We start from the raw sequence: 61,422 nt of genomic DNA, 5'->3' as shown, positions 1-61,422 counted from the left end.
ATTCTGTAACTGTGTGGGAGATGAACAGGTATTTCTGATTTTTGGGAAAATATAGGTCCTGATTTCCAGTCACTGAAATTAATTCCACACACAGTAATCTGGAGTTTTGTTGCTTTGCTTCACAAACAGAAGCCTCTTGCACATAATGCACTTTGAAGGCAAAATGTGCTGTTCTTACATATTAGAAAATAACACAGTTGTTTCAGGGGCAGAACATCACTCACAAATATTGCTTATTTAACAAGGGGTCTCAAACATGAGCCTGCTGAGCTACTGTGTGTCATTTTTTCCGAGAAAATGTACACTCCTCAGTAAACTGCATAAATCAGATTAAAGGAAATGTAGGAAGAAAGGAAAAATACCGTCCAATTTTATATCATTACAAAGCTTTTTATATGACAACATATATGTCAAAAGGCACTGCAGTGAGTGATGTTTCCACAGCATCTCAGCTGTGGAAAAAGGGAAGAAAACTCTCTTGCCTCCCATTTGCTGCCCTGGAATCAGAGGGATCCCTTGAGTTTTTAGGGTGCTTTCCATGCAGGGTGGGTGAGATATTTTGAGTTCTGTGCAGACCAGGCTGTTTATCCCAGTCACCTTCAGCCATTCCCAATCCCCTCCCCTCTGCCTCCACCACTGAAGATTATTTGCTTACAAAGGCTTTGTCTATTCAGCAAATAATGGGGTGCAAAAGGCAATCCCCAGCAGAATGAAGTTAAGGTTGACTTGTTGAAGCTTTATGTAATTTAAAGTTTTACTTTGGACTGCATTTAGTCTGACCTTTAGGATCCCTCCCATCACACAGAGACTGAAGCTGCAAGTGCTGGGTTGGACTCAGCATCCCCATTTCCTCTTGGACACTTTGGTGGCAGAGCTTCTGATTTATCTTTCTCAGAAAAAAATCGACTCTGAGCTTCCTAAACCAATTCTGCAACTGAACCAACACGTGGCAAGTGGGGAAAATAGGAGAATTCATTTCTGAACTGCACTGCTGCTCTGAAGGGACAGATTAATGGATGTGGCCCATTAGTGTGAAACACATGGTTTTTTGGGAGGCTGGGAGAATTCAGAATATATTGAAATTCCATGTTATACTGTCAGCAGCTGCCAGTTCAATGAAGTAACGTATATGGTGCAAGAACTGAAACCATGGGGCATATTCCAGCTTTGGGAAGTGACAACAAAGAATATGCAAGATGAAAGCAATTCCTTGCTGTTAAAATGCTCATTCCTCTGGCAAGAAATAGGAGATGCTTGGTGGTTGAACAGGGTTATGCTGTGACCTTGAGACAAACCTCTGGAAGCAGGTGAGTGGGAAGTCTTTTAAATAGAATTTAAAAAGCATTTCTGAAAGATGCTACATATAAATACTAGAGTATAAAATTAATCTGAAGCATGCTCTGGTTTTTATGTAATAAGTTAAATTTGTGAATGGCTTTTTCGTTTTTTGTTTAATTTAATTTTTTTGAATTGATCCCTCTTTGTTGGGTTCCATATGCATCCCACATATCCACACAAACATTAGCTTTGTTTCTTTGGTGCTGACGCAACAGGTTTTCCATTTCCAAGGTTAAACTTCCCTCTGTGCAAGAAAGCAGGAATATAAAAGTCTCAGAAATGTTAAGATTGCACTGAACTATGACAGCTGTTCTTGCTAACTTTGCTGCTTACCAGGGCTGAGGCTTCTACTGAGCAGAGAATTAACATCTGCTGTCACAAGCTGATTCCAGAAGTGACAGTAAGTTCCAAACTGAAAAACATTGGCACAATTTCTTCATATCCCTTACACTGAAGGGATTCACTGACTATGTGCAAGGGAGGCAGTGTTCAGTAATTAATGGTGTATTTAAAATCTGTGGCACACATTTGCATTTGTCTCCAGAGAAAGAACAAGATGACAGCACGTAGGTAAATACTGAGCAGAGTTTCACACTCGCAGGATTCCTCTGTCTCAGCAATCTGTAAGCTCTCTGTAGCCAACTGAAGATTATATTTACCCTACTGAGAAAAATAATCCTTATTAAAGAGTTTTCTGACTGTTTGTGCTTTCCCCTTATTTCTTTTCCTGTCACTTTTACTTCTTATTTTGAAATCTGCCTGTGGTGAGCGGATTCTCTGGGTTCCCTGTGAACCTGTCAGGTTTTCAGTGGTCAATAAAACCCTCAAGTCTTTCCAGGTGAATAACTTACAGAATAAGGAGTGACTTCAATGATCAATGCCCAGAAGTGAGAGCTCAATTTGAAGACTGACATGTTTATCTTACCACGTTTGGCTCATTGATGCCCCGTGATTGGGTCTGCAGACAACATTAATAATGAAGTGCAGAGCCATCTGTTCAGCTGTCTATTGGAAATGAATCAGGAGAGGAGCCCGGCTCCAACTGCTCCAAATACCTACAGAAAACTTCCAGGGAAGAAAATGAGGCAGTTGTAACCCCAAAAGGCTTCCTGACTGTAAGGAATGCACAGGGATCTCACACCAGTTATTCAGCCCACTTGGACACGCTGCAGCATCGGTGAAAAACCCAACTATGACTAAATCCCACCTCCTCTGCCAGTGTGGGATTTCTGTTTGCTGCAGCTGCTTCAGGAAAAATATGGAGAACCATCCCAGGCACTTACTTGAAAAAAAGAGGGAGGTTCATCTGTTTGCTCTCAGGAGACGTGGCGCAGCTGTCATTTCAAATCAGGTTTTCAATAGGTGTGTGGGAGTACGTGTGAGACGGAGGGAAGAGAAGAGAACTTACACTTAGAGAAGACAAAGACAAGCTCTTCACGTACCAAAGCTATTCCTTTGTTGCTCCTACTAGTTCAGCCTCGGCCACCCTGAAGTTTCCACTTCTTTTCACTTCCTAAGATTCCCTACAGCCTCGGGTAGTGCACTCTGGCAAAATGCTGTGCTAACCAAGACCTAAATTGTGAGACCCGCAGAACACATCGGTAATTTCACACAAGAGAAACATCTTCAACAATAAGGAGCATTAAGTACCAGCTTCTGAAGCATTCCTGGCAGGATAAAAAAGAAACCTGACTGACAATTCTTTCCTCGTAGTATGGTGAGATTGATTGCCTTGGAAAGCCTATGCAATCACATTCACAGTGATATTATTTGAAGGCTCTGTATAATTCATCGACCACTGTCATGCATTGTGCATGTGATGTTATATTTTGGACACACTGGGAAGTATTAGATATAAAATTACTTTGTATGATGCAGCCCAGACATAAAAAAGTGCCTTGCTTGGGACTACATGATTCAGTGAGAACATATAAATGGGAAATTACTGGAGCTGAAATTTTATTGCAAAGTTATTTATCTTTCTTATTACTTTCTGGATCCTTTTGTGCTTATGGTTCGCCACAACAGATAGAACAACTCTTACTTACACTTTACACTGAGGATTATGAAGATGGGAGTAGTCACTGCATACCAAAACCTGCATTTTTTACATGTGTATATATAGGTTTATGCAAACACAGACACACGCATTGTCTGACTAAACAGTTCCAGAATTACACTGAACATGAATAGTGAAGTGTTATTTCAAGAGAGGAAGAGGTGAAGGTTACTTGATTTTGAAGAAAAGGAAGGGTCTTTTCATTGGGAGAAGAAGTTGTTATACACGTATATGAATGTCCTGGCTCTCCATGGATTTCATAGGTAGAAAAGCAAATGTTTCTAAGGAAAATACCTACTCATAAAGGTGAATATGGACATCTATAGCTTTTGCTTCTGTAAATGATAGAGAATGCTTTCAGTTCCCATCACTGGCTTAGGACTTCACTCAAGGTGCATCCCACACACCATTTACTTTGTCAAATTAATTTCATGGTCATGTATGTAATTAGAGCACTGGCATTCCAAAATTTCACAAATGGGCTTTTATTTGCATTCTGAGTGTAACCACTCATGGTCATGGCTGTGCTTGTAAATCAGTCGTGTCCTGGCACTGCCCCACAGAGGGTGCACCTGATTCACGTGGATTTAACTTTGGCCTCTGCCAACTGCAGTTGCTAAACATTTCAATTGCTGAACTGCCTTTCCAGAAGAATCTGACAAATGATACACAACGAGCTGGGAGAGAACAAGTCGAGAGAGACACCCCCCCAGAGTTTGCAGGGAGCAGGCAGCGAGGCACCACTGACTGCAGTGTGCCCCCAAAGCCCACCCTGGCATCACGAATTCCAAAGCCATCCTCACTTCTCTTTTATAAAGGTACCCACTGTGTGATCCTAGCTCTCTGGAAGAAGACAGAAAGAAAAAGGACATCCACATTTAAATATCCTAATCTCCAGCTGGATTCAGCACTGTAAGAGGAAAGGGAATTAGGGGTTACAGAGGAGGCTTCAGCACAATACACATCTCCAAAGGCCTGCCCTTTGCTCCAGCTGCTTCCCCCCTGGAAGCTGAGCAGGGTATAACTCACGCTGGTTTAAAAGCATCTTCAACAAATATGAGAAAATGAATTAAAAACAGGAGAAGGAGAATCCCATATGATGCAGCCAGTTGAGATCTTTGCATTATTTCTTATTCTCTGTAGTCTGAAAGGATTACAATTATGCTAATTTTTTGTGAAGGCTCATCATGGCAAGTTGGGGAGGAAGCATAAAATACATTAATTTATGGGGCTGTAGCAGAACTTTCTGTAACTCATACAAAGAACCTAAAGATTCCATGACCTGCGTGGCTGTTCATATACAGCATAACAGCAGAAACCCTAAAATACACAAAGAACCAGATTTGCCAGAAAGTGGTAAATATTCTGGGCAAGGCAGCATCTGTTTTAAAATATGAATACAATTAAAGAAGAAACCATAGCTGTAGTTTAAACAAGATATTTGCAGAGCTGTGTGTGCTCAGAGTTTCACAAATAGGAAAATTCCAGCTGAAAACTTCTTGTGCATTAAAACCTTTGCTCTTAATTGTGGCTGTGTGACAATAATGTTAATTAAATGATCTTGGAATTCATCTCACACAGGAATCTCTAAGGATCTACAAACTAACATGGAAGTGCAATTGCATTCCTGATAGTGATGTCTTGGAAATAAATCCTTACACAGGGATCTCTCAGCTCCAAAGAGAAGAGTTTTGAGATGTTCAGAAGTAGAAACAATTTTTTCCCAGTGGAAAGGTCCAACATGCTGTCTCAGAGCAGTTGATGAATGACTAAACTGCTTCAGCCTGTAATTAGGAAACAAGTATTTGTTGTGAGAGGGTATTTTGAAGGTAAAGGGCAGGGGAGAAGAGAGTTTTTCATTTGAGGAATGTGATATCACTTAGTGCTTAGAAGCAAAAAAAGACTTATTTTGATCTTTTCCCTTGCCTGTCATTTTCCTGTGCATGTCAAGTTGTGTGCAAGCCTCCATAAATCAGCTGTAATAAAATCCAACTCATAGAAATGGTATCAAGTTATTTAAGCATTCCCAGAAAGATGACACAGGAATGACAAATACCTCTTTTACCAAGGCAACATGTTCACCTTGGCTATTAACTGGTGCATCTAATTTGTATTTTTATTTAAAATACAGATTTATAAATGAATCCTCATTGTCCCAAAATCAAGTATAAAAAGACAGAGAAATGTCTGTGTTTGGTTATGACATATAGTTTGCCCAGCTCTTTAATTAAAATAAAGTATTATTTTTTATAATTCAGTGCCATGATTATTTTTGTTCAAAAACATATCTCTTAAGCTTTAGTCCTGCACATATCTGCAAAGCCCTGGAAGCTGCTCACCCTGAGTCCCTGGGACAGCAGGTTACCCACAGGCCTGGATTGCTGCCCTGGGGCGTTTCCCACTCATCCCAAACCACACCTTTATGTCCTTGCTGCTACATTTTTGACTGGAATTGCAAGAAAATACATCTCCAGAACAACTTAACTGTTTATTTTGTTACAGGCTACGCTTCAGCCTCCATGGGAAACAAAAACTCCCTGCATGGAATTTCCAATACTGTAAATATTCACGGCTGTGTCAGATGAATTTCTTGCTCTGCACACAGAGCCCTTCAAAGCACATTCAAGCACCATGCAGCTAAAAAAATTAATTACTCTTTACCTTTCCTCTTTTGTCTTGGATTTATCCTTCTATTTTTTTTTTTCACTAAATGTAAGACAATTTTTAATTGAACTGTCTCAGCATGGTGAGTTTTTTTCTGTATCACTGCCAGTGGTTGCCTTGTGAAAAATTGCCCTATATTAGTCCAACCTGAGTTTGCACTGACTTCTTTTGTACCATGAGCTAGACTGGCACCTTAACCTGAAGAGACATGTCCTCTAAATGTGTTCTTGCTGTTGAATTTTTTAAATTCTCTCCTGTACAGAGGTAACATCCCCTCAAATCCCATCTAGCTCAGACAGTCTCATAAACTTTGACAGTTTTAGGGAAGAGCCCCAACTTTTTGTTGTCTATCCACCTTATCTTTCTTCATAAAAAGCAAACTCTTCAGCTATAATTCCTATCTTTTAAAAAATGTTTTTGGGACTTGTATTAGTATTATAATGTAAACAATATTTGGAAAATACACTAAAATACTTGGGGTAAAAAATGCTTTCTTTTGCAGCATTATACAATTTCTTAATTTTGTGATTGCCTGTAACTGAAGGACCAAGTATTTGGGCTGTAGGATGAATTCCTTGAGTTCACAGCCCTGTTTGTGGCCCTGTCCCAGGAAAACAATCTCTTTTGTCCACAACTCTGCTTTCCCAATTCTGAAACCCTGAGCCAGCAGGAAGCTCTAATTAAAGCTTCAGGAAAACTCCCAGGAACCACAGTCCAACCTGCCTGCACATCTCACACGAGACATCCTGTGACTCACATGGAGGTGTTATGATTTTATGCATAAAAAGCAATAGTTGCTCTAATTATGCTCTAATTAGTTCATTATTGACTGCAAAGGAAGGTGCACGTGCTGCTCCTCTGACAGGTATGTGAAACACAAAAGACAAGAGTAAAAGTACAATATTGTCAGATTTTCCCAGACTTTCTAACCAATACATCATTCCAATAAATTTTGGGTTTGAGATGAATACAAAAGCTGAACACATTCTATGGAACAGCTCCAGACAAACTGCCAGAACGAAAAAGATCCTGAATTCACAGTGTTTAATATATGATCACATCTCCAAGTACAGTAACTCAGAAGTGGGAGGGTACTGAGGGAATGTTAAATGTAGGACATTATATATTAATATAATTTCTTTCTTTTCCCAAGATAAAGAATATTTTTGCTCACGCAGCCCTAATTTAGATGGCCTGTCAAGTCCTGCTTTGTGCAGTGTCATGATGAAAGACTCCAATGTGGGCCAGCAGAGGCAGTGCTGGGGCTTTCCAGCCCTTCCTGTACAAATGCTAATGAATCTCCTCCAATAAAAGGCCCCAGAAAGCTTCCTCAGCTAAACCCTCCATCAGAGCACCCATAAATTATCCATCTGTTTGCTTGTGCTGAGTTTCAGAACATTTTGGGATCTGCAGAAGTCTCACAGTGATTCCAGAGGGTGCTGTCCTCAATGCCTGGGTCCTGCCACGAGAGCAGGGTTGTGAGTGGCTCTGCACTGAGGAACACTGAGGAACACTGAGGAACACTGAGGAACACTGAGGACTCTGCTCCAGGTCAACACTTGCCAGCCTGTGCAGAGTCTGAGCAGTGCCAGGGGGCTGGGAGGAAAGGGAGGGGTGGACTGTGCACCCCCAGCCTGGCTCACACACCTGCAGGGCCAGCCCTGGGCTTAGGGCAAGAGCCACATGCTGGGAGGCAGCAGGGCTCCTGGGACACTGCTCCCTATTCTGGATGCGTTAAGGCCCTGGGAAGCAAGGCAATCCCAAATGATTTTGGGCATAGTCCATAGTGGGGACAACCACTATCACCAGGAGGGGGCTGAGCATCACCAGAGAAGCAGAAACCTCCCCATTTCCATAGAAGCAAACAAACCAGCTTCCTGTGGGGCTCTCCATGTTACTCCTGCCAGGTGAGAGCCCGTGTTTCAACCTCCCATGTGACAGGCTCTCCTCTGGAGAGTCATCATCCTGTTTTGTGTGCAGTGTTGAGGAAAGCTGAGCCTGCCCTGTATGGGAAGCAGGGCTGACACACAGAACTCTGCCTTCATCTCCAGCTGTCATTACACAGCTGTATTATCAGGCTGTGCTACAATCACACTTTGATTCCTCAGAGCAGGCACATCTCGCTGTTTTTCCTGTCATATTGCAGGAGATATCTGCTGGTTTGACCATCCCCATTAAGCAGATCCTTTATAGCCTGTGCATTGCCACAGTGCAAAGCAGTTTTAAGCTCCTACAAATAAAACATTTTATCATAATTAACTGCACGATGGGACAGAGCTCCCTAAAGACAACTATAAATATTGCTTCCTTGCTGCTGACAGGCTGGCAATGAGGATTTGCCACTAGGCAAAGGAAACATCTATTTTTTACTACCTCAAGTAGCAGAGTGGGCTAATCAGAGTAGTAATTGCAATGATCATACTCTTTACCACTTGACTGTGCAGAGAAATATGCAGTGACATCACTGGAGAGTGGTCTTTGCCGAGCAGGATCAGTGGTGATGCAGCAAGGACTGGAATGTTAATAACTTGCAGTAAAATCAGCCATTTATGTTCTCATCAATCACCATCTCCACAGATAGAAATGCACTGAAAGAATTTCCATTGAAAGACTGGCTTTAATTAACTCTCCCCCTCACTCAGCACAGCCAAACCCGTGCCTGATTCAAGCTTCGAGCTGCTCTGAATGTGCTCCCCTGCGCCTGCAAAGTGGTTTGATTTAGCACAGCTTGTCTCAGGTGGCTCCTGCAGACCAGCCTTTCCCAGCTGGGAGAGCCACGAGAAGGAATCAGAAGGGTCAGGAAGCTTTGAAAATCTGACTATAATGTAAATCAAAGGAACTCATGTTCGTCCACTCCTTTTACATCTTTCTGTTTCAAGGTCAAGGATTTTCTGTAAACTTTTGCAGACACACGCAGGGAAAATGATGCCAACTCAGCCCTGTCCCAGAGCCACTTCAGCTCCCCCAGGGCAAACATAAAGAGTGCCCTGAAAAAGGCAAGGAGGGAAATGGCCAGTCTGGGCAATCTCAGGTGCTCAGTCAGTATGTAGCACAATAACTATTGGCAGTGTAAAAAAACCCAAACTAGATTTCTCTGGCTATCAGCACCTTCCTTTCCAGAGGAAACCCTGATGCCTCACTCCTGCGGGATCAGGACGCAATGAAAATATCATCCAGTGTGCTCAGACTGAGAGATAGTTCCCCAAGCGGTGACTTTGAAAGAATAAGGAATCTCATGATGCAGAATCATGAACTCAGCCCCAGACAATCAGGAAAATGGGCTGACAGGCAGCAAAAAGCTAAGCCTGCTCACAAACCACAGTTGAGTTGTACCTCCAAGGCAAAAAGTACTAAAAACCAAATAAAATCTTAAGAACAGAAAGCCATTGGCTCAAGATACATCATGTGTTCACTGATTCAGATCCTTTTCTTATTTTCATGTCACAACCCTTAATCCCTGGTGTCAAGAATCTCATCTAATTCTTTCAGCTCCTTGAATATATTCCCTCGCATTGCCACGCAGGGGGGCAGGCTCATTACTTGCTACATGAACCTGCTCTGTTGGGTTTGTATTTCACTCCTGATTTTGTAATCCTTCAGATTAAGTCCTCTTATTGTCAGGCTCTTTTGGATCAACTTTATCAAGATTTTTATTTCTTCCTCGACTTATTACTTTATTAAATTTAAATCTTTAATAAAGTCTCCTTTCCCCCATGACAATAAACTTAGCATGAATAAAGTTTTCTCACAACTTTTGCAATTTTCCAAGACTTTATTTTCTCACTCAGACCTGATTTCTACATAAGGTACATTATTTCTTTAGTGTACAAGAGAAATAAAAAAAAAAAATCTACACTATGAGTTGTGGGTGAAATTCCCACCATGTTCTAGGATTTCCATGTGATACTGGCCTATTACTGGAAAACCAATACTGGATTAGAGGCAACTACATCTGTGGCAATGCCATTCCAGTTTTTATTGATTATATCCTCTTATGTAAGCTCAAAGCTTCCCAGCTATGTTTTGCTTCCATGTGCTTATTGTGGAGTCCTGTCACAGACTAAATTTGTGCTAATTGCCAATGGCTTCATTTTGATTGTGAGAGAAAAGAACCAAATAACATCCAGAGATCTTCTTTGCCTTCCCTGCTGAATAACAAACCAGGGGTTTGTTTTACCTTATGCCTATTCTTTACCACCATGCAGTTGCACAACAGCCCTGCTCGGCTGCTGTGCTGGGAGCAGCAGCTCCTGATCAATCCAGGGGAGCAGGCAAAGACATCCCTCTTTTCCTGGCAGGCTGCACTTCTTCAGGAGCATAAAATCCATGGAAGGTCAGACAAGCAACACTTGCAGTGCTGGAGACTCCATTATTCTTTGGCTGCTTTCCCCTCAGCCTTGCAAGTTAAACCTCTCAGGGGTCAGCTAATTAGAAATCGCCCATGAAATTAGGGAGGTTCCCCTCTCTGTTATCCCTTCGAGCTCTCTGGAGAGCATTGCCTGAATCCAGTGCTTGGTCACTTGGAGCTCCAGGCTCACATCTTTAACCAGGGATGTGCCAAAGTGCCTGAGTTCAGTGGAGGTGCTGAGCAGACAGTTCCCCACCCCACTCCTGTCTGAGGGTCCCATCAGGGGCGGGTGCTCGGTGCCAGCCTGAGCACACTTGGCAGAGCAGCTGATCCTCTGCAGGGCTGGGCTTTGTACCCCCTTACAGCACTGCAAACCCCTTCATGCTGGGCCACACAGGGAGCTGCAGTGCCCAAATATGGCCTGAACTGCCTGAGCAAATGAACAGCTCAATAACAGGACACTTGGTGTTCCCAATTACAGCGGCCACTGCTCCAGAGGTTGGCTTAGGAAAGGCAGGGATGATGAATTATTCACCAGCTGCTCTGATCATCAGATTGTCCTTTGCCTTCAATAAGCCTTTTTGCTCTTATTTCTAATCGTCCTCCCTCTTATTTATAATCATCCTTTTACTTTGTAATTGTTAAATGCTAAGTAATTGTTAAATATCTCTGCTATTTCCTGAATAGGCACCAAAAAATAAGAATTACTAATATATTTGCAATATTTTTTTGCTTAATCAATTTTTTAATGTTTGAATTAAACTACTAAAAATGAAAAGAGAGAATATAACCAAAAATCGACCAAGAGGCCCTGACCAGTGCATAAGTAGTGCCTTGACAAATAAAAATACTGATGTGTTGACATCAATATTTAAGTCAGAAATGGTATTATTGCATTCTAAATAAGGGTACAAAATGCAATGGCTCTTAGTCATAAATTAGATGAAATATTGATGCCATCTGCTTTAAACTTCTATGGCTATTATTTGGTTTTTTAAACTAATACATCGGGCTGAGATAAAATCAGTAACTGCTACATATACAGCTCCCACAGTGAATCCTCAGGAACAGCTTTGCTGTGTGCATTAGACCAAAATATACCAATAAAAAGCCTGAGTAGAGGAATATTGCATGGACAGCCTCACAAAAGTTGCAGATGATGTTACTGCAGCTCACTGGAGCTGTTCCCGTGCTGATCTTGGTGCCTCTTGCTGCTCACTGTAAGCACCCCTCCACTGCCATGGAGAACCTGGGGAACAGGGCCTGAACCCCCCCTGCTGTGCTGGAAACACAGCTTGGCCTTCTGCAAATCACACCCCTTCTGCCCTGGCTCTGCAGGGATCACAGACAAGCCAGTTACGAGGCATTAGAAAATGCACTTTTTCAGCTTGCTCCTGGCTTCTTTAAATTCCACATTTAAGCAGCTACTTAAATCTCACTGTTTTCAAAGTCCCTGGCTGTCTAGAGCCTCCTCTATCTTGCTGTGACTGTTTCATTCTTTGATATTGTCTTTGACTCAATACTCTAATTTTTAGCACCAAATTTCTAAGTATTTGTCCAATTCTAACTGGTTAGACCTTTCTGAATTTAACCTGTTAAATAAACCTTCCCTACAAGTGCATGGAAGCATAAGATAATATTTTTGAGTTCACTAAGCTTTGGATTAGGGTTATGAGTAAAATTATTTAAGTGTAAAATAATTGAAGTAACTTAACAAGTCATAACTTTCAACCCACTCGAACTTTGATCAATTCAGGCCTGACTGGAAGAAGTTCTGTGCAATTCTTGTTTCCTTCAAAATCAATAAATGGCACAGCAGCTCTCAATCTCTCTTTATTTGATCCACAAGTAAGAGCTTAAGAATTTGACCCCACAAGGCAAAACTTTTTCTACATAATCAATATGCGAGACAAGAGCCATATCCAAGACAGCTCTGCTGCCTAAACCCTGCTTAAAAATTGTCTCGGTGTCTGGGCTGGAGATAACCTCAGGCTCTGTGGAATTCCAGGAAAACAGATGGAATTAGCAAGTATATAGAAAGGGTTTTCAGAAGTGCTGCAATGGAGTCTTTCATAAATAACAACTCTCTGCAGTCCTGAACTCTAAATTACTGTATGATAACATCTTCCCAAAGACAATATCTCTCAACACTGTGCATTTGTGGCTTCTTTACCATGGTACCAGAATCAATAATGTCCTATCAAGCCTGGGAGAAAATGAAGGGAATTTCCAGGACCCACCGCTGAACTCCTTTCAGGCTGACTTAGTCCTGGATAAAACAGAGTAATAAGGTTCTCTACATTGATGCAAATGCATTCCTAAAGGTCACCTTAAGTTTAAAGAAAGCATTGGGAGGAAAATCTGATTTCTCAGTGCTGATTCAATAGCACAATGTGTTAGCACTTCCACAATGTGCTGGCACTTTTTAGGAGACTTTGCCACTGGCACTTGCTATTTTTATCTCCCCACCAGGCAGCTCAGCAAAACCCAAGAAACAATTTAACTTTGTTCATTCTTCCCCCTTGCGTATATAATAATACAGGAAGAAGAAATAAGGTGAAAACATAAAATGATCATTAAAAATGAATGAGAAGAGCGTGGATAGAAGATTTATGGACTGTATCCTCGTTGGCACATGGTTTTTTTTTTTTACTTTGCTGTAGGTTAAACAGGATATTAACTGTTTGCTCTGATTAGAGTGCATCATGTTGTAGCACTGAAGAAACAACAGAGGAATAAATTCTGAATAGATCAATACTGTGGCTGCTGCTTCTCCCTCCCTCCAGGGGGAAGGGAATTATCTGTCTTTTGTTCTGCAACCACCTACTTCCAGTCTGTGCTAACTCAGTTGTCACCTGGCACATCAGGTGAACGTACAACTCTGTTCCTCAACTGCCTGCCTTCTTTTCACCCCCCCATGGAAACTGGGCACACAGGAGAGCAGTGGGGGGGTTGCAATATTTTCACACATACACAAGGGTTTGGTAGTTTATCAGTCTGATATGAAAGCTAGGGAATGAAAAATTCTGGTTTGCCCTTGACTTGTGTATTACATCCTGGAAGATGACCACCCAACACGCCCAGTACGACCACTGGAACGTGGAACTCCACCTGCTGCCATCTTTGGGAGTACAGTGACTTTGAAATGGTTTGTTGCACTGCACTCTAAATTTATAAAAACTAATCAAAAAAGGGAGCATAGGTTTGGAATGGCAATCTCACACTAATCAACAGCCTAAGGGCTCTCCTCCTTGAAGGAGGAATAAGGACACTCACGTCAAACCTTGGTGTGCAATGTCTCGTTCAAGTTCACACCCAACCTCATTTCACAACCTTCTCACACAGATAAGCAGAATTCATTCTGACACATGTAACTAAAGAGCCTTTATGTATCTTTGTGCTAAAGAGGGAATTAAGAATACCTTTAAGAGGTCACCACTGAAAATTTAAGTACTTACTTGTATTTAAGTGCTTACAGGAGCCTCTTGGCAAAGTATTAGAAAGACCAACCTGCATCCCAAGAACTCGAAAGGGGTACTCACCAAACAGCAACTGTTTTGCTCTCTTGTTGTTTGCTGTGGGACCCCTGACTGTCACTCCTACAGCTTTCCTGAAGTACAGCACGAGTTCAGGCACAAACTGCAAGCCAGGGAGCATTTCTAGTTCAATCAGTTCTACAACTGCATGATCATATTTAACACTTAGCCAGCATTTGGTTCTACAAAGTGACCTTGCTGCAGCAGTTTCAGTGGTGTTCAGACAACACTGATATTATAAAGTGAAATTACAGTTCACAGAATGCACAGGTAGCTTTTGAAGGCACTCACAAGAGCACTGAAACAATAAAGCAGCACCATAGAAAACAAACAAAAAAACCACATTTAAGGCTGTTGAACTGTAGAGTCTTTAAATTGCTTTAAGTCCAGAACAATACTGTAACAACAGATGGTTTGACAAACATTTTCCAGGAGTGCAAAGCACGTTCCTTCCCCCTCCACTACCCACCACAATTTTCCTGTCTTCTGATCAGCATGAAAACAGCAGAGCTTACAGTGACACTCCCAGAGGAGAGCCCAAACCAATGCACTGTGTGCCAGTGCATTTAGAGATTTATAATTTGCCACAGGCCTCTTCTGCAAGTGCAGTGGGGTCCTGTAGTGCAGATCTCAGGGCATTAGGTCATCTCAAAGCATCCAAATTGTACAGAGCCACCAGGACATGGAAACTACCAAAATATGCCACGTGGCAGAATTTCTGCCCCAGCAGAGATCTCAGGAGCAGCTTTCAGGGATGCAGAAGAATGCAGACCATTCCTACTTCAGTCTGTAAGCAGATGGCAGCAATAGTTTGCCTCAGAAATAAGTGACCAGAATTGCTCAGTGCATTATTCTATCAGGAGGAAAGCATCCCACTTTTTTTTTTACACATTTGTTATACTTATTTTTCACAGAACAGCAAGAAGGTCTGTGGGAGGGAAGAATACATTGTTGCTTAGCAATGGGATGCTCATAACGTGATTGATTTTTTAAAGGTTTTGCTAAATATACACATACAAAACAAAGACAAAACCTTAAGTACAATGGAAAAGTCAAATTGCATTCCTAAAAATGGAATTACTTAGATCAAAGATTCCCTTTCTCTCTGTATCTGGTACCCAATCAAGTAAATACTCAGGAAGAGATTGTAAGAAATGTGGCAAGTACGAAAAGTGGTAATTTCTCTTGATTTTGTCAGCACAGTCAGGACTTGCTGATCCACAGAGTGCAGCCATGCCATTCCTGCATCCTCATGGAAGCCTCCTCCAGTAATTCACAGTGTAGTCAGGGAATGTGTAACAAATGCTTCCAATGTTTTCTGTGAAAACTACCTCCCTGTGATCTCACTGTCTTTATTGTTCCTTATTCCCCTTCTCTGGACTGCTGCTCCCAACTTCTGCTCCCCAGACCTCCCAGCAAAGCAAGAGGCAAAATCCTTGACCAGCTCTTTACTTCCAAGTAGATATTCAAATCCTTTGGGTGTTTGAATAGACTCACCACCTGTAATTTGCTAAAAGACCAAAAGATCCTGCCAGAAGATCCTGCCTGTTGCAAAGTCTATGGGAATGTCAGGTTTGGGAAAGTAACAGTAAAGGCATCTATAGACAGAAATTTTTCTCTTTTCTATAAAATTAAATCAAGTACATAATTTTCACTTAAATGTACAGAACCCCCCCAACCAATTTATACTGAAGCACCAATGAAGTTTCATTTGTATTTCTTTTCGCAATAGTTCTTTTAAAGTCAAGAGAATTTGAAAACCCTTAAGTTTATGACTTGTAATATGTTCCATCAGTTTCTTTTTTGCTATGATTCACTAATATTCATGCTGATGAAAGAAAATCTTATCTACTTTTTCTGCCTAATTAAAATGTGAAGAATGTACAAAAAAAGTGAAGAAATAATCAAGCATATTTTTCTAGTTCTTTTTTGCTGGAATAACATTTTGAGAAGAGGTCCTTCTTGTTTTTATGCTATTAATAATCCTCCATTTGCAAAATCATCAATGTCTGCACGATTATAAAACTGTAATTTCAATTACTGGAGTATGAACAAGTGGGATGAAAGCATGAGTTATGAGGGAGAAACACTGCTTTTTCTTCAACAGTTCACTATTAAATCAGGAAACTAACAATCTGGGAGTGGTAAATGGACTTATTTCTAAACAGAACATTGGGTAAAATTAGATTACACAGGCAAGTAATTTCTGAAGCTAAGCAGGTTTGAAGTGCCATCAGCTGGGTGGACAAGTTGCACAGCTGGTGCTCTTACAGGAGGCTCAGAGCACTGGCAAAGAAGAGATACTCAAGTGAATACACAGCCCTCCAAGTATTTTGGCTGCTCCTACACTGATTTTCATCACATCTTCGGGCCTCTCAGATGGAACAATGGGACCTGAACTTCTTTCTCCCACAGATTAGCAAAAGGCATTGTTAAGAGTTAAATGTAATGGAAAATAGGCTTCTCTTAGACACTTAAACATCTCTTCTGCAAAGGAGGAACAGCTGCCACCATCTCAGACACAATGGTACACAGCCTTTGTAGCTGGCTTGCCATGGAATTTGAGGGTTTTCTGAAAGCCTGAAGTACCAAACACAAGGGTTTATGCACAGATTAAGGATGCCAAGTGTCTGGCTTTTGGGAGAAATAGGAGAGAAGCTACAGAAACAGTACTCAGATACCCCTGGTTTTCTTTAGAGCTGTGTATGGATTGCAAAGAGTGGGACTGTGAGAAACTGAACGTGAGAAAGTTCGGAAGTATTAAGGGAAACAGGGATTTCCTCGCATTTGGAAAGGACAAACCATGGCACCTGTGAGACTTGTTCCACCTCTGCCGACAGAAAAATTTTGTCTGAGGTTTGCTAAGGAAGAGAATTTCAAATCCCCAGACCTGTAGAAGCTCAGGATAATGTAAGTGATAAAAATATCTAAAATACAGTCAAGCTCCAGCACACAGCTTGCTGGTTTTCTTGCATTTGCTGCAGCAGCTTCTGAAAGAGAGAGGACAAGTTTCCCTTTGGAGTGCTATGAGCTGTACACTCTCATAATCCAGCTCCCTCCAAGGCAAACCTCTCCTGGGGGCAATTTAAGAGCAGGTGATTTGAATACCATTTACACCTCAGGCTTATGATCTGTAACTCTTACAGATCTTAACAAAAAACCAGAATGACAAACTCACTCCTGGCTGTAGAATCCTGCCATTAGCAATGGGAAATATTGACTGTGACACGTCTCATTTGTAGCATCACAGAGACACTGAGCTATACCAGAGGAGCTGGAGCATTCCAGGAACTCAAAAAGGTTTTGGAACTGTTGCCTTCAACACCAGAGAAGTATTAATTCAGCAGAAAAATGTTCTGTAACAGTTCTAAAGAGCCTGAGTGATTTTGGTACCAGCTTCCATTTCCAAAATATCAAGAACTTGATAAAGTTATGAGAGGGAAGCTGCTGGGAATTGATTTTATAGAGAACCATCATTATTTTTAATCCCTCATCCTAACAACAAAACTTTCTATGTTTTAAAATAAAAACTGCAGCTTTGCAAAACTGAGCTCACAACTTCCAGCCTTCTAAATTCTGCTGCTTTTCTGTGCTGTGTTAATAACCATCGAGAAGACATAATTAAACCATAGAAATCACTGCAGTTCCACCTCCCATCCCTTCTTGGCTAAAAATGTAAGAAAAACATAGCAAATGAGATTTTGTCTCAAGTGTTTTCCCCCTGCTATTAAAGATGCTTCTCTGAAAGGAGCACTTGCTGTTTTTCTGCTATTAATAATCCTCCATTTGTGCCATCAGCCCATCCCTCCAGCAACACGCTGTGTTCCAGCTCCTGCCTCGGATCCTCTGCCTGGATCTAATGAGGAGATGGACTAAAACCATGGAAAGCTGCAGCTCTTCTCTAGGTGATGGTGGGAATTTGGTTGGTGTGTGTTTTTCTTCACTGGGTGGGTGTTTCATTAAGGAGTGTTCATCTATTTAATGAAGCAAATCTGCATCTAAACTTATTGATCTGGTGTCCATTTGCCCTCCCATAACCAGGGATGAGTTGGACCAGCCCTATCCCTTCCTAGTTAATGCCATGGGAAGTCTGGTAATGGCAATGGGGAGAGGATTGACCCTCCTAAGTGGAAATTCGGACACCTTATCACCTGCAAACCTACTGTGGAGTTGGTAAAATCAAAAAAGAAAGCAGGAATAAAAAATAACAACCCCCCATGTGATATTTAGACTATTTTAGTGCTGCCACTGCTTAAATCTCTGGAATACTGTGTTCAGGAGTTCTCATTAACAGGGATTTTAATGGGAGATATTTGTCTGAGCAGCTAAGTCGTTTATGCTTACATAAGACTGCCATTTACAACAAGAAGTATAATAGCATCTTTGAGCTTTTTAATTAAAAATTAATTAGGAGATTTAAGAACAAACTCATTGGGGGTTACTGTACAATAACATGTTTACAAAATTAGGTCTGGGCTTTTTGTTTTTGTTAAGTGTTTCAATCAATTCTGTGTCTATTAAATATAATTACGTATGATGCTTCCTCAAAATTATAATGTAGCATTTAAAGAGCAGCTGGGAAAAGTCTGTAATTTTAACTTCAGAACTAGGGTAACCATTAAAATGCAAATAGGTGCAAACAGCAGTTTGTTGATGAAGAGACCCCTCAGCATAAACATTTTATCCATTAATCTTGAGATTACGAAGATTCCTTCTGCTTTATTACTACTTATTACTTTTGCCAGCTAGGTTTCCTAGAAGATGTCAGAGTCCCTCAAGAATAATTCACTGAAATTTGGAAATAGAAGCCTGTTCTTACTGAGCAGGATAACCCAGATATAAACAGTCACTTCTGTACATACACGTATGCTAAGAATATATTACATGGAAATTTCTACAGAGAATTAAGAAGGAAAAAGAAAGATTTTGTTCCTTTTTCTAATAGACTTATCACTTTGAAAAAGAAGCCAGGTATTCCACTTCTACCTTAGCTTAAGCAAGTAGCTTAAGTGGATCAGACTTCAATCTTCTGCCCTGATTTAGGAAGGCATTCAACCATTTGCTTAATTTTACTTTGAACAAGGGAAAGAAAGAGTGAGCTCAGGTTTCAGAGATGTATTTCTGGCCTAGGGATTTATTTATGTTAAATTTGTTTATTCCAAAGCTTTAGGTGGAGTTATTCTAATTTGCTACTGCTTCTGTAAGAAGAGAATTTGATCCACTCTGTTCTTCAATGAAATTCTTTGGGTGAGTAAGCAAGTAATGTGGATCTGATTGAAATAAGTTATTTCACAAATTTAAGTAAATTCAGTTTAACATCAGTTTATCCAACAGAACTAAATCAATGTAGCAGCTTGAATAAGATTCCAATTATGGATGTCACACTGTGTTGGTATTTAGAGAGAGAGATTTTCTAAAGGGTGAAGCCTAAGAACTGTGCAGAGGTAAACACCAAACCTGGCTGTGCCACAGCTCAGCTGGAGGTACAAGCATAAAATAACATGTAAAATCAAACATGCCACTCCTGGGAATGAACCAACACGAGCATCAGCCACTGTAACAGAGCTTCTGTCACTGGGGCTTAAAGCTTCCCCTCCCAACAGAATCAGGAGAACATTCCAGGCAGTTCCTACATCGGGATTCCACTGTCAGACCCTGACCCAGCCAACACCCCCAGTTACACCCCTCTGGCCATCAGAGTGTGGGATCACACACTCTGCTTCAGTTCCAGGGCTGTTTGGTCACTGGTTTCATTGTCAGAATCATGGTCTTTGAGCCCCTTAAGCCCATTCCCAGATACCCTGTTAAAAACACCACAAAGTATTGCACCCTCATTGTTCCCAAGAAAACCCCAAAAGCTCTGCTTTTACAGGGGATTGAAGAAAGGCTCCAAAACACTCTGTCTATAAATAGATGATAAAATAACTTTGCTATAATACACATCACACAGTGTCTTAAACACTGCAAAAGAACAGGTCATTCCCTTCTTCCCCATACTCTCTGCCCCATCCATGCATGTCCTGATCAACTCACTCATCCAAAGGGTGTCCTTTCTGCCTTCTGCTCATGTAAACGTTCTCTGTAATTATTTAGTGCCTTTTTCTGTAAATATTAGGTAGGGTTCAACTGCATCCCACTGCCACATCATACCAGGCTGTTCATTCTCTGAGAGGGCATTTCCTTGAAGGAATTGCTCAGACTTGTGAGATGTGAAAACTAAGTGAGGGCTGGGCAGTGAACAAAGGACTTAATCACTCAACTAAACACAAAAGGCTTCACATCTTTGTCTGGTAAGTTTGTGACTCAGCCAAACAATTTATTAACAGACAGATGTTCATATTAGAGGTTTCTGGGGGATGATGAATCATGATTACACTTACAATGACAATGTTTGGCTGAAGGCAACCAGACCTAACATTTCCTGAGTTCTAGATTCAGAGAAATGTCACCCAAAAGGAAGAGGGAAGAACAAAGATTTTGCTGAGAGAAATCCAAGTTTAAACTAACACTAGGCAGGGAGAGAATGAATTTTCCTGAAATTCAAATGTGTGATTTCAAAGTGAAGATCAAGAGTGTTTGTGATGACAGTGGATGGATACCCAGAGTACCAGAGGGCTTTTATTGATCAGGAGACATTATCTCCAGCAGAAGTTGGCTGCTGATTCAGAAGAGAAAACACAGGGGGCTCTGGAGATCAGGGGAGACTTCTGAGATGGGAAGAAAACAAGAAGTGCAAGGAGGAGGATCAGAGGAACTACTGGCCTGTGACTCTCACCTCCCCCAGGACAGGAGCCCAGCTGAAATGCAGGAAATTCCATTGAAACATCAGGAAACCTTTTTTGCACAGAGAGGTTGGGGAGTTTCCATCCTTGATGTTGAACCTCTAAGTGGACAGTCCTTGACCCTCCTTTAAGCAGAGGCTTGAACAAGATGCTTTCTAGAGAGAAATCAGATTTGAAATGTGGCATTTGCTGTAGCTATTAGACTTGTTTATTTATGAGCTTTTACATAGTTATGAAGTAAAGAGATTGCTTTTTCCTCTCTGACTTTAGTATGCAAGATAGTTCCACGTAATCAGCATTTTCAATAAAGTAACAATTACTGGATGATATATGGTTGTCCAACTATGAGCCTTCTGCTTGTCTTCAGCTGAGAATCAAATTACTGCAACAGCTTTATTGAACTTCAAATGAGGCAGAAATAAAAGCACCATTTTAAAAATTGTTCTCTAAACCACCATTTCTTTATTCCTCACTCAGGTTAAACTCCTATCAGACACTTAGAGAACAGAAATAAAACAAGAACATTTACTCAAGCCAAATAATCCTCCTAAAAAATATGATAAATATAAGTGATGACTTTTTGGTTTTTTTTATAGAAAACAAAACAACTGAAAAAACAACCAACCAATTTTATTGATGGAGAACTGTGCCACAGAAAGATTCAAAGCCAAACTTGGAACTTCAAAAGAAAACAGAACTAAGACCAAGAATTGAATTTTTGGAACTGAACCTTGGTCCAGCACCTTTCCAGAAGTGACCCAAGAGTCAAGGTTGAATCTGGTTCAAAGAATAGAGTCAAACAAAACAATAAAAGCCACATGACAGATGGGGTGGAATAAACAGCACTTTAAACAGTTCTTTTTACCTTAAAATTTTGTGGAGTTTGGTTTTCAGGCTTGGGACACTTTAAGTAACAACATTTTTTGCAGGAAACATCTTTGCTGTAGATAACAATAACATTTCCTTCTTTGTATTTATTATTTTTGTTTAGATTCTCTGCACACATATATAGGAGTACATATGAGATGAATACACATGCAGGATGTAACCACTTATGAGTCTCATCAGGGCTGGGAACAAAGTCCTGCAGAGAGCTGAAAATCCCAATTCATCCTGAGACCAGCACTTTGAATCTCTGTAGAAACACTTCTAAAAACCAAAACCAATGAAGACAAACCCAGGAGCTGCACTGAGGAGCTGTAAACACACACAAAAACTTTCTATGGCTGTTCAGAGATTCATTCTGCAGCCAGTGCACTGCGTGCACAGAGCGTTCGCTCCAGCAAACGACTCCAGGAGTGCCATGAGATGCAGGTACTCAGGAAAACGTGATTATGCCTTGAAGATTTTGAAGTTTTATTCCCCAAAAATAGCAGGTATTTTATGGTAGTTTCCAAATTCACCAGTTACAGCCTCTAAAACTTCACTATCTGATACATTGCCTTTCCTTTGCAGAGAGATAATGTTAACAGACAAATAATTCCATTTTCAGCACACTGGGAGTGACGAGCTCTGCCTTAGCCAGGTCACATGTTACAGCAACAGAACCAAATTAAAATGTGATTTTGGACTGGCTTAGCCACCAAGACAAATTCCCTTAGGTGAGCCCTGGGTTTTTAACAAACCTATCAAAACAACTCGAGGAATTAATGGCAACAATTCAGGTGAAATACAGTTATCATCCTACTGACCTTTGTCTGGGTTTTTGAAATTCCTTTTGCCATTTGAGCCCTATATAATTGTTTTATATGATTCAGGCTTGAGAAGACCATGCACATGCCTTCCAAGAAATCACCAAGAATTCCAGTTCTGCAATATTTTTGACAGGTGTTAATATTACTGTTTTTCTGAATAGAGGTTAGAACTTAAAAGAAACTGTAAGGAATTAAGTTGGCCAGAGTCATTTGCAAGAAATATGGAAACAAGGAACATTTTCATGATTTGCTGGTGCTTGATAGCTTTTATTAACGTCACAGAACTTTCCTGCCAACATGTAGGTTGGTACAAATTAAAGCACTCTTTAATTTGCTGTGCTTAACTGTGCTAAAACATGTGCAGTTGTAGAAAGCCACAGAAGGTCCATAGGAGGGAGATATTCCGAGCAAATGGCTCTTCCAGCAAACTCTCCACTAGGCTGAGCTGTGAAATGTGCTGGGGTGGGTTAAACACCAAATCTCAGGGGGTTCAGAGAAGCATCTGCTGGTTTTTCCCTCTCATTGTTATTCCCAATGCACGAGTTGCTGTGCTTTCCAAGCACATTCCTGGCCATGCCCAGGATAAGCCACTTCACTCACATTTCCAAGATGTTTCACTGCATCCAAGGCCATCCTGGCTCAGCTGGTCTGATCTACCCTCGGAATGTCGCTTCCCACATTCCTGGCCCAGCTGGTTTGGGGAGTGCAGTTCACAACATAAATAAGCCATTAAATGTTCACCCCCAGGACACCCTCCAGAACATTCCAAGGAGCCATTCGGGGGTTTTGTGTCAATCTGCCCCGTGGAGACGTTTGTAAAAGGCTCTTTTGCAGAGGACAATGAAACAGCTCCTTCAGGGAGTGTAAAAATGAATGAGATTAGTCACAGTATGGAGCCTTAATAGTGGGAAAAGCTGATATATATTAATACATTATGATGAATTACCATGGAGGAAAAGCAGAGAATAGCTAAGCATGGGTTACTTTCTGTTAGATTTTGGTCAAATAACTCTACAAGCATTATTAAAATCACCTATTTTCTTACAGTGGACTAAATTCCATGTTTTGGGAGTTGGATTTTTTGTCCTTTTTTTTTTTTTTTTTTTTTGTGTATTGTAATAAATTTTTAAAAAGATATGATTTAGCTCATTTTTTGCCCTGGATGTCATCAATCAGAGATTAACTAAGAAACCTGAGGGGAAAAAAATATCACTTGTTATGTCAACCACTATTAGACTGCTTTATTCAAAGCAATTGAGTCAGTAATTATAATGAAAGTAAACAAACAAAATCATAATTTGTTTACCAGAAAAGCTTGTGGCCGTGGCCTACTTGAGAATTAAGGGATTAACTGTGGGCAAAAAAGAAACAAGCTGTGGATATTGGTCTAGTTGTTTGAAATTGGGGTTTTTATGTGCCATGTGCAGAGAAGAATGTTTACTTGAACCTAAACCTTGCTGTTACTGGGATGGAACTTTTTCCCAAGGAGGTTTATGCATGAAATTCAAACACAGTGAAAAAATTTCCTTTTAGAATTTATGTAACCATGTGCAGAAACCTACATTTTCAGGTGTTAACTTATTCATAGATATTTTTAGCTTTCCATTGGGTGTAGGGGAACATTTTCAAAGCTACAAGCAAGATTTGTTCTAAAAGCAATCCAAGAAGCATCACTATGTCCTTTTTTTTTTTGTTTGATGCAAAAAACAACATTCCAGTATCTTCATGTGAAAGCATTTTAATTTGAAATACTGCACAGAATTTCCAGAAGCCAGGAAGATTGTACTTCTCTAATATGTGACAGGGAATCTACCCTTGAAGATGCAACAAATGGGGAGAAGAAAAGCAACTTCCTGAGATGAAAACCTTGGTAGATGCTACCAAAAATACCCCAGAGAGAAAGCAAGGTGAGGCATCTCCCCTTCCCTCTGCAGAACCACCCCAGAGCAGTAAAATTCCCAGGACACATTTCCATGGATCTGGTAGATCCTGCACATGTTGCTGAAATCTCTAAAAGAACCAATGTACACCCTCCCCAAGCAGCAGGTTTTCTTTCAGGGAATTCCTTGCCCCAGCCCAAGTGTGGGAAGGAGCTCTGTGCAGAACAGGAGGTTTCTGAAGGAGGGGGCCTGAGCTGACAGTCAGAGCAGCAACATCCTCATATCCACTTCCCCCATCTATCAGAGTGGAGAAAAAATGGTAAGAAAGTGGGACTTGCAAAACATGAACGCTGTCCTTGCTCACAGACAACAGCAGATACACACAGCATTTCTGAGAGATACCTGTACAGTGTGCATTTGAAAAAATACACAGAGAATTCCCAGCCTCCTCACTGAGACCACTGCTCTCTGTCCTTATCATTAAACAAGTTTTCTTAATGTCTGTTCCTTGCTAAATTTAAGCCCGTTATTTCTTGCCATTTCCAGCAAGCCCGTGGAAAACAGTTTATATCCTTTTTGCAGCATGTTAAGCTCAAACCTTCACTTCTCCTGTACACTTCTGGTCTTTCTTGCTCCTCTCTGGCTTCTCTGCACTTTGAAGGGATGTGGCCAAGTCAGAGTATTATGTCAGGTGAGGCTTTATTAAAGTAAAAGTGCTGTATCAATATATTAAAACCAGATGGGCTTTCCCTCAAAACACATTTGGGGTCATACATACAGGAGTATGTATGTATGTATGTACGTATGACATACTTTTTCCTCTCTGAAAGCAGAGGCTTAAGTAGACAAGGGCAAAAACTGTGTTTCTCCACAGAAAAATGGGAGTTCTCTTTTCAGTAATTAGGAACAAGGACTACAGGCAACACTGCCTTCCTCTAGATAAAAATTAATTCATATTAAAATTAAGCATTTATTTAGGATGAAGCTACATGAACTTAGAAACCAGTTTAGCCACCATAACTTACAGAAACAGGAAAGCAAACAATGCCCCATTATTTTACTCTCAGTAGTGACAAGTCAGCTGGCCTGGACGTTTCCTATAGCTCCAATTAAGCTGATAAAAGTCAGGGTGAAAGATATCTATCCCTCCATTGCTACAAATTAAACAAAAATCACTTACAGAAAATTGTGAATAGAGCCCTGGAGAGCCGAGGAGCAGCGTAGCACATTTCAGAAAGTAATTTTCTGCAAGAATATTGCAGGGGATAATAAAACTGCAGATAAGAACCTCATTTTAGTGCCTATCTTTTGCCTCTGCTGTGTTGTTACCTCAGGATTATGGTGGTGTTTTGGGAAGATAGGAGACAAAAAGGGAACCCCAAAGAAGATATGTGTCCTCATTACTCAGACATGGTGATGAGAGGTGACAGAAAAAGCCTCTACCCAAGGAATGGGGTACCTGGTGGAACCCCTCTGCCAGCTGTTGGCAGGGTCAGCTACCTGGAGGCTGCAGCTGGAAAAATTAAACAACTTTGGCATGAGCCCCCACCCAGTAAACCTGAGAGAACTAAATTACCTCCCCCAGGTACCCTTAACAACTAATATTTCTGAAAATTCCACTTTGCTGATTTAAAACAAATTATGTGTACTTAGAACAACTGGAATTTCACATAAACTATGGATAAAAATCAGTAGTTTTCCTCAGGTAAGACCTGGGTTCCCTAGAGTGTCCTGCCAGCAATTTTAACCTCATGCTTCTCACAATCTGGAGTGGATTGTCCATCCTCCTCCTGCTGTTTGTCCTCCAGAATTGCCTGAACTCGTCAGATGTTTGGAATAGGGACAACGAATCCGAACTAGAACTTGCCTGCACTGGTGGAAGTCTGTGATGCCTGAGCAGGGCCAGGGCTCCTGGGGGGCCAGGTCAGCTCTGTAACTCTGGTCTAAATTACAGATAAATCCATGCCCCACCTCTGAGGCACAGACTGGCCATGGAAGAGGAGGCAGCTTGGACCTGTCTCTGCTCAGAACTGGAGAGTTTGGGGATTGATTCCCTCATATTAAGGCTCACAGCAAAGGCTTCAGCTCTTTCAGGTGTTTCACCTTCCCAGTCTCCCCTCTCAAGGGAGCTCCAAGAACAGGGCACGCACATGAGGACATTTAGAACTCAGTGGCAAACTAAATGCACTCCTACACACACATGAGCATTTCAGGGTTTGGGGAAAATTTTAGCAGTGAAAGGCTGAAAGAGAAGGTATCTCACAAGGGTACTAAATCATATAACTTCACTGAAAGTAATTTGATTTTGTTTTAAGGCGAACCATGGATGCACTGGAAATCTAAGCTTTGCTTAAATGACATTTCTAGTTCTCCTTGTTGCTAAGAAAAGCTTAAAAATAGGATAATGCAAACAGAATAATCTAAAGCAAATGAACAGGATATAGACAAAAGAGAACATATATATTCATTTCAAGCAAAGCTGGGGATCTAAGGGAAATCTGGCTGGGATTATCAGCTCATTTCAGCCACGTTGTATTGAGCAATCCCTCAGTGTTTGCAGAGGAATCTACAAAATCTGTGCATGGAACAAAGCTCCAGTGTGTTGATAAATAATCTTGCTGGACCTGACAGAAGTTTATAACTGTGCAACACTGAGGTCTGGAAAGTGCTCAAATCTCCACTATCCCAGTAACCAACCCAGCAGTGAGAGGGGCTACGAGTTTTCTCATCTGAAACACCAAAACCAGAGACTTTATGGTGGGACATAAAAGTCCTCCAAGGAGGAGCAGCAGAGTCATGTTGTGGATAATTCATGCACGATGTTTAGGAGGTGAATAAAGGAAAGAAAACTTGGTCCTGGACAAGAACTCAGGATTTCATTTTATGTGATGCCAATAATTCACATTCAATGAGCAGTAAGAGAATGTAGCGAACAAAGGGCTGTATTACAGAGAGAATACTTTTGAGAAAAAGCCTAAAAATTATATCCCCTACATTAGTAGCCATCTGCTTTAATTTGTGTTAAATTAAATACAGGGTGGATTCAACTGACTTGATCTCCTGTCTGCTTTGAGAGCTGCTTCAGTGATAAGAAAAACAGTCACTTTTTGCATGTCTTTTGTCTTTTATCATGGGAGTAACTTATTATGTCAGGTTGCATTGTAACACATCCATTGTGTGATCCTGTGCAACAGATGGCAGCTTAATAAGGTAAGTCAGGAAATTCGAGATATAGGTAAGGTCTTTTGTGATTTGGCAACGTCTTATCTGTCAAGCTGCTGGATATCTGATGAGCTGAGATAGAAATGACAGGGAAAAGAGGAGGGCAGGACAAAAATATGGGTGCCATAATGCTGATTTAGTAAATACCAACCTGCACAGTGAGTAGGAGTGTAGGTTCAGGCTGCCAAAGCACAGATCAAACCCGTGTTGCTCCTGTTGCTGTCAATAGCTGACAGACAGGGCTGTGTCTGGAATCAAGGTGTAGACATGCAGGGAACAGAGAGAAAAGGAGACCTGACCAGCTGTTCCTCTTTTCTCCCAAACCTGCTTAGGGGTTGGGAATGTTGATGGGTGTTCCCTGCAGAACAGGAGTATGAGGTGTGGGCTGTTCAGGTATGTCCATGCAGCAGGAGGCCCACAGCCTGCCCAGGGAGAGCAGAAACCTTCCCAGAATGGGTATTTTGTTCTGTGAGGAACAGAAGTTTCTAAGGGAACTAAACCCTGTGGTCTCTTCTCACCTGAGAGCCTGGTGAGCTGTTCTAACACACAGTGGGCAGGGCAGATCTGCCAGTCCTGCTGTTGAATTACATTTATAGCTCAGCAGTAGAACAGGAACAGAATGTCCAGCCTTAGCAGAAGAAATGTCTGAGCATTGACATTCTTTCCTTTCTAGTTCTTCATCTCCAACTGCCTGGATGGGGAGGTGTTGCCAAGGGTACCTGAGGTTTTCCTGTTGGGTCAGCATCCTCCTAATTTGTAGGTCTGGCCCAATTTTGTCACCTGGCTCAGGGCAGAAGAGGTGCAAGGAAGGACTGTGGGGAATAAACTGACAGATGGGCCAGGATAACTACAACTCCCCCTTAAACTGTGCTATCAGCTGCTGGGAGGAAAATATTGGTTATATATTAGATGTTTATCAGTTAAGTCCATGGTGTGATGGAGCTCGTTGAGGTACCAAATTTATGCAGTTGAAGTTGTGAATGACACATTTTCTCTTCCAACACTGACCAGGAAACTGGGAGTAATGGGCTTAATGCAAATGAGGCTTGGATGATCATATTCCTGTAGGAATCTGTTATGGGAGGACAGATTGCTGAAGAAGTGTTTTAGAGCTGATCCAAGAGCATCTGTAGAATACCTATTTAAAGAAGGTTGCAACACAAGCACCAGAGAAAACTCTTACATGAAAAATACCTTTATAGTTCCTAAGCAAACTTTCAAAATTTGTTCTAGACAAAAGGCTATCCAGAAACCTACACTGCAGGATCTTCTAAGAAAAGCTAATTTGTGTTTTGTTCTCTGGGGGACTTTTAAAAAACAGACCTGACAGCTACTGATTAACTGATCTAATAGTGCACATCTATTCTGCCTGTTAAAATCCTCATCATTACATGTCAATTGATAAATATCAAAAGGAAGGACATGTACACTGAACATCCATCTGATACCCTGAGCTTGATCCCACGTGTTTCCTAAAATTCCTATGCTCTGTTGGTCTCACACCGTTATTAAAGATAACACAATGTCTCTGTTTCTCATGGTTTAGGGATATTTTTCCCAACATGGACTAATTCTTTCTTTATATTTATAAAAATGATATATTCTTTGTATAAATTAATAAGCAACCCTAGAACTTACACTGCTCTTAATGGAAATGTTTATTACACATGAGAAAACAATTTCAGAATATGTTTTGATGGTACCTTAAATAGCATTTTACTTTCAATCTGAGAAACACCGTTGTACTTGGTATAAATTCAAATTAAGATTAGTGACCAGAATTGCCAATAAAATAAATGAATAGTTGGGGAATATTTAGATCTATCAGTGGAGTGCCTGCTGTACTGAAACAACATTATGTCCTTGCAGGTATAGAATTTTAAATCACAGTAACATTATTATCAGTGTCTAGCTCCCTGCAATCTGCTTCACAGACACTATTATGCATTGAGCAGCAATTAGTGAGTCACCAGGGATACCTTCCTAGACTCTTCAGGTCAGAAAAGCTAATTAACCTTCCTCCTGTATTCTGAACAGACTTACAATAATCAGTGCCAAATCTCATCCTTCTTTTTAGTTTTTTTTTTTTAAACAACTTCTAAAATATTGGTGGCAAATTAGGAAAAATGTAAAGAAGCTCTCCTGATAAAAGCAGAAAATCCACTGAAGAGGTCAAAGAGCTGAAACTGTGATCCAGGTTTGTTTGTTTATGCCAGGGATTCTTTGTTTAATAGATTTTTTTACAAAGCTCTACGAAGGCAATTTAATTAAGTGTCCATTTACACAACAGACCCACGGTGGGACTGGCATGTGAGAACAGCTGTGTTTGCTCTGGCCTGGTGTGCCAGGGACAGTTACAACTGCTGCCCTTGGACAAAGGAACAGCCAAGCAGCCTGTGACAGAGGTGTCACATCGTGTCAACGTGTGTGATGTCATGGCAGGGCAGGGGGTGACAGCACTGGGGTGATCTCACTCCAGACAGAGCTGTCATGCTGGGAGTGCTCAGCAGTTGCACTGGAGGGACTTCTCAATACAACTGTGGTGTCAGTGCCTCCAGAAGGTGGCCAGAATGTCACCTCTAAAGTGATGGAAATACTGGTGGAGTGTATTGGAGTCAAGTGGAACATGCATCATTTTTAATGAGTTTAATTCTGGGTTTAATACCTCGTGAGAGGAAAGGATGTGCTTGCTCAGAAACAACACCCCAGAGAGGCAAACTGGCAGCTGAGCCTTCCCCCATGTGATGCCTGGAGGATTTTCCTTGTGCTGTATTCCCTTGCAGTTCATTCTCAAAGTGATGACACATCTTTTTTTCTTCTTTAGCTGCTGCTCAGGCCTCCTTGCAGATCACTCAGTTAACCTTTGACTATGGGATCATGATCTTCCTGGGACAAGGAGGGGAAAACCTCCCAGCATTTCAAGCAATGCTGTGGTGCCATAAAAAAATAGCAACAAATGGATCTCATTCTGACCATAATTCCAGCACCTTTTGTACAAACTGCTCTTCCAGTTTATTTATCTTCAAAAAGCAGAGAGACAAGTCAAAGCAAATCTGGCAACACTTGTCATCTTGGCAAGTCAACTTTCCAAATATCCGGATGAATCCATGAAGGAAAGAAAAGAGCTGCAGCTTTTCCTTCTGTCCCAGGATGTGAAAGGCCCCTGTAGGACCTTCTACATTTCCCTGCAGTTCCATTAACCAGATCCCAGCCAAGGAGTGCCTTCAGGGGGGTGAAGTACCTCTTACATCCTTGGAGGGGTCAGAGGATGTTGTCAAGATTTTGACAAAAAAAGGGAAGGCAGAGGTAACGTGCACGTGAATAGGTTAGAACAGGTTTTCTGCAGCACTTAAATACAGGTTAAAAAACCTTCAGATCCCAGCGAAAAGTTGCAGGTGAACTCAGGGAAGAGAATCAATTTAATGTTCCCAGTGGTTTGCCCAAGTCTCAGGACATGAACTCTGCTAGAACAACATGGCATATCTGTAAAACTAATGTTTCCAACTCCTGTGTGATAAATTAGAATAATTCCACTCGTCATACTGCAAGCAACTGGCTGTTCAGAAGCCTTTGAAAAAGTACTTTCAAGATAAAATATGTGCTTGTTTTTTCTGTGTCTTTTTAAAAGAATGTTGTATCTTCACAGCTTCAGTGGTAAAAAAAACACTTCATGTAAAATGTGTTTTTCTCTGACATTTGGATGTCTTGCAAAGTGGTTTATTATAGATCTTGTGGACGTTTAGATAGTTAATTAAATGTCAGAAACATATTCTCTGTCCTCGTATGAATGAATATCAAGAGTTTATTTATTCATAGTCTATTTGTTATTCTTTTTCTGTTTCTCACACCAAATTATCAGTTGGAAAGAAAGTCATCAGGGACACTTAAAATTTTTAGGGGTCGTAAATCTAATTAACCTCAGCAACTGTGCTTAAAATGGTGAATAATATTAGCCAGGTTCTTACAGAACCATTCAGACTTACAGGTACGTTTGCACCTGTTTTTTCAACTGACCCTTAAATTAATTCTCCAAACATTCATGGAAGGCATGATGTGAGAAGCTGAGAAGACAGAAACCAGGCTGGGATGAATTTCAGTTCTTAGCAAACACATTTAGAACTTTACACTTCAGGCCCTGGTCTGAATTGTGAATAATTCAGTTAAAATCGTGGGCCAAAGCTGCAATCCCTGCAATACACTGAGAGCTGTCAGAAGATTGCAGTGAAATGACATCTTTGGGCTTGGTTTTCTCTGTTTAAGGAATGAATGGAGAAGCAATGAGCTGTAGAATATTGGAAATTAATAATCTGGAGAGAATTAATTTTATTTAGGTTGGGTAGATATGAATTAAATTTTATGAATGCCTTTAGCTTGGATAAATCCTAAATTCTCTTGCATTGCAGCATGTAGAGTGGGAAAGCATTCCTTGTATTTTCTGTTTTCATTGCAATTGATCACTCTGAAATGATGACCTGGGAGAATATCTGTATTTTTTGCTTCCCAGCATAAAGAGTGGCCTCTGGTTAGTGCTGCCTGGTACCATGCTGGAGGGAAAAACATGTGTCTCAGCCCTGAGCAGCTGAAAAACATGAAATATTGAACAAAGTGAACCGTAAGAGACCATGTGTTTGCAAATTTCCCAGTAAAACAGGGAAAGAATTTAAGGGGAAAATGTGCAGGTGGAAAACTGAGCCAAGGAGATAAATGGTTTTGAGTCAGGAGAAAGGGATGGAACTATTGATGGGCACTTGGGTTTGTTTGTACATATCTGACATGAGATGGAGATCAGACAAGCTCAGGCATCCCTGTCCGGGGGGGCATCAGGCCCAGCCTTGCTGGGGGAGGGAGGGGATTGTCCCCTCTGCTCTGCCCTGGGGTGGCCTCACCTGGAATATTGGGGCACCACAATATTAGGAAGATATTGAGCCATTAGAAAGTGTCCAAAGGAGGGCAATGAAGATGGGGAAGGGCCTTGATCTGAAGCCATGTGAGCAGCTGAGGGCACTTGGTGTGTTCAGCTGGAGAGGAGGAGACTGAGGGGAGACCTCAGTGCAGGTACAACTGCCTGGGAGGGGCAGAGGAGGGGCAGAGACTGAGCTCTGCTCTGGGGGGACCAGGGACAGCACCCAGGGAATGGTCTGGAGCTGTGTCAGGGGAGGTTAGGTTGGATCTCAGGCAAAGGTTTTTCCCCCAGAGGCTGTTTGGGCACTGCCCAGGCTCCCCAGGGCAGTGGGCACAGCCCCAAGGCTGCCAGAACTCCAGGAGGGTTTGGATGATGCTCTGGGGCACAGGGGGTGACTCTGGGGATGCTCCTGTGCAGGGCCAAGGATTGGACTGGATGATGCTTGTGAGTCCCTTCCAACTCAGCATATTCTGTGATTCTGTGATTGTGAGATCAAAATGAACCCCCCTGCACGTGGCTGTCACTCACAGCCGGGCTCAGAGGGGGGTTCACACCCCCGGGCACTCAGGCAAAGTGCTCTGGGATTTGCTGAGCTGGTCTGTGCTCCTTAAGAGCTCCAGTGTGCCCCAGTCCTGCAGGATGAGGCCAGTCACACCAAACCCCAACCTGCAGGACATCAATCCTGCCCAGCTTATGTAAGGTCCTGCCCTTTCCTGCTTTCCAGATCCTTTGCCTCCCCATATGCTGTGAAATAGGATTGACCCTAAGGAAGGAAACACAGCAATTTCCGGCCTGAAAAGCCATTCTGATGAAACCCTCCACGAGCAGAGATTTACACAATTTACATCAAAAAGGATAAAAATATCAGCTGCTATCTCTGCATTGATTGCTCTGGATCAAATAGAAGGATGTTTGAGAAATACTGTAAGTAGTACAGAACTTGTGTCAGAGGTCCTGAAAAGAAAGCCCACAGTGCTTCCAAAAATGTCAAAAGCCAAGAGGTTCTTCAGATTATCTGCTCAACGTTGCACTGTGTTTTCTATATTCCTGATAGAAATTTTCACTGGAAAAGATTTCCATATTAATCCTCCTTTTTACTGTCTATAATGAAAGAAAATTCATTCTAATTTATGCAGCTACACACAAAAAAAGCATTCAAAATCTGCTGGGAATAGTTGACTAGTTTTTGTAATATTTTCCCACAGCATATTCAGTAAGGTTTACAGCACAGCAGAAGACTTAATTGTATTGAACATTAAAATCTTGTATATGTTCTACTATAATCTGCATTGTATTTTAAGTGAAGAGAATCCTTCAGTATTTGTTTATGTGTGGGTTTATTTGTTCTCTGCGGTGCTGCAATTGTTTAAGACTGACAATTTTTAGTACTTGTTATTGTTATTATAACAGTACTGAACAAAACCCAACAGAGCCAGATATTGTCAGGTATAATTCTACTAATTCTACATATTTTTTTTTCCACAGCAGCAGAGCAAACTATGAAAAGTCAAATTCTAACCAAACACCTCGTTGACTCGGCACTGGAGTGTGTGTGTGAGGAGGTTCAGCTGCAGAACACAGAGATGTAGTGCCTGACTTCTGTTCAGATGGGAATCACTTATTTGTGTGCTTTGAGCTGCCTTTATGTTTCCAGGGGTAGTTAAACCTGGGAAGTTTGAGGCATGTAGGACCTGTGATCTGAGCAGAGCTGAGGATCAAAGGCTGAATCAGAAAAGATTTCTGCAAATTTTCCTTCAAGTCTTCTTGCCTCCCTCACAAGCTGGATCAGTTACAATTTTGGGTGTGCACATAAGATTGATACCATTACATTGCCTCTCCCTGCAATAGTGTTCACTATTAAACAATTAGCAAAAGCTCTTATACTTCATGTTACTTTCTGAGGAATCCTGTTCCCTGTTCCCAACTAATTTCTACTGTGGAAAAAAATATAAAAAAATCCATATTTTTTTTGAAATAAGGAAAATAGAATTAGATAATGTTGGTATAAAAAAATCCAACTTAATGCCCACATTTATGTCATTGTGCCTGTTCTGAAAGCAGCAGCTGATCTTTGCCACTGTTCCAGTGCCAGTACAGGTTGCTCTGGCAACAGGATGCACAGGCAACAAGATTCCACTCAAGGCAAAAAGTTTTAAGAGGGAGATTTTCCCTCTGATATTTACAGCTAAAAAATTGAGCACATAGTTAACTTTCAGCATCTAAGTTTTTACCATTGATTTTAGCTCTCCCTTCTCACAACCCTGGTCATTTACTTTGCCTACAACACAATAAAAACTACCAATAAGAAAAATTTCCCCCACTGACTCCAGAGAGAGTCCATCAGGTTAAATCTCTAGTCAGTGTTATATTTTATATAACATTTTACTTACAAAGCTGACACGAAAGCTTGGGACAATGCTCATGACATTTGGTTCTGAAATGTAATTGGGAGACATCCTCAGTGTGAAGAAGGAGTGGAATATCCTGCAGGACACTTTGGGGGACATTTAGAACTGGACTAATGGAAATAGGATGAAATGTGAGAGCACAAAATGCACAACTGTTCACTTAGGGAAGAGTAACAAGAATTTCTGGTACAAGCAGGGAGCTCGTTAGCTTGGAAATGACAGAGGTAGAAGAAGACCTGGCTCAATTCCCTGATCCCAGAGTGACTATGAACCACCAGGATAACTGGGGCCATGAACTGGTAAGTGTCCTGGCAAGACACATCAGGAAAAAAACCCTGCTGGAATTTGAAAATGGAACTTTTTTATGAATAAGATATTAACCACAGTGAGGAAAGCTACCAGAATCTGGTCTTTCGTCCACATTTTTTGTATTTTTTTTTGTTAGTTTTTCATCTATAGATTCCTTTCTTTGCATTAGGTACAGATATTTATAAGGGCATTAAACTAGAGCTACAAAAAAGTTGGGAAGTAAGTCTTTCTCATGGATCTCAAACACAGCAGTGGAAAAACCTACTATGGTTGATATTGCCATGGGCACACCCACTCTCAGGGTTGATATGGTATTAAAGAACACCAAGCTCAGTCCTTCCTTCCTTCCTTAAACCACAGCAGCTCTATCCCAGCCTGGTTGTTTGAAAATAAGGTGGGGAATACACAGCAGCACATGGCAAGTTAGATATTCCAATACCTTCACTGACTTCCAGAGGAAATAAGGATAACAGCAATGCATGGCCAGGCAGCCAGTTCCTTATTTTAATCCCTTCATCAGAGCACTCATCACCCCCTGCCTACACATCATTTTGAGAATTTTTGAGGCAGATTTCATCACTGCAGGAAAAGTGATACTGGAGTGGATCCAGCCTTGCCAGGAAAAGCTGTATTACCACATGTTTCCCAGTGACATACTGAACAGAAATGTGAAGTGCTGAGTGGGAGCCAAGCAAATTATTACACCTCTGCAAACAGAAATTGTCTCTAAAAACTGCTTTTTCCAAAGATGGGCTCTCAATTCTGGACTAGTTCAGGTTTTTATTAACATAGAACAGCGGTGAGCTAAAAATCAAATTACAAGTTTGTGCTGTACAATGTTCATCTGCTTTGAAACTCCAAGGTAATGCCAGAACCCTGATGAAGATTCATTCTGAGTTTTCAGTCACAGTATACATTTCTTTGACCCCTGTTGTCTGAGTGGTGAACTAAACAAAAAGCAACCATAAAGAGCTGAAACCTGCACACTTTAAGACACATACTGGGAAAATAAGGCCACAATTAAAATAATGATGGGAGAGCTGAAAGGTTTAACGCTGCAGATGATGGGTTGGGCTGTTGGCACAGCAGATTTCTCTGCTAGGAATGCAGTAGCACTTCCTGAAGGCAGTGCCAGTAGCTGGCACTCAGAAGGGTGTCCCACACTTCAGTGCTGTCCTGTCACTGAAACCTGCAATTGCTGGTCATGGCCAATGCTTTCCTCTCTGCATTTCTTAGCATCAGTGTTAATAAAACATTTATTTAGGCTCATTCCCTGTACCCAGAGAGCAATGAAGCATTCAGAGGATGCTACTCAGTATCCATATAACGGCATTGCAGTTCCTATTAGAAAAATTTCGGGCTACATGCACAAACAGATTATCTTTGGTCTCTTGCCTCTGTTCCCTCAGTTTGACAAATCTGACCTGGTGGCCTAACAAGTTAATGTGATTTGCCATTTCACCAGGCTTGGTTAATCTTGATGGATGTGTTATGGTTATTTCAAATACAACACAAACCAAATTACCAAAGTCTTTGGATCTCTTTCAGTAACTCAGTTTTCTACAAGAAGGCATTTTTATCCCTTTTGTGCATGTCATTTTTCTCAATCTATCCCTTTCTTTTTTTCTTTCTTTTTTTTTCTCTTTTTTAAAAATAAATAACATTGGCAATGCAGCAAATGTTGACTTTGATCCCTAAATTGCATTACATGCTCGTTCCCATGTATTAAGCAGCAAGATTCAAGATTGGAAACTGCTTAAAATAATGTAGATTCACTGATCATGTCTAGGGGTAGATAATTGCATTGTTTCTAACCATAGAGATTAGAGTTACAAAGGGAGATACAGCCTTCCAGTAACTCTGGGCCATGGAAATCTTTACATTCCATGCAATAACCTGGATTCAGAAAGTTCTACACTCATGGGAACTGCTGCATTGGAAGAGGAGTAAGGGCTGAAATCCACCCTAGGAAAAACAGACCCTGTAGATACCAAATTAAATCTAAATTTTTGGGACACCTCCACAGCCCTCAACACAAAAAATTCACTGCAGGAATAAAAGATAAACGCTGAAGAGAAATACAAAGAATTCATTAATAGAAATTAATAGATGAGGATGCCCACATGCTAAGGTGAAGAAAGATTTAAACTCACATACTGTTCTCCTAAAGGCTTGGAATGCTAACTAAAAAATTTATCCCAATGACATCTCTAAAAATGTTTTACCTGATAAAAAATGCAGCATGACAATATTTTTGTTTTCCTTCCACACACAGGGTGTGTCACAACGGACAAAGGAAAGCCACAATATGTTGTGAATTTTGTTGAGGAGGATCTGGATTTTCCAAAGCTGGATTCAGTGTTTTGTGGGCAGTGGGACACTGGGGCTCCACCTTGTCCCAGAAATGCAAAGATTAGAGCTGCACTAAGATCATGGTGTAGATTGCTGAGAAAATACATCAGATCCAGCTTTAGTGGAGGCGCAGCAGTTCAAATACTTGGGATGTAAGTAAATATATATCCAGGGCATTCTATGCTGAATCCCATGTCTCCATCACCAGTGAATAAGGACAAGCCTGGACCTTTCTTATTTCCACACAAAGCCCACACAGGCTGGACATGTGCCACCAACACTGAGAAACTGGGGAAAAAAGCAATTCTCATGATACCTGGTGGTTCCCCATCAAATCCAAGCCTACAAACCATGCAGAACACAGCTCAAAAGGAGGTTTAAGTTCTGAACAAAACTATTGATGTTAAGTGTTAAACAGGAATTCAGATTTGGAGGTCTCAGTAATGACTCTTGCTTTTATATTAATTTGATTATGAGATATCTTTTTTGATCTCAATGATCAGCCCACAAACTACCTTGTCCTGTCATCCTGGAAAGGAATCCAGAGGATAGGTGAGCACAAGCCCTTTGTGACTGTGCTGCTGCACTAGTGCAGCATTGTGTCCTTGCACTGGAGAAGCAGCAGGAATGGGAATTCCAGGACTAATTTATGGTCTTGAGCAACAGCTCCATCCTGCCTAATCCTTTTTTTTTCCTGACTGCTTCCAACAGAGCCCCATTCTGCAAAGGGCCCTGTGTTTCCATTTCCTTTGTCCTTACACAGGTAAGCTACCTGAGCCCTCAGAGCCTGTAGGATTGTGCTGTCAGATGAACCATATTTAAAAATATCTGGCAATTGTACTTCCTTTAGGCTAATTCTTGCATAAAAATCAAAGCAATTTTACACAGTTTTTTTCAGTCATGGTTTGATTCCTTCAGGTTTCAGTCAAGTAAAATTTGCAGTTTCTCTCCCCTCAGTTAACAAATGAACAAAAGCAGTAAAATTACTTCTATTCCATAACTGAATAAACCAATCAGCTGTTCTCAGTTTAGCTCTCAATACGACTTTCAAGGTCATTTGTATTGCATTGTGATAGCAAGTTGTTTCCTGATCTTGGACTGGGACCTCCCTTTGCTACCCTGTGAGCAGACGCTGCAAACAACCCTTTGTCTTTACCCCAGATGATGGCAGCATAAATTAACCTTCTGTAAAAGCCCTTTTCCTGTTATTTTATGAGCTTCAGCACTGCTTGCTCTCTGAAGAACCATCATCTCGAGGTGTCTAGAACAGGGAAATGATACCAATATATCACCTTATGTTTTGGGAGAGTGCATTGAGAAGCTGTACTGGGCTGGAGGATACAGAAGAATGAGTGTGAGAAAGAGATCTTTGAATTTTAGAGATGGGAACTGTTTGTATTCGTACACAAATATTGGAATAAATGTGAGTGAATATTTTAAGTACTCCATCCCAGTGATTCTCACTCAGAGAAATGGACTGGAAAATCAACTCTTGTAGTAAATTGGGTTAGAAGATAATAACAATGCAGATTTTGAATGTGTTTCATCATTCTGAACATGTCTAGATTACAGCAATTCTGGTTTCACTGTAATTATAAACCCACAGTTTACCATGTTGCATATTGTATTCTGGATTGTGCATTCAGAATTTAATTGTCCTGGGAAATCTGTCCACGGAATTTAGTGTGCAAATCTGTTTTCCTCTCTTCCTGGTTATTGCTGATAGTGCTAAAGCTGTGGGTTGAATCCCTGCCCTCTGCACAGGAGGTGATGGGATGAATATTTAGATACATCAGATTGAGCAAGACCAGGCACCAACCAGTGCCATTACCTGGGACAATATATTGGAACCTTTGAACACAAAATGAGGCAGCACTGCTGGTCTGCACTGGGTTTTTCTGGCCCAGTTGAACCTCAGTCATGGGAGAACTCAGCCCTTCTAAAACCCAAGTCAAGCTTCCCACACGCAGACCTAAAACTGGTAACAAAGTAGCCCCAATCCACTAGAAATTGAAGCCTGGTAACAATCACCCAGGTGCTGAGGGATAAATAAATAGGATTTTACCTTGCCTGTCCATAGACTCTAGAGAGACTCCACAGATCATACTCTTCCATTGGCATCAAGGGAAATCCAAGCAGTTATTGACATGTGAGCAGAGTCAGACAATTACAGAAATTCTCCTTAAAGCCATCTTACTGGGACCAATCAGTAACAAATATATATAAGAACATCAATACCTTTTTATTTTAAAATGAAGATATTAACAATGATAAACAACACTTGAATCCCTTAACTTTTTACTCAGCTTTAATAGGTGGTCACTGTATTTTTTTTCTTAAAGCAAAAGTTAATCCCAGGCACACACATGGTACTATGAAGTCACTAAGTTTTCCCAGATAAGTTTGAAGCCCCTGAAAGCTGGGATGTGTAACAGAATTGCACACCAACTGCCAGGAACTGAACCATAGAATGTAAAAAAGCTATTACTGAATGACATATTTTTTTATGGCTAGCTCCTTATTGCAGCAACTTTTTCTTTGAAGTATCCCTCTGTAGTGGAATAATTTTATATTCAGCACCAATCTTCATGAGTTCACTTGGTATTCATGTAGGTGCCACACGTATTTCCACTGATTTTCCACCACTGTTTAGGATTAGTTAATGGGTACTTTAAATAGAGTGTTACCCCCGTGGGAGTAAAATAATTTCAGTCTTGTGCACATGTTTCCAAGTTAAAGCATAAATGATGATATTATATTGAGAACAGCTCAGTCAGTTGTTGCCTTTTCAAATAATATAACAACAGCCTGTTGAAAAAAACTATGGGGAGGGCAAGTGGAAAGAGCCTTTTGTCTCTGAGAAAAAAGTACTTGGGAATAAAATAATTACTTAGTTCATAAGTACAGGAAGACAGATGCTGCTGGGAATTTGGGTGGTCAATGAGGCTCTGTTAATTCACAGCTATTTGTGAGGATGGGTTTACTCACTTCTTTCTGATGATCGTGGCTGGTCTACAAGTAATTCTCTTTTACAGTGGGTTCTGTCATTTTTACTTGTTTTCTACCTTTCTTATTCCTGTGCATTACAGTGGTAGCAAATATGCTTTACAGCCAAGGAAAACTCTCTTGTGATTCACTGGGTGCTTCCTATAATCTGAATTCAAGTATGATAAAGAATTCTTTTCAGATGACTCAAAATAACTAAGGAATGCAAATTTATCTGCCTTTCTTTAATAAATACTCCCATTTTCTTCATAAATACTGTATATGACTAATAATAACTAACAAATGCTTGTATGACTAATAACTACTGGTTTACCCAAGATTTTTACTACTCTCTTGAATGGTACAGCAGAAAATTAATACAAGAGATGAAACAATTCTACTATTCTTTTGTAAAAGATTTTAAGGCTTGTTGCTTTAATTCGGTCTTTAAATAGGTCATCACCAGAATATTCCAAGAGTTTTGCAAGGTGCCATTTGAGTCATCAATATGAATTCTGGAATAACCTTTTAGTTTGCAGATCTAATTCCCCTGATGGATAGTCCAGCACTCACAATGGTTTATGGAAGGGAAGGATGGTGTGACAACAGACCCCCTGGGCACTGGGACCCTCCTGGAGGTGGTTCCTGCCTGCTGTGGGCTCAGCCAAGGTGGCTCAGGAATGGCAGATGCTGCAGTGCTCCAGGAAAAGGGATCACCTTCCACCCAATTCCTATTCCAATGACAGGGAATGACTCTAAACTCAACTACCCAAATTGCCCACGGCCTGACAAGGCATCCCCACATCTCTGCTCCCCCCTGACTCCCTTCCCTTTGCCTGCACTCCGGGTTTGGTTTCCACATTAAGAGTCGCTGCTGACGTGAATAAGGACAGGGGGGAATACAAGCATTTATTAAAGCTTTGTGCTGAATTTCAAAGGATCCCAAGGAATCTGGCTGCTAGATGCCCATTAAAATTAATAGGAATTGGCATCCACCAAGTCTCTGTGGTTTTGATATCTCGGCTCTAACATTCTGTTTGTTTGGGGGCTTGTTTGAAGTGCTCGTACCCCGAGCTGCGAAGATCTGACATTGTTTGCACTGAGACACGAAAACTGTTTCTGTATTTGCACTGATCCTCTCTTTTTTATCACCCTGCACACCTTGGGTCAATTCTACCTCAAGAGTTCATTTCAGACCACAAATCTTTTAAGCTGACTCTGTTTTTTCTCTTAATAGAGCAGCCTGGGGATGTCACTGTCCCTGTGTGTTGTTACTGGGGACCTGTCATCAGTTCACACGTTTGACAGATGAAGCTGTGGAGAATTGCAATATCATTCATATTCACACCCCTGAGAGATACAAACTGCAAATTGAGACAGGAAACTTTGAAAGCTCTCCCAAGAGGCAAAATCACTTCTTTTTGCTGCTGATTATAAAGAAGATTGGCTGGCAGATGTTAATATTGGCAGTTACTCTCTGACAAATTTTCTCTAGGTACAGCTAATCAATTTTTACAGCATGGAATGAGAAATGGAGCTTGAATATTCAGATGTAAATACATTACTTTTATAAATAGATTTAATGATTAATATCTATGAAAAATAAACATGAAAAATGGATAAAGTAGAAGTGTTGGGTGAAGATTCATGGACTATTTAGATAATGGATAACAAAAGTTGTCTGTATGTTAGGAGACTGAAATGACCTGTGCTGTTATCACATGTATTTGTACACTGCATTGGTCTTTCCAAAAAATCTCTCTTAACTGGAAAACTGTCCCTGAAGACAGTTTAAGGGCAATTATTTGAACCAGATCTGTTCTAGACAGAGAGCTCATTGATGTAATAAGAACAATGCAGTTTGATCACTGCAGAAACAGATGCTTTCTCTGAGCAGGGTCCTGCAAATACTCCAACAATTTGATAGCCCTGGAGGGGATGCTCTGAAGGCTGAGGTTTAGGGGAGTGCCAGAAGTGATCCCAGAATTACAACATGATCATTGCATTCATAAATGTTCCTCTTTCATGGTGATTGAGTACAATTCTCAAGAGGAAAAAGATGAAAGCTCCTCCCTGGAGACGAGCTGGGCCCATTCCCTGCTGTGTTATTAACTCCTTGGATCTGCCCATGGGAGAAGCTTTCCAGCTCTGTGATCCATCCCCCACCCAAGTACCCTGCTGGTTTTACACACCAAATCCCATCAGCTCCTGTGAGTGCCTCTGACAATCCCTGTCAGGCTGCCAAGGAGCACCTGCAGGTAGCACAGAAGATTCTCCTGCTTTCCCAGCAGATCTGCTCACTCAGCTCTGGGAATATGATTAACCTTATTATTTGGGAATCAGCCCACTGTGGCAAACGCTGAAGCACCACGTGGCTTTGTGAGGATGGAAGCAACGTGTCTGTGTGGTGCAGGAAATGTTTCTGGACGGGTGGGTGAATTATGGATTGTGATTCATAGTTAAATACGCACCTAAAAGAAAATTCTCTCTGTGGAGACTATTTAGGTCGTTTCTATATTTTATAAAAGGCAATGGATCAAAGAAGAAGTCTAAAGCAGCAATGTGTACTTAATGACCTGTTCCAAGGAGTAAATTATGGCTGGAATTGTCAGGGTATTAAACTTAGTAGAGCAGAGCTTAAGCAACAGGGATGGAAATTTTCAAAATATAGTTCATCCTTTTACAGTGACACAATAGTAAAATAAAGGAACCCCTGACAATATGATTTATTGAAGAAACTAAACAAAATATGTTGGAGCTACTGTGTACCCAAGTTATTTAGCTGTTCTATTACTTTTAATGAATAGCCAAGATCAGTGAATATATTCAGCCAGATAAGGCATTTCTGATAAGGGGAGAGAGGTAAAGAAAGAAAACCTGCATCAATTTTTCATTCAAAGATTTATTTAGTGGAGGTTTATATATATATAAAATCCCAAACAAGCTCTAAAATGAAACACCCTATTTTCTCTCCGGTCCTTTTATCCATTTAGAACCAAGGCCTGGCTAGAAAAATATATTTGTGTGCTAATGTTTCAGGGAAAGGTCAGATAAATATCAGATGAGAGTCTGAGAAATTCACGGGTGTTTGTGGCACGTTCCTCTGTTCTCGGTGGGACAGGAGGCTAAAACAAACCACGGCCTCTGCTTGGAGCAAACTGCTCAGAAAGACATTTTACAACAATCTGAGCTGAGCAAAGACCTGTGGGTTGATCAATAAAGGACTATCACTTTTATTAGGGCTAAGCCTTCAGTGACTGAACAAGCCTGAGCAAGTGCTGCCCTCACACTGTGCTCTACACACAGACCATGATGACATTCACAGTCTTGGCTCATTTTGCTGATTTAAACACTTGTACCTTTCCCAAAATTAATGAGGGTCAGGATATGGCTTGATTCTTTCCCAAAGATGACAGGACTCCAGAATGTTTTTGTGTGACCCGACTTGAAAGTGGAACACCCATTTCCTTGTGCTGTATTTCCTTCTTTCCATGTGACTCAGGGAAATATTTGTTGCAGGTGCAAGTGAGAGTGTTAGAAATGGAGCATTTCTGTTGCTCTTAAATTCACAGCTGCATTGGATGCCTCAGAAGCTGACTAAAAAATTATTAACAATGAGGTTTTTGATGGAAAAATAGATCTGTTGGAACTCATTTGAGTCTCCTAAAATTTCTCTGTGTATAAACTCAGTACACTAATAGCTGTTTTAAAACTGTTCAAAAATACTGAATAGCACATTGATGATTAATTTAATAAACTATGACATACTATTAATTTGATGACTAAAATCAGCACTGATCACAATTTTAGGAATGTTTATTGGTTCTCTTTCAGAATGAAATCACACAGTCTCTCAGGTACTCAGGAATGAAAAGATGGTCTTTGCAGAAAGAAGTGATGGGTTTAGTAAAAGTTAGAGGAATGATGGGATTGTCAAACTCTTTACATGGAATCATAGCAAATCCAAGTTATAGAGAAGAGTTAGGGCAGGGCTCTGTAGAAACTTCCTGTACTTCCACAGGGATCACATTCCAGGCATGCAAGGAACCAAGATACTTGTGGGAAATTCTGCTAAAAATCCCTTCAAGCTGCTGTTGTTGGTGAAATGAAGGGAGAATATGATGACAACATCAAGATCTGAATAGACTTCATTAATAATCCATTAAACAGCCTCATAAATTTATAAAAAGCTATGTAAGACCCAGATTAATAGAGTCCTTCCTCCAAAGAGATCCTTCAAGTACCTCAGTTCTTCTCCCAACTGCAGTAAATGGCAAAGCTCTCATGACTTCATACCCACTTTGGGACACAAAAGCCAAAGCACAATGCAGTGTTTTAGAAGGAGAAAATCCTGTCTAAAAAAAAAAAAAAAGGAGGGGGAAAGAGATGAGTTCTCGGAAGCCAGAATACTTCAAAAAATACCTGACCCAAGAAAAGAGAGCGTGAAGAAGAGTTTCTGAAACACAGGTCGACAAGAAGGACAGATCCAAAGGATAATGTGAGACACAGTTTAGGAAGTTATACAGTTTAGAAAATCCAAGCTCTGTGATGCCTCTAAAATTCAGTGTTAAAGTCTTGGCTCACATTTGTACTGGAAGAATTATTTTCTGGCTCCATGAGACCTGAGGTCACATGTTGAGCAGTGTGATACAGGATCTGACTATATTAATACTGTCTCCTTAGAGCAGTTCCTCAGCCCTCCAACCCCCATGGAGGAGGCCCTGTGATTATTCCAGCATAGCTGAGACCCTGGGGCTGTATTTTGCTATTGATCCAGAGCTCTCCCTGACATTAATGGGAGCTTCTGTTCATCCTGGATGGAGTACAGCAGGTACCTTTAGAAAAATCTTGCCAATGACTGTAAAATCTTTTTGAAACTACAGTAAAATAACAATAAATAACATATTTAAGAAGCTATAATGAAACAAGGCAAAGGTGCAGATGAGTTTTCTATCGTTTGTATTTCTGGGTAATGCATTACCTGTAACTTTACAATTAATCTTAATTCTGCATTAAGAACTGGCACTGTCAAACAGTTTAAGTCAGTTAATGGAAGAACAGGGAATTCTGTCTGTTTAGGAAAGGGCTGGCAAAGCCAGTGAGGAAGAAAAGGTGTAAAAGGTGTGCAAGGGACAGTGATTAGCTGTGGTAATGCCCTTGTAACACTGCAAGGCAGGGGCTTGGAGGGTCTTCACTCTTCAGAGACTGAAAGTTCAGTGCCTGCCCCCTTGTCCTCAGAAGCCAGTGGTTCAATGGGTGACAATTTTGGGAAGCTCAGCATCCAGGTACTGAGCCTGTTCTGCCTGAGTGCCTCTCTGTGCCACTGAATACGGGACTGCACTTCTCAGGAAAGCACCTCCCTAGTTTGGGGTCAGCTAGGAAATACAGGAACTGAGAACATGGAGTTTCTTGTCCTCTTTCCTTAAAAAAAAAGGCTGATTTGGCTCAGAGAATTCTGTGGTTTATCTTGTTTCTTCAAGGAGGTCCATATTTCAGTTGTGTCACTGTTCATTGAGAGCAACACACAAAATGACACCACTTGGAGATGGTGGGTTTTGGGCCACTCTGTTGGGTCTCCTTAGCACTGCTCCAGGGCAACATGGAAGTTGTGCAGCTGGAAGTGCCCACTGCACCCCAACAGCAGTGACAAGTGCCTTCTCTGCAGTGGGATTTGTCACAGGTAAAGGATTTGGGGTGTGTTTGCAGTTTACCCAAGTAGATCCATTGCTCTGATTCTGTGAGACTTCACCTTTCGGCCCCTGCAATGTCCTTGCAGCTCATCTGTCTTTGTACAACTGCCTGAACTGCTGCCACCAATTAATGGTAGTTAATAGGTGCCTGACTACTGAGAACACTTGAAGGCAGTAATTACAGCCTGTTCACACTCCTCTGCCCTGTAGGAGCAGAGCTGCTGCTGACTCTGCTGAGTAACATTTTATGACCCCTTATAGAGACTTGGGAAGGCTGTGATTGAGTATCTGAGAAAACATTGATCTAGTATTTCTATAAAGGTATTTGTAGGAGTGTGTAAAACATGTTTTGCTTCCATTTATACTCCTGCATAGTACATAGGCTTAACAACATCTTACAGTTTTCTTTTTAAGAAAGAGTTTGGCATACCCGAACTATGACTCTTTTCCCCCTTTCTGAACGTGTCAAGAACAAGCAGTGCTGTCAAATTACAGCACTGGAGAGGGAGAGAAGAGGAAGGTCTAGTTTTCATCTCTTTGCTGCTTTAAAGTCAGATCCTGAACCCCTGTAGGGCTGTATTTTTTAAGCAAAGAGTTTTCTTCTTGCCCTGGAATTAATTTTGCATGGTGGGATGATGTCTAAGGGAGGGAGCAGACTGTGGAGTTTTAGTAGCTCTCTTCCCCAAAATGTTACCCATCTTCTCACTGACAACACAGAGCTCTATTCCTCTTGGAATATGTTCCATTTCCTTTCTCAGGGCAGAGAGAAATGTCTCAGTTTTACCTTGGGTGTCTAGAATATTGCGCATCCTATTTGGAAAATACACAAAATATAAGTGTTTCTTCATTTCTCTGTTGGTTTGAAGGTCGGGGAATTTAGTGACAAAGAAATGAAGAAACAGATTCTTGTTCTGTTCTTGGTTTTACAAAACTTTCCCCTTTGCCCAGCACAATGCCATACAAAGTTTTCCTCTCTGGAAACAAAGGTGAACATGATAAAGAGATCAGGATGTACTGACACTCCTGCACTGCTGGCTTTCTCCCCTTTCCCCTGCCATCACTTATCCTCTCTGCAACTTCAAAGCAGCATTGCACAACTTTACCCTCAGATAATGTTTTCATTCTCAGTTGCACCACTGTTAAAATCAATAGTTTTAGGACTGTTGCACAAATTATAAAATGTTGCCTCTGTTTTCCCTTTCCCTGCAGGTAAGAACTTTCTGGGCATTAGGAAAACCCATCCAAAATACATTTATTTAGCATAGGCACAGTCAGGTTAATGAAAGCAGTAGGTGTCCCATCTCCAATTACCCAAACATGTTCTGCCACACAGGGTTTTACTTCCCAGCACCAGACAGAGAGATTAGGAGTCCTGAGGCTTTTGACAACCTTTCACTACAAGCTCTTTTCCCCCTCCATGTAATTACATGCTCCAGCAGCCCCAGTTGCAGTGCCTGTGAAGGGAAGGTGTTTCCTTCAGGGTTATATTATTCTGCCTCTGGGTTCTAATGAGAACAGGCAAAAGAAAAGACACCTTTTCTGTTATGATGCATCTCTGGTGTCCACCTCCCTGTTGCTCATAAACTCTGGTGTCCAACAGTGCAGCTGTTCACAGGAAAAACAAGTTCTTTCTCACCTTATGCACAGGGAATTTTTTAACCCCTGGATACGATATTTTCAGGAGACTCCGGGCACTAGTTAGTACTCAGTGAGTACTCCTTGTGCAGGGAGAAAGTCCACAGAAGTCATTTTCAGTTAACCAGGAGAATTAACGAGTGACTCAAAGATAGTCACTGCACAAAAGTGATCTGCACTGAGGATACATTTCTTGCTGCCTCGGTGCACAGATTTCATCCTCTTGATTTACAAATACAGAACTCTGGGTAATTCTGTGTACAGACTGGGCTGCTTGTGATTTAAACAATCCTGGCAGATATATGCTGACTTGGAGAGATGTAAACTTTGCAGGGTGGTTCATAGGTGAAAAGGGTTTTGGGAGGTCAGGGTGTTCTTGGAGAGGTCTAGAAGAATAGATGAACATTGGAAGTAATTTTCCAGGAAGGCTGCGTGGGAAGGTGTCTCAGGGTGAGCAGGCTGAGGACACTTCTCCAGCAGTCTGTCAGGAGGGATAAGCTGTCTCCCTACATGACCCTATTTGTAACAAAGAGACAACTTGATTAAGAGATCACTAACAAGTTAATTACCACTTGGTCATCTCTGCTCTACACTCACAGTAAGGATGATCAAAACCTGCTGTTGTCTGAATACACAAACACTTTAAGAGTAATTGTTTATGGGAGGGTTTTGGATGTTTTGGTGGGATTAGTGGGACCAGGAACCACGTAGGAAGCAGCTCTGCCATCCTGCCCTGCAGCATCACCAAAGCAAACATTTAAGCCCTTCTCCAGAAAGACAACCTCTGCCTGAAAACGGGGCACAGAACTGAACAATTCCACATCTGGGGCAGGCCAGAGGCAGCCACACACAGAAACCACTTTCCTGCCACCCTCTCTAGCTGTGCTGGTGTCCCAGCTGGGACATGAGGCACTGTGAGAACCCAGCCCGAAGCCTTCTCCAGAATTCAGTGTTTCACAGCAGGTACCACAAGCCAGACAAGAACAATGTCCATAAGCTACAGCACAAACCAGCTGTTGGCCACTGTTGAAACATTTGATGTGTGAAGCTCCCTGGAATTCTGTCTCTGGAGCAAGGAAGAATAAAAAAGCACCCTCTGGATTTATTAACATTTTTCCACTTCTTAAAAAAAAAAAAAAAAGAAAAAAAAGAAGAAAGTGAGTAATGAGTACCCCCAAATCCCCATCAATGCAGTATAATGAAGCATGAAATGGTGTTCAGAGATGAAATCCATCTCATGAAAGGCTTTTGATGGACGTGAATTAACTGTTCAAGCTAAAAGGGATAAAGCTTTGGAAGCAGTTTGTGCAATTCCATTGCTCAGTAGGTGTGCCATTAATTTCTTTCTGTTTTTTTGAATTCTCTGGGCATCTGTGTCACCACAAAGCAAGAATGAAATGCTTCATTACCAATGTCTTTGTTTCAAAGAACAGACAAAAGCCATCAAATAATTGGTTTTATTTTCTAGGAGGCTGGTACCAAATCAGAAACTTGTCTTTCTGAATCACCAGGAGCTGAACTTTCCTTGGAAAATTCCTATTCCCATTTGGAGGTTACTTTGGAATCGTATTTGCCAAAACAGCTTTATCACCCTTCCTGCCCTTCGCTCTTTCACACACCACTTCTGAAAAGGTGCAACACAAACCATTAGCGCCCAAAGTGTTGGGATTTTTGCCTCACATTCCACATTTATCCATATCCTTGGTTTTGCTAACACTCTTCTACACACAGGATCTATTCTGGGGAAACTGCTTCTTTCCTACTACTATTAATACCCTTCCTATGCTACTTATTCTCTAAATATCTGTGCTATTCTAAGTACAGTGTAAAAAATACTCTGAACATGTCAATTCACAGCTTTCAAACTGTCTCCCTAATTCCAAGGAACCATGTGTAAATCTGGTCCATGCTGTGCAGCAGCACAAGTGCAGGAAAAGCATCTTTCATTTGCAGGAATTCTTCTGTGGATCGATGCAAGTCGACCGTGGCACCTTCTTAATCCTCACCAACAGTTTACCTGGGGCTGCTGCTCAGTGTCAGAGGCAGAACCACCTTGTTGTAGCCTCGTGTGCTCCCTGCACGGTTTGCTACCCAGGAGCTTGCAAAGAAGCTGCACAGTCCCTGGTGCTCTGCTCCACATTCCCAGCAGTGCTCCCACACCGAGGCCCTGCTCTCCAGCTGGTGCTCACTGCAGGCAACAGCAACTTCCAGCTCTAAATTGGCCTGAATAAATGAGCACCGTGCACAAAACATGCCTGAAACATGCCTGGAGCACACAAGGAACATGGTTCCAGGCGTGCTCCAACACATCTGGACCTAGAAAACTCCTGGAACACAAGTAGAACACATCTGGAACATACAAGGAACACACCTGAAACCTGTCCAGAACATGTTTCCAGGTGTATTCAAACACACCTGGAACAGACCTGAAATACTCCTTGAACATGCCTGGAATGTATTTCCAGGAGTGTTCAAACAGGACCTGGAACAGTCCTGGAACACACCTGAAACACTCCTTGAACACATCTGGAACATGCCTGGAACATATTTCCAGGAGTGTTCAAACACACCTGGACCTGGAACATGCCTGGAACACACCTGGCACACATCCAGAACACACCTGGAACACGTTTCCAGGAGTGTTCAGAAACTCCTGTAACACACCTGGAACATGTTTCCAGGTATTTGCACCTGGACCACACCTGGAACACACTCAGAACACACCCAGGACATACAAAGAACACATCTGAACATGTTTCCAGGCGTATTCAAAAACACCCGGACCTGGAACACTCCTGGAATAGGCCTGGAACACACCCAAAACACACCTTTAACGTGCCTGAAACATATTTCTAGGAGTGTTCAAACACACCCTCACCTCTGGGGAGGTGACCTGTGGCCAGAGCTGCAGAGGGAAGAACCACAGCAAAGTTCCACCTTGTTTCCCATAACCAGGGAAAAGGCAACTGGAGAGTGTGTCTGGGGGGGAGCTTTGTTCTCAGTGAAATCATCTTTTAACCTTCAGCTTCTTTTATCCAAAAAATATCAGATGCCTGGTTCACAATGCATTTTCTTATGCTTTAGGAAGCCTTTTGATTGGAATTTTGCAGTTGATTTCAGGCATGTACCAAAGCCTCAAGGAAGGCCGGTTTCCCATCGTTTAGCCCACAGAGAAGGTGCAAGGCAAATATTTTCCACAGCTCTCCTCCCAGGCTTTAGTGGCAGATTTTTATAAAGGCAACATGTAGGATTTTTCTGTGGAACCTGAGAGAAGAGCCAGAGGAGATGAATCACAAGTATTTTCCTGGGATATCAAAATGTGTGTGTCTTTGGGAAACTAATTTAATAAACGATGTGAGAAACTTGACTTGTTAAATGCAAACGAAAGGGGGTCTCAAGTTGTCTCTTATCTACAGTTGCTTATTTGAGTGATGTGCAAATGAGTAGCTCCCATATACAAAAAATTATGGATTGGCAGAAAAACTTAATAAATCAACCTACTGCAGTAAGATGTCCAGGCAGTGTCACAGGATCACTGCCCTGGGAAGCCTGTTCATGGAAAGTTCCCCTTGAAATAGTGGGAGATGGAATTAGACCTTACTGACAAAGATGTTGCCTGCTGAAAAGCAAGAAACATCCAACTGTTTAATTTTATTGTCTTTGTCTGTAAGGCTACAGTGAAAATACTCTTGCCTACTTTCTAATATCTGGTTCTTTGGGGGGTTCCCTGTTATATGGTTTGGAGTCTACATAATGAATATTTTCAAATGGTTCACTTTTCTACCCAAATTGTACACAGAATTTTCTCCTACTGTTATATTTTCCTTACCTTTACACACTAATATATCTTTTCTTCCTGAGTTGTTTGAAGAGAAACAAGTCAGACACTTGCATTAGAAAACAAAGTCTGTTCATCTCCCAGGTATTCCAAGAGAAAACCTTAACAGTCTGTGCCTGTGCTCACATTCCCTTTGGCTTAGTAAGAACAAGAACTAAAGATCTATAGGATCTATAGGACTACAGCAGGAACTATTGATTTACAGACAGCACAGATCTTTTATCAGAGATCTAACTTAGCCTTCAAACACGCTGCTTTTCTCTCTAAAACATCTCATTTATATATGCACTATGAATTCATTTGTAAATCATGTGAAATTGCTCCCTAATACACTCCAGCTGGAGGATCTTATTTGTTAACACAAGCAACATTTACATTATTCCCATAAAGTTTTCAGACATACAACGGTGTTGAATCTTAAGAAGTGTCTCATAAGTAACTTGGAAAGCAAAGCTAAGGGATTTGTGAGGACACAGTGCTTGAACTGGGGTGCAAATATTTTCCAGGATGCTGTTTCTCATGATTAGGTGTGATTTCAAAGCAATTATTTCACATAATTTGTGCACAGATCTTTGACAAAGTCCTATCTGATTATGATAATAACTAACTATAGGTTTTCAAGTGCCATGAGCTGTGCTGAAGGTGTTTGACACACAGAATTGAAGACACAGAAGAGTCACCTGTGCCACACCTGTTTATCCAGCCAGTTTGCCACTTTTAAAAGGCACAATTTGTCATGTACTGAGATTGTACACAGGGGGTGGAGATGGAATGAACAAGCTGTATTTTGAGCATGAATTATATATGTGGGTAATTTATTCAGTCTTTCACTCCTATAATTTTAGCTGAAAGCCCCAGAAAGCTTCTGATGAAGTTTTTTCTTTAGGCTCGAAGGAATGACCCAGGAATATTCTCTGGGTGGGGGAAAGGTGCATTTAAGCACTCAGGCAGCTGCTTTCAGCATCCTGTGGAAAATGTGCCCCCTAATTGTTGACTGCTGATTGTACAATGCACAGGTAGAACTCAATTGAGGCCCCATCAAAATTCATGGAATCATCCTATTAAATTCAGTGCACTTGAGATCAGACTGACAGGGTATTTAAAGCCCAAATGAAACTGTGGACTAACAGCTATGATTTTGCATTTTTTTAATACTTTTAAAAATTAAAATGTTGACCTGCTTTCCATGATTTTATCTCAATGGCTGCTTATGGCAATACAATGATAATTACATTTTCTCTTTCTTACAGATACTGAATTGTTTATAATAAATAGTCCAAATTAACAGATTATTCTGCGTATTCTGCTTTAACTAGCCAAGGTTCAGTTCTTCTGAATGTCACGTAAACAATACAATTAATAAATCCAATATCCAAACCCTACAGAATACCTAAATGGCATTTTATCACTTTTATTTACTTTATGGGATGCTGAGTGTATGTACTTCCAGTCACTAAATATACACAGAATCACAAAACTTAATTCATATACCTGGAAATTAGCTGGTTAAAGGGGGTGGATATAGGTGCAGATAAAGGAAAGATTTTGCCAGGGTCACACTGGGACTGGGTTTAGGTGTAGCTGGGACACAGAACACCAGACCCTGAAGGACTAAGACAGAAGAAATAACACAAAATCCCCCCCATACTGTTTAGAGGACAAATGTTTAGCCTTCATTAGAAAAACCCTAGAAACAGCATCCTCAGAGATGTTGGGAAGCCAGTAACAAAGGTGAAAATGGCCAAGAAAGAGAAGGGATGCTGGATCCTGGGAATCTGTGCAGCAACCTCTTGCCAAGAGCTGCATTAGATACACAAATTTCCCAGCAAATCCCACTTACAGCAGGATGGATCCCAGAGAGCCACAGTCTGTAAGGCCCAAGAAGATGAAGTTTGCAATCATGTTGATTTATTCAGTTGGGGATTGCAGTGAAATGGGGAATTTTATCCGATACTGTCGTGTTAACGAGTTTTTTCCTTCTCCATAACGAACTATTATTATTTGTCTCTTAAATAGACCTGCTCTTATCAAGTGAGCACATCTGTGTTGGCTTGCAGTTGATTGCTGGCCATTTATTAGTTCTTTCACTATATAGTTCTGTTCTTCCCAGCCTAATCCCCAGTCTGACAATATTCCAGGAGTAATGTCTATTCAGTGAGTGGGAATGTTGACTCTACTCTCCTCAGGAGCCCTACTTGAAGCATTTGCAGGCCTTAATGATCCATATGGTGCTGTAAAGCTGTAGGCAGCGGGATGAAATACCCTATTTTCACCAATAACTTCACTCAAAAAGAAAACTGATTTCCAAGGCAGACAGGTGAGGAAAATGGGTAAATGATTCTAAAAGTGTTTGTTACATTGTGTAGAAACAGCAGCTCTCACAAACCCAGCTTTGGGCCACGTAGCTGTAGTTAATATTTGGTTATGTACCTACCAGACCTCAAAGCTGCAAGAGACAACAGCCTATTTCAGTGTTCAGAAATCCTCACAGGAAACAACAGCCCAGAAATAAAGGCAACTCTCCTGCCTCTGATCCCCCACACATATTCACAGCCTCACCAAACTCCAAAGCAGGGACTAGTCATGTATTATCTGCATTATTTTTCAGGCATAACTCACAGTTCTGAAGGACAGACAAGTAAATATTGGCACCTTAAGCTGTGGAAGCAAAGTATTGCAGTATTAGAGAAAATTTCCCCCACAACACAGGCTGTAAATTGATATTTTGTGGTGGAAGTTGACACCTGCCCACAATATAAACCCAGGTATTTGTTCTGCTTTGTGACACACGTGATCACCTCAGCAGCATTCCTGGCTGTTCTTCCCCTACTTTGTAAGTCTTCCATCCCTGTTATCACAGATTCCACCTCTTTGCAAGAAAATTCCCCAGAATTCCTATCATTGCTTCTATGCAATACATACATTTACAACCTGACTGTAAATATTATACATGAGATAAGCCTGGAAGGATCAAAGTCTGCTGCTCTCAAGGAGAACACTCCCATCAACTTCAGGCCTTCCCAGAGGAAAACCAAAATATTCAATGGTGCACTCAAACAAGAAAACTGTTCTCCCCTGCAAGCCCTGGGGGAACAGGCACACGTGGAGCAGTGGGACCTCCAAAAAATTCAGTATTTCAGCTGAAATCCAGCTCTGAATAACACCCTGGAATTCCACAAACCCTCCTACAGGAAGTCAGAAAGTGAATGGAGTCTGGCTGATATCTGAAGATTGACATTAAAGTAGGTTAGATTGATTTAAATATCTTGGCATGATGGCTCTTCAGAAACATCAATTTCTTGAGAGTTGACAGAGGATAGGAATAAAACACAATTCTACAGCTATTTTAGCTGTTGTAAGCATGTCCTGAAGTATAGTTTTGTTACAAAAAAATCTGTTTTAATATTTATAGAGATGTGTATTCAGCACTGTAATCCCTTCCTAGACCATCAGCAAATTATTCATCCTTAAAAGCCTTGCAGCTTTTTCATGGCTGATTTTCTTTTTTTTTTTTGCTGTGACAGAAGGAATTAATCATGGCTCTAATGGTCCTTTGGCAAGTGCTGCTTAAAAACAACAAATGCATTTGGAAAATCATTAAGTTTTCTGAGCTAGTTTAGAGTTAAAAAAAAAAAAAGTCAAAAAGCTCTTGTGTCCTAAAGCATTTGGGAGCTGGAAAACAAAAGCACAAAGAAAGAAATCCCAGCAATATCTGCCTTTCTATTGTTTCTGCTTCTGACCTGTAAAATGGGACTTTTTCTGTACGAGATTTGCTGATAAACACCTTCGTGTAAGGGGCAAACATCAGTGGGTTTGCTCGGAGTTTTTAGTGTTTATTTGCTTGTGTTGCAAAATACCCCATGATCAGTGTCCATGTTTATGTGCTCCAGTTTGCTTTTCTTGCAGCTCTGCATCCAAACTCCTTCAGAATTCACCAGCATTAATACTGGCAATACTTGTCAAACAAAGCTCCTTTTCTCTCATTCTGCTTCTCCTAAATAATTCTATTCCAAAAAGAGGAATGTGAGGTACCAGATTTTATGTGATTAATATGCTTTCTGGAAGACTTTACACTCACATAACACACGAGGGAAGTGCAGATACTCCAGACTTACCCTGCTGAGAAGAAACACCCCATTTTATTTTTATCTGCTAAATGGATTATGAATGACATGTAATTATTTTCCCTCTGAAAATCATGATAATTTTCAAGAGAAAAGGCCCAGCACTAGAATTAGCCATTGAAATGTGACAGTGGAACACTGTTTATTGGTCAAACAGAAGATTTCCTAATCCTCTGTCACTCATTTCCAGCCATCCAATCCTGGGTGACACTCTGAGGATGTGCTCTGGCCTCCAGGCACAACGTGCACACCAGAGCATTTAGGGTTTTGGGGTTGCAGCTTGAATCAATCAGGGTTTCTGGGAGAGGACTTGAGGTTGACTTAAGAAAAGTAACAACCATCTCCCAGTACAGCTGGACTTTCTGAGCTGGACCTACCACTGGAAAGTTCTCTGGTTGAACAGAAAGATGAACGTGCTCAGCACCACGATTCAATCTTCCAACAGTGCAAATCACTCACAGTGGTAATAATAAGAACAATAATCATCATTATCACCATGTAAACCACACTGTGTTTCTTCAGGATGCTCAAATTTCATGTGTCTGAGCACAATGACCTGTCCAGCCCCTCAGCACAAGATGATTATGATAGAAGGGTTTTAATGTTCTCTCTTCAGCTTCCCTTGTTCACTATGGAAATCTCCACTGATCTTCATTTAAAGTTTTGGATAATGCACTGAAGATAAATTTGGGAAACTGTTCCTTACAAATGATTACACACAGTAACATTTCACAATAGCACAAATAGTTAGAAAATTAATTTCCTGTGAAGTACAGCGTGTTTATTAATAAAGGGGGTCCAAGTTGTATATATTACAATTCTTTCTTAAGTCATAATTCAGACGAGTATTCTGTTTCTTTATTTTTAGATTTCAATAAACTTGACATTATTGAAGAGGATTCATAAATTTTACTGAAATTCAATTACTATAACAATTGGTTCTTGCACAGTGTCCTGACTGAGCCACTGGTAAAAGTATGAGGATTATATATTCTCACCTCATTTCACAGGCAATAATGAAAGAGGATGAGGCTGAATTCCTCCTATCTAGGCTTGATTTAAAAAAATAACTAGGGCTTGTGAGATTTTCTTTCCACTCCTAGTTGTTTCTCTACTTTCAGAACAATGAAAACAATTAAAAGAATTGAATGTCTAATTAACAAAAAAATCTCAAAGACAATTTCTTCCTATAGGAATTTTAGTTTATTTAAAAAAAACCCAATTGAAGTCAGAAATAGATGGTTCCACATATGATCCTCTACCTTTCAGAAATACCAAACAGCTTTAAAAAAGAATAATTGCTCTATGCAGAAACCTCTGTTCAGAGCAGATACTTATAAGCATTAACAGGTTAGTTCATTCTAGGAGGATTGTTTTAAAAGAAAATTGTTAGTCAGTATACAGATAAATATGCCCTAACCTATTTAGGACCAAGGGAACAAGTTAAAAAGTAATAATTTTATTTAAAATCTCACTAGAGTTCATCACTGGGTATAGAAAATTCAGGCCATCATAAGGTAACTCTGTAGAGAAACAGCAACTAAATTTGCTGACTATTATGACCCATTTTGGCAAGGGAGAATGACAGTCAGCTTTTTATCAGAAATAACTGTGGATATCCTCAAAAAAAACCTAAACCAAAATCTTTTGGGGTTATCTTACACTGAAGTTCATCTTTACTTATTCTTACCACAAGGACTAAAAATCAAACCAAACTCTAACACTACAAAGTGGGAGAACATTGCCTATTCTCAGCCATTGAATTAAATATTAATCTACTGTTCTTATTTTTGACATCAGATTTCCTTTTCCAGGACAGGTAGGTCAGAGGAGACTCTATTAATCTGTCTTTCTCTGAATGATAACTTACCATTATAGTCACAGGGCACAAGAGAGCCCAGAATTAAAAAAAAAACCCAAATCTTATTTATTATTAGGACACTCAATGTAATATTTTGCCAGAACTTAAAATCTATGAAACACTCTATGAAACCAAAACTCTCAGGGAAGTTCATCTTTAACAACACATCTCTGTGAGACATCATTTTCTACTTTATTAAATAACATCTATTAACTTGGCTTTCTTTTATTTTCTATGGTAAAGAATGTCTGACCTTTCAAGGCTTTTCATTTGCTGCAGTTTAAGAGAAACATTATAAATGCCACAAGATGCTGCTGAATGGGGAACACCAAGGATTCAAAGAAATTAAACTCTGATATAAATACAAAAGACAACTCCAAATGTACACACTCCTTGCTATTGTATTAGTTTCCTATCAAAAAGCTGACATTCAGAACATTCAAGAAATATGACTGCCCTTTCAGACTTCAAATTTGGATTTATTTCCTTCCCATGCAATGTTTATTTGACCTTGTAATAATGTCAGGCGGGAAAATCATGTTGTGATGAAAATGAAATATGTTATTTGACTTTTTGATTCACATATACAGCACAAATGTCATTAGAAGGAAATGATATTCCAGATTTGCTGATACTCTACAGCTCTTCTAAATAACCTGACAGTCATTTGGAAATCTAAAGTTTAGCATGTTCTTGAGACTGACAATTCACTGGTCCAGCTCCACTTGCAGGGTGAAGCTGGAAAGGAACACTGGAGTCTGTTCCTGGTCTTGTCTCATTCCTGTTAAATCTCAAAGCACCCTGGGAGAATGTTCATTTTCTCCCTGTGCACAGGTCTAAGAGAGTTGGGTTTTTACAGGGTGTATTCTGCATTTCTCCTGTCTGACAACTGTGGAGTTTAACTGGAAATCTCCAGGAATCTTGTGAGAAAGTTATAAAGTTTTTTTCCCTTCAGTCCTGAGTTCTAGTGCTGGTCTCTTAATCTCCAGGCATTCTGATTTACAATTAATAATTCTTCGGTCATTAAGTTGGAAAGGAGAGAATAAAGAAAAAGTAATTAAAAAATCTCTGTAGAAGAATAAAATTAAGTGACAGAGTGACGTTAAGTGAGTGGGAGGCAGAGATACTGAGCTACTGCAAAGTAATATATCCTGAGCCACTGACTGCTCTCTCCTCCTGCTCCCCAGGTAAGAGACAGTTAATCTTCACACAGCAAGTCCATTTGCCTTCTGCAATGAACAATTCAGTTTGTTTATAAAGATTTCTCCAGCCAAATTTTCTATCCTTTTATAGAATGACTCCAAACTCAGTGGTTTCAGTCTTGTGTTCATAGTCAGAACACCACAAAAGGCAGCACCAATGGCAGAAGACCTCCTGACAGCTTCAGAATATGTCTAAATATATATTTTCTATAGAAAATCCACCTTCAAATTTGAGCTACACATCTTTAGCATGGCTATCTGATATATCTAATATGCTGCTGACAAGCTTCTGTTAAAGTGGACCCAAAATGATAAATTCTTTAGGCTTTGCCAAAAAGGGTGGGTAGAATAGAAAGTACTTCAGGAAAAAAAAAGAGACAAGGGAGCCTAGGACTGCAAATACATTCTTTCTCATTGTTAACTGCCTTTTCCCCTCAAAGATAAGTTCAAAAAGAAATGTACATTAGAAGAGTAACAGATAAATTATTAAAATGGGTATCTTTGAAAGAAGGGAACTTCTAACCTTAAGAGCTTCAGGATCACTTAGAATGGCTTGAGGAGCTTAGAACAATGACATCAGTTTAATTATAAATACAAAAAGGAAGCCCTTTACTTACAGAGATACTTACAAAGGTACCCTTTGAGTAACTAAATGCGTGGGAGTCTAATATTTATTTAAGAGACAGGACAGGGATCAGATAGCAAGAGAAGTAAGTAATATCCAAAGACCTAACAGGATGTGGTATCCTAACCAACCACGGAATTCTTGGTTAGTTCTTAAAACACTCGAAATCATTTCCTCAGGCCGACTTAGACACTGTCTGCAGTTCAGCAGAGTGCTGAGGGAGGCACAGCGAAGCCTGAGGGCATCCTTGACTTCACAGGGTTTGGGAGAGCAGCTCAGGAGGAGGAGGTGCTGCAGACAGAGACAACAGCAGGCACAAAGCACAGCACACACATGCCAGGAACATTCCAGAGGGGGGAATTCCTGCCCTTACAGCAGAAACGAGTCCTCCTATCCAAACCAATCTTTCCTTGGCACTTCTGCCCTATTAGAGCTGGCACATCAGCCCGAGCAGGAGCAATGCCATGGCAGCAGATGGGAAGGGCACAGCCTTTGTCTGAGCATTGAGTGTGTTTGGTGGAGACACATCCTGAGCCAACCACGCCAAACTTGGCCAGAACCTCCCCGTGGGGGGGAAAACAGCCTCCAGCACAGAGCACTGCAGCCCAGGGCAGCTCCAGGAGCTCAGCTAAGGCGTGCAGAGGCTTACTCCAGTGCCTCCCTGGGCTTCCTCTGTAAAAACCTTTCTTCAAATAAGCACAGAACTGCACAGAGGAGACAGAAAAAGGAATTTTCTTGTTCTTGGAAAAAGCAGTAAGAATTTCAATGGGACAGAAACCTTAATCCCTGCTTCCCCCCAACTGTTCCTTCGTCTCTACCCTCGCTCAAAAAAACCACCAAAACACAAAACCAAACCAAGCAAGCAAGCAAATTTAGATAACTGGACACACAGATGGGACAAAACTCTCTAGAGTGATGGAATAAGGGAACCAAGGGGCACGAAATATCAAAAATAAAAAGGATTTAAAAGTCTGTGCTACAAGAGCCGTACAAAGTTAGATCCAACTCAGTCTTACTGGTGGACAAGAAATCCACCTTGATGGTTTCAGCTCACTATTATTCCACTCAGTGGTCAAAAACTGCTGCAGCAAAGCAGTAAATTGGAGCCAAAAGTTTAATTTAAAATTCCATGTTGATCCAGCTTTAAAAGACCACGTTTTGTCCATGAGGACACAGATTATACCCAAGTCCATGCACCTATTCCCCTTCCCATCCCTTGAGTTCTCTTCAGCAGCCTGAGTCAAAAATACAACAGCAGCTCCCACTGCCATCCCCAGAGGAGCGCCCAGCTGGTTTGAAACACCCCTGTGGGATGCACACACGCTTTTGGGCAGCTGCTCTTTGTGTCTGGGAAGGAAAGTGTTAAATCTGAAATTCTCTTGACATAAAAGGGATATTGAGATGAAAGAATAATCAATCTTTCATAAATAATATACATGGGTGGATACATTATATATTCAAAGCTACAGTCAAATGGTTGGGGAGAATGATAATTTATTCTGTTGAATTTCTTCAGAATGAATCCTGGAGCAGATCAAACAAAAAAGTTATAAAATAGGAATTACAGGTAATGAAGGGCTCCTTGTTGCACAGGAGATCTTCTAGCTCTTATACATAATTAAAATATATGAGGTCAGGGATAAGCTTTAAGGTGATTATGTCAGGAATCATTTTGTTATTCTTTTATTAAACAATACTAGACCTATATTTATTTTACCAACACACATATATACAATATGAAATGACTGGGATTGAAATGCATATTTTAAATTAACGTGTTTTGATTAAACCCAGAAGTAGCAGAGAACTTTAATATTTGTGCCTTGTGTCCGCAGCAGGCTTGTTCAAGACATCTAAATTATTTGCCTTATTGCAATTTTATTACAGGAAGCAGCATTTCCAGGAGTAATTTTTGGGGGAATGACAGATACCACCAGCTTTCAGGGTTTTTTTGCAAAGTTTTTAGC

The 61,422-nt window shown here is 40.8% G+C and overlaps 2 long non-coding RNA genes across 3 annotated transcripts; both read left to right on the top strand.

The window, feature by feature from the left end:
• The first annotated feature begins 869 nt into the window (after nt 1–869).
• Nucleotides 870–19,186, top strand: LOC135423847 (uncharacterized). Of its 2 annotated transcripts, none has more exons than XR_010434979.1 (3): nt 870–1,307; nt 17,744–17,850; nt 19,110–19,186. It is a non-coding gene; the product is annotated as an uncharacterized LOC135423847 (long non-coding RNA). The 2 variants fall into 2 exon arrangements; XR_010434980.1 differs by lacking the exon at nt 870–1,307 and adding an exon at nt 17,288–17,620.
• Nucleotides 19,187–32,933: 13,747 nt separating this feature from the next.
• Nucleotides 32,934–34,043, top strand: LOC135423846 (uncharacterized). Its single transcript, XR_010434978.1, has 2 exons — nt 32,934–33,350; nt 33,912–34,043. It is a non-coding gene; the product is annotated as an uncharacterized LOC135423846 (long non-coding RNA).
• Nucleotides 34,044–61,422: the final 27,379 nt, after the last annotated feature.

Source organism: Pseudopipra pipra, chromosome 17 (assembly GCF_036250125.1).
Source record: "Pseudopipra pipra isolate bDixPip1 chromosome 17, bDixPip1.hap1, whole genome shotgun sequence".
Taxonomy (NCBI): Eukaryota; Metazoa; Chordata; class Aves; order Passeriformes; family Pipridae; genus Pseudopipra; species Pseudopipra pipra.
The sequence above is the reverse complement of the archived record's forward strand: the minus strand, read 5'-3'. Positions and strand labels throughout refer to the sequence as shown.